General features: G+C 41.2%; 1 long non-coding RNA gene and 22 other non-coding genes across 23 annotated transcripts; 12 read left to right on the top strand and 11 right to left on the bottom strand.

Annotated features, from left to right (window-relative positions):
• Positions 1-19,221: 19,221 nt before the first annotated feature.
• On the bottom strand, positions 19,222-19,314 carry trnay-gua (transfer RNA tyrosine (anticodon GUA)). Its single transcript has 2 exons — positions 19,278-19,314; positions 19,222-19,257 (listed from the first exon to the last, which is right to left on the bottom strand). It is a non-coding gene; the product is annotated as a tRNA-Tyr (tRNA).
• Positions 19,315-19,444: 130 nt separating this feature from the next.
• On the bottom strand, positions 19,445-19,537 carry trnay-gua (transfer RNA tyrosine (anticodon GUA)). Its single transcript has 2 exons — positions 19,501-19,537; positions 19,445-19,480 (listed from the first exon to the last, which is right to left on the bottom strand). It is a non-coding gene; the product is annotated as a tRNA-Tyr (tRNA).
• Positions 19,538-19,858: 321 nt separating this feature from the next.
• trnay-gua (transfer RNA tyrosine (anticodon GUA)) lies at positions 19,859-19,951 on the bottom strand. The gene is made up of 2 exons: positions 19,915-19,951; positions 19,859-19,894 (listed from the first exon to the last, which is right to left on the bottom strand). It is a non-coding gene; the product is annotated as a tRNA-Tyr (tRNA).
• A 342-nt stretch (positions 19,952-20,293) lies between these two features.
• On the bottom strand, positions 20,294-20,386 carry trnay-gua (transfer RNA tyrosine (anticodon GUA)). Its single transcript has 2 exons — positions 20,350-20,386; positions 20,294-20,329 (listed from the first exon to the last, which is right to left on the bottom strand). It is a non-coding gene; the product is annotated as a tRNA-Tyr (tRNA).
• A 320-nt stretch (positions 20,387-20,706) lies between these two features.
• Positions 20,707-20,799, bottom strand: trnay-gua (transfer RNA tyrosine (anticodon GUA)). The gene is made up of 2 exons: positions 20,763-20,799; positions 20,707-20,742 (listed from the first exon to the last, which is right to left on the bottom strand). It is a non-coding gene; the product is annotated as a tRNA-Tyr (tRNA).
• A 130-nt stretch (positions 20,800-20,929) lies between these two features.
• Positions 20,930-21,022, bottom strand: trnay-gua (transfer RNA tyrosine (anticodon GUA)). Its single transcript has 2 exons — positions 20,986-21,022; positions 20,930-20,965 (listed from the first exon to the last, which is right to left on the bottom strand). It is a non-coding gene; the product is annotated as a tRNA-Tyr (tRNA).
• A 466-nt stretch (positions 21,023-21,488) lies between these two features.
• trnay-gua (transfer RNA tyrosine (anticodon GUA)) lies at positions 21,489-21,581 on the bottom strand. The gene is made up of 2 exons: positions 21,545-21,581; positions 21,489-21,524 (listed from the first exon to the last, which is right to left on the bottom strand). It is a non-coding gene; the product is annotated as a tRNA-Tyr (tRNA).
• A 2,631-nt stretch (positions 21,582-24,212) lies between these two features.
• On the bottom strand, positions 24,213-26,231 carry LOC130179397 (uncharacterized). Its single transcript, XR_008829288.1, has 3 exons — positions 25,896-26,231; positions 25,045-25,197; positions 24,213-24,614 (listed from the first exon to the last, which is right to left on the bottom strand). It is a non-coding gene; the product is annotated as an uncharacterized LOC130179397 (long non-coding RNA).
• A 3,839-nt stretch (positions 26,232-30,070) lies between these two features.
• On the top strand, positions 30,071-30,158 carry trnay-gua (transfer RNA tyrosine (anticodon GUA)). Its single transcript is given in 2 exon segments — positions 30,071-30,107; positions 30,123-30,158. It is a non-coding gene; the product is annotated as a tRNA-Tyr (tRNA).
• Positions 30,159-30,518: 360 nt separating this feature from the next.
• Positions 30,519-30,606, top strand: trnay-gua (transfer RNA tyrosine (anticodon GUA)). The gene is given in 2 exon segments: positions 30,519-30,555; positions 30,571-30,606. It is a non-coding gene; the product is annotated as a tRNA-Tyr (tRNA).
• Positions 30,607-31,219: 613 nt separating this feature from the next.
• On the top strand, positions 31,220-31,312 carry trnay-gua (transfer RNA tyrosine (anticodon GUA)). The gene is made up of 2 exons: positions 31,220-31,256; positions 31,277-31,312. It is a non-coding gene; the product is annotated as a tRNA-Tyr (tRNA).
• Positions 31,313-32,885: 1,573 nt separating this feature from the next.
• Positions 32,886-32,978, bottom strand: trnay-gua (transfer RNA tyrosine (anticodon GUA)). The gene is made up of 2 exons: positions 32,942-32,978; positions 32,886-32,921 (listed from the first exon to the last, which is right to left on the bottom strand). It is a non-coding gene; the product is annotated as a tRNA-Tyr (tRNA).
• Positions 32,979-33,108: 130 nt separating this feature from the next.
• On the bottom strand, positions 33,109-33,196 carry trnay-gua (transfer RNA tyrosine (anticodon GUA)). The gene is given in 2 exon segments: positions 33,109-33,144; positions 33,160-33,196. It is a non-coding gene; the product is annotated as a tRNA-Tyr (tRNA).
• Positions 33,197-33,326: 130 nt separating this feature from the next.
• Positions 33,327-33,419, bottom strand: trnay-gua (transfer RNA tyrosine (anticodon GUA)). Its single transcript has 2 exons — positions 33,383-33,419; positions 33,327-33,362 (listed from the first exon to the last, which is right to left on the bottom strand). It is a non-coding gene; the product is annotated as a tRNA-Tyr (tRNA).
• Positions 33,420-38,147: 4,728 nt separating this feature from the next.
• Positions 38,148-38,229, top strand: trnas-uga (transfer RNA serine (anticodon UGA)). Its single transcript has one exon. It is a non-coding gene; the product is annotated as a tRNA-Ser (tRNA).
• A 999-nt stretch (positions 38,230-39,228) lies between these two features.
• On the top strand, positions 39,229-39,316 carry trnay-gua (transfer RNA tyrosine (anticodon GUA)). The gene is given in 2 exon segments: positions 39,229-39,265; positions 39,281-39,316. It is a non-coding gene; the product is annotated as a tRNA-Tyr (tRNA).
• Positions 39,317-40,846: 1,530 nt separating this feature from the next.
• Positions 40,847-40,939, top strand: trnay-gua (transfer RNA tyrosine (anticodon GUA)). The gene is made up of 2 exons: positions 40,847-40,883; positions 40,904-40,939. It is a non-coding gene; the product is annotated as a tRNA-Tyr (tRNA).
• Positions 40,940-42,229: 1,290 nt separating this feature from the next.
• On the top strand, positions 42,230-42,322 carry trnay-gua (transfer RNA tyrosine (anticodon GUA)). Its single transcript has 2 exons — positions 42,230-42,266; positions 42,287-42,322. It is a non-coding gene; the product is annotated as a tRNA-Tyr (tRNA).
• A 268-nt stretch (positions 42,323-42,590) lies between these two features.
• Positions 42,591-42,683, top strand: trnay-gua (transfer RNA tyrosine (anticodon GUA)). Its single transcript has 2 exons — positions 42,591-42,627; positions 42,648-42,683. It is a non-coding gene; the product is annotated as a tRNA-Tyr (tRNA).
• Positions 42,684-43,019: 336 nt separating this feature from the next.
• Positions 43,020-43,112, top strand: trnay-gua (transfer RNA tyrosine (anticodon GUA)). Its single transcript has 2 exons — positions 43,020-43,056; positions 43,077-43,112. It is a non-coding gene; the product is annotated as a tRNA-Tyr (tRNA).
• Positions 43,113-44,292: 1,180 nt separating this feature from the next.
• Positions 44,293-44,385, top strand: trnay-gua (transfer RNA tyrosine (anticodon GUA)). The gene is made up of 2 exons: positions 44,293-44,329; positions 44,350-44,385. It is a non-coding gene; the product is annotated as a tRNA-Tyr (tRNA).
• Positions 44,386-44,727: 342 nt separating this feature from the next.
• On the top strand, positions 44,728-44,820 carry trnay-gua (transfer RNA tyrosine (anticodon GUA)). The gene is made up of 2 exons: positions 44,728-44,764; positions 44,785-44,820. It is a non-coding gene; the product is annotated as a tRNA-Tyr (tRNA).
• Positions 44,821-45,163: 343 nt separating this feature from the next.
• On the top strand, positions 45,164-45,256 carry trnay-gua (transfer RNA tyrosine (anticodon GUA)). Its single transcript has 2 exons — positions 45,164-45,200; positions 45,221-45,256. It is a non-coding gene; the product is annotated as a tRNA-Tyr (tRNA).
• The last annotated feature ends 13,013 nt before the right edge of the window (positions 45,257-58,269 follow it).

Raw genomic sequence — 58,269 nt, 5'->3', positions numbered from 1 at the left:
TATAATTTGGTCTGATGATAACAAGTTTAAGGAGTACTGCTCATATTTCCATGAACCTTAATGTTGTTGATCATGAGCAGGAAATAAGTTTACTTCATCAGCAGTTTGTTTAATGTGTTTTTTAAATGTTCGAGTGTCTCATTATGAAGTGGAAGTCTTTAATATTCTGGCTATGACCAGGAAAAATCTGAGTTCCTGGATTTGTGTTTATTTTGCCGCTCTTGGTCAGTGATGGATGGAGGATTCCTCCCTTCCTTCCTTCCACAGGTTAGATTCCTCCGCTGTTAGCTGTGTGTTTACTTAAAAAAAACGACTACTAATTAGCCTGATGTGGGGTATGAGGCTTAAGGCAGTCACCCTTAACACACACACACACACACACACACCCTGACAGTGTGTGTATTGTACTGGCTCACCTTCCTTCCGCTCATTAACCAGAGCAAACAGTGACACAAAACCCTCCCATCCAATCAGTCTACTGCTGGCAGAATCATGACAGCCAGGTCTGTTAACCTCCCACACACACACACACACACACACACACACACACACACACACACACACACACACACACACACACACACACACACAAAGCTTCTGGGTAAGAGCTAAGAGGTCTAAAATATAAAATAAAATGTTACAGCTGTAACACAAACCTTTGCTGAAGGAAGAGCTAACCTCTCTGGCTCAGTGTAATGTACGACCATAGTGGGTAAAAAAAGAAAAGAAGTTGGGAGATAAGACCATGAAGGAGGTGTTATTAGTTATTGTTTTCTGACTTCTCTAAAGTCGGCAGATCAAAGGTTGAAGCAAGTTTCACAGCTGTGAGGTTAATCTCTGTGTTCAGCTCTTTTTCGTAGATCACTAACTGAAAATGCTGTTAGCCTCGTGGCTCCAGGAGGATTCGGCCTAATGTACTTGTTCTTTTACAAGAGAAACAATTAATATATCAAAAAGATATTTCTTAGACATGAATGCCACAAAACAAATCTCCTGTTGTGTTGAGGCAGAATCTCAGCAGCAAAGACTCTGCCAGATCAAACCAGCAGCAAACTGCCACTTACTCCATAAAGACTGGCATTTTACTATCTCACCCTCACCTGGAGAGGAACCTACCATCTTCTCAGGGGGGGGGGGGGGGGGGGGGGTTATAAAGGTGTAGGCTTCCAAAGAATATACAATAACTAACAGTCATTTAAAAAAAAAGTTAGCTATTGTTTACATAGATTTTAACTATGGGCAAGCACAAGCATGCCCAAGTGCTCAAACGTTAAGATAATGCAGAAACAGTTTACCCTTCCCTCTAGAATTTATTTGTTCCCTTTCACTCACTGCCTGGAGCCGATCACACACACCTGTTTCCAATGTCACTAAACGAGCAGATGGTTTGTATGAAAATCAGAAACCTTTTTAAGAGATGGTTATTTTTGGGGGGGGGGGGGGACTTTTTGTTTCATTTTTTTTTAGGTATATTATAGAACAATACAGTGTCTGACATGGGACCTCATAAACTGAAAAAATAACATAAATGGAATAAAATGGAAATAAGAATTAAAATAATTAAATGGAGGGACACACATTTCACAAAAGGAGGCATTTGCAGTTTAACAATGTCCGTTAGAAAGCCTACACGTAGGTATTATGTAACACGAGTCCACCTTTGTAGAAAATCGTCCATTTTCAGTTCAGTTCAATTCAGAAAGTTTCATTTCTAAATTTAAATCCAATAGGGCCAGGAACTCCACCAGATAAACAAATTCCTGGTTAATCAAACTTATCTGGAAGAGAAAATGAAGGGGAATATATAAAAGGACTAAACTGTTGGCTTGTCAGATCTTCTGAACGCTTGCATTTTATGCCCCATCTGACTTTGTTGTAGAAATATTCCCATATCTTAGGAATTTACAAAACTATGAAAATAAAGCATACGTTTTAAGTAACCAGAATTTGAATTTTAAAACATAACTGATAGATGAAGTGAAAAGGGAAGGTAGTGGCAGAAGTGAATAAGTTATAATATTGAAGCATTTTCTTTTCTCAGGAGATGAAACCAGCTGCCAAAATCTGACCATATGTCTCTGTTTGTCTCCCACACCCTCCATAATCCCTCCATACTGTAGTTTAAATTTGGAGGGTGCCAACCTCACACTGAGGGTATTAAGGCGAGCCCTTCTAAATTGCCACTTGTTCTCCAAGCGTCATTAAGACCCTGGAGCGACAGGAGGCCTGTTCTTAAATTGCTGCCACTGGAAACAGCAATGGCGTGCTCATAATTGTGCTCTTTCTTCTGCAGTGATGACGTTCGCTCCGCGGTAAACATGTTCCTTCGGGCCGGCACCGGGCCTCGCACAGACCTGACGATTCATTAACAGCAGTGACGACAGGCTCGGAGCTCGGTTAGCTCCGAGTCAGTGGCTGTGTTTTACGAGCGGCTTTCACCTCAGAGGGAGCTTGTCAACGGGGCTGCTCTGATGGCAGAAACAGTGACGAGGTGGGAAATGTAGCCATGTTGAAAGCGATTAGTGTTCCATTAGTGTTTGGCCTTCAGGAGTGAGCTGTGGCAAATGGAGGTGACACACCGCCCCTTTCTCCATCTGACTGCTGTGCCATGTGTGTAACAGGTCATTTTAAACACATTAACTCTGTGCTTTTTGAGCAACATCTAATTAGACAAAGTAGAAGTTGTTTAGGGCAATTTAAAGTGCTTTTTTGAATTACTATTACATCTTTTATCACAGAGTTGATTACACATAACACAGATGGTGTTATGTGTAATCAACTCTACCAACTTTGTAGTATTTCATAAACATAATTTCAAAATATGCACAATGTGTGCAAAGTTACAGATTTCAGCTGTGAGTGCATCGTATCGAGTGCTGCAGGAAAACCCGGAAATTAGTTAGCACTTCCTGTTCCCCCGTCCCGAAGCCTATGAGTTTTTTTGAATGGGGTTTTAGGGATGGATTGGAAATGGGATTTTCGAGCTTTTATGTCTCTTAAAAAGGCTGGTCACTAGTCACCACTCCACCTTTACAGTCTTGATATGTTTATACTTAAGCTTTTGCAAGAGGTTAATAACTTTGTAAAAGCAAAAGCTTTTGTAAAAAGTTTAAGTTTGGTGGTGGTGACGATGGTGCGGTTAGTTAGCCTAACATTAACAAAACAAACATCATCCCTGCTGCGCTCTATTCAATCTATAGCAGAAGGTAACTATTTATACCTAGGCTGGCAAATTAATGTTAACTCAAGTTCTACTTACTTGCGTTTTTCTGCAATAAGCTAGCACTCCAGTTGAGCTGATGTATGGGCCAGAGTCCCTAAAATAAGTAACACAAGACAAAAAACTTTAAACATTCAATTTAAAGACTGAAAATAAAATCAAAAATAATGAGTCCTTTTCATAGAGCAGTATATCCGACTGAGTACAGCAGTCAGAGAGTTATAGTCTTGTACAAGCAGTGATCCTTTTAACGTGTAATTTTAAAAGCTAAAGTCTGCAAATGATTTGGTTTGCTGGCTGGTAACATGGTTGTATTCGCCACAGCTGGTATGAAGGCAGCCGATGAAATAATGAGCCAGAAGAACTGAAATCACGTAAGTGATAAATAACGTCACCGACACACATGCTGCTGTGTAACTGAAAATAAAAGTATTTATACAACTGTGATTTAGAACAGCGTCTTAAAGCAACTTTAACTTAACAAGTATTTCTTAAATTTACACTGGCTGCTTTGCAAACATGTCATCCACTTCATCAAATGGAGTCTTGAACATTTGGGAGGATCGACTTCCCTGAAGTACTGAAGCCATGAGTGTAAATGTTTTAAAAAGAGATAAGTAGCCTAGAATCTCTGTAGTGCCTGGGTCTTGCCCTCTCCTTCTCAGGGAATTGGGGATTTGGCAGGTTTCCCTCATCTTAGTGGAGCTGGCCTTGTGTTTTTTTTTTTTTCCTTCTTTTCTTTATACCGCTGGTAAACCTGTTGGCCCCCTTTTCTTTTTTTTTTTTAACAGCTGTCCTTCTACCTCAGAATACTTGGAGCAGTGAAGCTGGAAAAGCCATTTAGGACGGATATCAGATGATGTGTAACTTGGGCTTAAAATAACATGTACGCAGCGTGTGAGTCTGAGGGCTCGGCTTATTTCCTGGAGGGTTTAAGTGGCCTCGTTTTACTCATTTGGTAAAAATCTGACTAATATACACATTTGTACAGACAAGTTAATAAACACTCAGCCACATACACACACACACACACACAAAGCACACTTCCACACTCAGAGAGATATCCCACACACACGTACACACATCTGCACAGAGGGTAAACAGTCAGCCATGCACACACATTCTGTCTCTTGCTCTCATACACACACACACACACACACACACACACACGTACACGTGTTCCCTGCTAAAATTTATTCATGTTAGCCCTTTAAGTAACAGCTTCCTCTACACTTACTTTTTGTGTGTGTGTGTGTGTGTGTGTGCGTGCGCGTGTGTGTGTGCGTGCATGCATGCGTGTGTGTATATGTGTGTGTGCAGGTATACCAGTGCATGCAAATGCATGATAAATTACTTTTTTTTAATGGTTAATTTGAATAATTATTTGTATGTGGTCTCTTCCATATATGAAGGTGTTTTTGTACAATGTTAATGTTACACACACGAACCACACTGGACTCAGGATGAATATATTTAAAGAAAGAGGATACCTTTATTCTGAAAGAATAAAAGAAACAACAATGACTTCACCAGTCTTCAGTGGCTTTACTATCAAGGTATAACTGCCAACTCATCTGACTCAATATATATATATTAAAAAAAAATCAAACTCATTCTCTGTACAATTCTTATAGAAAATAAATTAATCAAAAGACTCCAATTTCACTATTACAAGTTGAAATAAATATATCCTATATATTTTCTAACTACTAAAATAATTTACATAGTGTCCCTTGTCCATATTTACAGTACAGTTAGATTAGAGTTTATTGTTGCTATGGCAACGGGTGACAACTGTCATTAGCATCTCAACAATAGTACTTAACTTAAACAATTTAGAATATTTAAACAAAAGTAACCAGCACCACCGACAATCACAGTCTCTACACTCCTGATTAAGATGTTGTCACGATATAGATTACACAGATTACTAAAATAACAGCTTAAAACATTAAGGAACTACATCAACGTCCCGAAGGTTGCATCAAAATATGCCGTTACGTCCACAAACAATTTACAGTAACAACGCACGATTCAACAAAAGAAACAAATAACTATAAAGGGTACACTACTAATAAAATATGAATGTGCTTTAGGTGACAATTACCAACCTGAAAGAATAACAGTAACAACAATGACTTCGCTGGTCTTCAGTGGCTTTACTATGAAGGTATAAATGCCAACTGAAAAACGCAGCATAAACCCATAGCTTACATACACACAGCTGCTCTCGTGCGTATTGCTGAAATTAAAAAAAAAAAAAAGCATTAAACTGAATTGGGTATCTGTGAAAATACAAAATAAAGTGCCTCTTATTTATAAAATAATATAAATATATACCATATATGCCACACCCTCCCCCTCATTTATATATGTCTCCTGACATTCACATTCAGCTGTTTTACAAGTATAACTGTATTTAAAACAAGTCAACAGTCTGGAAAATGTCACTGTCGGACAGAGCCGGGCTTGTGAGAAATGCCGCAATGAGGCTGCCGCCGGGTTCACAGCGAGCAAACCTGCCACAGGCAGCAGGGGAGAAGCATGAGCTGCGACGTGTGGTCCACGATCAATCCAACAATCTTGGGATGGGTCTCCTCGGCCTTTGCGACATAGTGGTGAGTCATTACGGAGCACAACCGAGGTTAGCTGAACAAGCTCTGACAGCTGTTCTGACCAGGTGATTTCAGGACCCCGATACACTGCTCCAAGCAGCGGTCTACAAGGTCAGGTCTGAACATGCTCTGATCCCTATGATGTACCGTGATGGTGCTTTCCATTTCCCGGTTGCGGAGATGAGGGCCCACGGGAACATAGTAAGAGAAATTTATTTGGCGTTGTGAGATAATATAATGGCGACCATGCGCGGAGAACCAAGGTCATTTACACATGAAGTCCAACTGATTAACACCTTACCTAATGCCAATAGGCCGAGGACTTCCGTTTGTGTCTTTGCCCTCGCCATCAAAGCTAAAACGAACACCGGACAGGCAGCAGAGAATGCCCTGAGGCGCATGGGACACCATCTCGGGGGGGAGTCCACGTGGGGGAATAATTCATGATCTCAATCAGACGACTGACCTGTTCGCTGAGGCAAAAATAACCTTTCTGCACCAGCTAGACTCGCTCAGCACCCAACCTAACCGGGCCGTTAGGATCCCCGTCAGAGCTGGACAGCTCCAGTGGAAATTGGAAGTTGAGATTACTTTCGGGCCAAAACAGCTGCACACAGGATCCTCTGAAATTATTATTATATTTAATTGATGAGCCAATCCGCCACGAGGTGAGACTGGCCCGAGCCGTCGGGTGAGTCCCGGGTCCAGTGATCCGGACTAACAATGAGGCACAGCTGCTTTACACTCTAAAGGATAATCAGTTGGAGCTAGGACAATGATCATGGGGTATCACAGGCCCAACGTAGAAGCACCTGCTCCCTACAGTGGAAGAATTGTATCACCTGAAACGTCCCCCAGTTAACTCAATCAGTTAGGATTGAAATAAGGGCGAGTTGCTGACCCTAGTTGATACATAGTTGAAAACAACTAAGATCTATAAAGTGTATTGTAAAAATGTGGCGTTAAACTGGATAAATAGTCCTTTTTAGCTTCTGGCAGACAAACATAATACTGATGCATGTGCAAAGGGGAGAGGGGTAGTCCACTATCTTCAACAGATTAAAATCAAAGATTCCTGAAAATTGCTGGAAACATTTATTACACATCTCAACAAGATATATTTTTTGTTGTGTGAATGTGAATTGTGAATTTATCTCATTCCACATTCCTTCAAAATGTGTTGGCTGCTCTCTGAAGCCACTGTACGTACAAGCATTTGTACCTGGGGGATTGACACATTCCTCAGGAAGGTGACGAGTTGACCTTGACCCAGACGAAACCTGGCAGAAACCTCCACCCACGCCCATTGTCAACCCAAATCCTCCTGTCCATACACACACACACACACAGCAACAGGCTCACAGTAAACTGAGAGCGCCCCCGCCTACCCCAGACAGACAGGAGTGAATTATTGGGGTGAACGTGGGTCGATGTGGTGAAAGAGGAGGAGGAGATCAGACGGTGTAAAGAGAAAAAGAATGAGAAGATGGGGGAGGATAGGGAGAGAGGGGTTCAACAATGACTGCAACCATCAGATAAATAGTGGAGGAGACATACAGTACATACATAACACTACAGTGACTGTAGTTCTATGACATCTATCACAATCTGTATTTCACCCATTGCCCCTGGCTCACAGTGAATGATTATCACAGGTGAACATGAAGCATGTGTTTATGACAACTCAGTTATCTCTCAGTGAGCTCTACATCTCCTGAATGGCATTCTTCAAGCTGAAGCTGGAAGTGCATGCCCCTGTACAAACTCCAGGTATGTCACTTAGCGATGATAAAGCACACGCCGGAGCGTAATTAACCTTATCTCACCTCAAATAAGTCTGACAAACAGGTGCATTTAGCGCAGCGGTCCACGAGGATTACAGCCGCGAGGTCCCTCATTTGCGAGATAGCGCTGTCAAAGGCTAACCAACCCCGAGGCGAGATGGCTGCGAATGTTCAGACGCTCCCATAAAAAACACCAGGCTATAGGGCTGACTAATGGAACTTAGTCTGCAAATGAGGGCGGTAATTTCACCTGATTAGAGTCGCTTTAAATATTTTTATTCAATGTAGCAAAATGACTGACAGAAAGTTATTGAAAGATATGATTAAGATGGTAGAGAAATTATACTTTTTCCACTTTCTGCTGCATTTTTACACTTGTAAGTAAAATAATGGATTTTAAAACTCTTTTGAATGTACGGTTTTCTAATGGTCGCTCAGATTGATAATTCTGCTACTTCATTCCAAGTTGCTGGTTGTCAGTCAGCCTCGGTGCACCGCCGCTCGCTCTCTTACGAGCGGATAGGGAGTCTGGATGCGTTTCCTGCTGCATTTCAGTGGAACATGCTTTTTTGGCAGTGTGAAGCGAACAGTGTGGCCCCTGAACTTGGCTGCAAAGGTCGCAGACGTTGACACACCGAGACACTCCTTCCCTTTCTGTCAAAGGGCCTCGAGCGCTCATGGCGCAGACGCTCCAAATTTAGAGACACAACCCTAAATACATAAAGCCTTTTATACCGTACAGCGCGCAAACGTTTCGTCCTGCCCGGACGACAAGCCACTAATCTCGGCAGGCTTGAGGTAACTGTTTAGTTCCCGCGGTAACGCTGTGTGTTGTGGCGCTCCACGATGAGGACTATATAGAGACTTAAGGGGTTTAAATCAGTGTTTACGTTGCAGGAAATAGATAAATACTGTTTGACACGGCCTGTTAAAATGATGCAGGCTCCGAGCTTCGTGGTTGACAGACGCTGTGGAAGCCATCTGGAAGGTAAACCGACCATTACACTGTATGTTCTGATGCAAAGCCGTTAGAGCACAGCTATAAGTCTTTTTTACTCGCCGAGCCGCAGCTCCAGCCTCTGTCTCTGAAAACACAGTTGACGGCTGACAGGGTAGCACCTCCACGTCTTTGAGCATCTGCAGCTTCTGTGCGTTTGTCAGAAATGCTGTGGGCTTTAATTCTCCGGAGTCTTAACAAAACAAACAAATTGTCTCTGGGGATTTCACCTCTGCAGGCAAGTGTTGAAAAAAAACATTTTTAAAACTTTCTGTGACTCTTCTGACTATTTATTTCTTTACCTGCTGAATGAATGACACTACAGAAACATGACAAGAAAGAGCTGTTGCTGTGGTGCATTAGCAAGAGCATGTTTAAACCATCAGCCATCATAGGTAAGGGTCTGCAGGTGTTGAGTACAACTGACCAGACGGATGGGGACTGCTGACTGAAGATCAGCGTGACTATAACTTTCTATTTATTGAAAATGCCCACTTGAGCAGATTGATGACTTGTGCTTCAAATGAAAGTCTCGTCTCCCATGATCTTCAATTCAATATTTTACCGAGATGTAAATTAAATTATGATTTAAAGATTCAGTTGCAAAGTGTGAAGAGTTGTTCAAAAACGCTGTCAGTGTTAACACTCTGAACCAACTGAACGATGAACAACACGATCAGAAATATATCTGGTTGTTTGCTCGACAAATCCACTAAACCTTAAAGATCTGTTTCACTTGCCAGTAAGGGTCATGTTTGTATGGGTTATGTTTTATGCAGAGGAACATTGTTGACATTTTGAAAAATCCTCTTATTTGCTTTCTTGCAGAGAATTTATATAAGAGGAACGATACCACTGTCATGTCTGTACAGTAAATATGAAGCTACAGGCAGCAGCTAGTTAGCTTAGCTTACGACAAAGACAGGAAACAGGAGGAAAAAGTAGCCTGTCCAACAGTCATAAAATCCGACAGCTCAAAAGCTCTTTAAACCATGTCATATCTTGTTTGTTTAATCTACAAAGACCATAGTGTAAAAATGACATGTTTTGACATGACGTGCAAAGTGTTCTGGTTGCTGTGAGGTTGACGGCCCACCGCTTCAGGAAGTGATTCTTTAAAAGAACATGATTAAAAGATCATTTTCAAGATGTAAAAGATACGTCTGAAACCAACTCGAGTCTGTTCATTTCAGTCTTTTTTTAAAGGCCATTCATATTTTCCAAAGAGAATCTGGAATGCACAACAGACAAAGTTAAGACCCAGATTTGTAAGCACAGACTTCTGATAATGCTCTCTCCACATTATTGTGGTCATGTAAGTATATGTATGATTGTAGGCTGGACTTTTCAGTGTCTTTGCAGTAATCCCGCTGGCTAGCTGCTGCGGCTCTGTTGTGGAGCTCGGACCGCGGCATTGGGTTTCGCTGGCGGGTCTTTTGACCGGGCTCACAGGGGATGAGTGGAGATCCTGAGCGCTGCAGAGGCACTTATGAAGGACGCACATTGTTGCCAGCCCTGGGGAGAAAACTGAGCAGTCTGGCAACACAGGCGGAATTTCCTACTGTGATGTTATCTCACACAAGACATTTAGCTTCAGCCAAATGAAGGAGAGGGAGAGAAAGAGGCAGGGAGGGAGGAGGGAGGGGGGCAGAGGGAGAGATGGAGGAGGGAGACAGAAAGAGAAAGAAAGAGGAAATTAGTGTGGGAGGGTAGAGGGTGCGTACCTTTCAATCCACCTGGTTTAACACACATTTTCAGTATGCAGAGAAAAACCTGAGTGTGGTACCTGCTTCTGTTGTGTTGTCGTGTGTTCCTCTGTGAGATGGCAGCATCAGTCTGAAAATATTCAGACAGGGCAAGAAGCTGAGAAACATTTACCACATCACGCAAGCACAGAGACAATCAGAAAGTTTAGGAAATTAAAGGACACACATTTAATGTGCTGTAAGTTGAGCTGAGCCCAAATGCTCACATTTAGAAAGCTAACAGAAGTAAACTCTTTCATTTGTTAACATAAATTGTTAATTCATAGACTCACATTAATAATTCTGCTTGACTAATAACTATTTTGTTGTGCCGTTTTTGCAGCTCCACTGTCATCAATGTGTGAAGGTGTGTAGTAGCTAGTCTAGTAACAACAGATCAGTGAGCCAATCAGAAGAGAGGAGGCCCTGAGCCTCTCTTCTGATTAGATGACTGTTTTCTGAGTGATCAAGTAAAAACACAGTAGTAAATACTCAGAGAAACCAAATTCTGCAAAGTTGGGATGGTGGGTCCAGGAGGGCGGGGCTTGGGGCATGGCTGTGGATGGTGACTGCTTTGTTGTGACCTCACAAAGTTCCAAATGTGCTCAGTTTCTGAATACAGGCTGTGTGCATTTCTCTGTGGACTGAGGCCTTGATACTTTCACAGTATTAATATAGAACCTAGACCTGCTTTATAATCAAAAAATACATGGAAATATTACTTTTATAATATGGAAGCTTTAAGGTAGAATAGTGCTGTGCAAGTGATTTCCATTTACCATGAGTTTATGGGACTTGTCAGTATCATGCTACTACTGTCTGTGCGCCTGAGACACTACATTGGTGTGTCACCAAATGTTGTAAGAATAGGGTAAATATAGACTTTAAGCATTTCGACCTGCCTCACTGTGAGCAGAATTTGAACCTAAGCAGGGAGTCCCTATTGGCTCTTCGAGCCCAACGCCCTAACATCACAGTGCCATGTGATAAAGAGAAAGAGCCACCTGCCTCCTCAGAGATCAAATGTTTTTAGTAGCAGAAAGCAACTTAACAAGGTTGAACAAATGTCATTTGTTTCTTTGTCTCATTTGAGAGCTAAAACCAAGTTCAGACTGTCCACGACATGACAGCTTTCACTGTATTTTGTGAAAACAAGAGCAGCCAAAGCTCATAGTCAACAGGGAGAGCTGCAAAAGGGTCCACTGGAGCATCAAACCTGTGTGACCTTTGAACTGGTATTAAAGAGAGAACAATGCCTTAGTCTTATGACCTTTGTACAGTACCATTTTATCAGGTGAGCCAATTGGCTGAAAGTACAGTTTGAATCTTGTACACTGGAAAAGAAAACCTGTCGAATGTCTCTTCGTTTAATTATTATTCAAATAAATATTGGTGATGAAAGACTAAAGCTGCATATATGTATGCAAGCAGCCGAAAGCAGCGTTAATATAACTTTCACCGACCTTACATTAACATATTTTTGCAATCTGGTTTGAATCACAAGTGATAAAATGTTGGAACCTGCACTGAGGCAACAGCATGTGTCTGGAGGTGTAAACTACAATAAACCCACATTTATGAGGCCATTTTTGTTTCCTGCACTCTGACAGTCAATCACAGAAAGCGTAAATTGTTTTTGTCAGCCAAGATGTCAGGTGACACACTAAAATATATTATCAGCTATCACTATCAATACTGTTATTATCATTCTTATTATAACATTTCTTCTTTTTTTTTATCCTTACAGACATTTGTGTAGAACAACTCAAGTTTTAACTGATGGCTTTTTGAGCTCAACCAGGAGAGATTTTGTAGCACAGGATTTAAAAGATAAAGGGAGAAAAAAAATCCTCATAAAGGACTTAATAAAAATTCCTCAGGATTCAAATATAATCTGTCTTATCTCTCTGATTGAGCTGTGACAGGACCTAATAATAAATTGTCTGGACTGCTTGGACTGCAGAAAACGCTGGGCAGACTGGTAAATGTTTTACACAGATTGTAAAGGTGGGCACTCTCAGTGAAGCTGATCTGCAGACTGGGATTTAAAGATTTAAAATGCTGGATAATGATTACCAAAGGGCAATCTGTCCTGAACTACTTCACACCTTCACTGCAGCTTTAAATGAGGTGGTTTTTTTTTTTGAAATTCTGTATTCATCATTTCCCACATGCAGAAAATCAAATCTGTAACACTTGACTGTTGTTTTAAAAAAAAAAAATTGATTTGTTGTTGAATTTTTTTCCTCCCTCATAAGAGTTGGTGTCAATCAAGCTGTTGAGCATCTTTTTAACATCAACTTTTGAAAAGAAACTACTTCACAAAGTGTTTACCGTGCTGCTGTTGTGAGGAGACTCCTGGAGCCAAAGCGACACCGACTGACATGTGAGTGACAGTAACATTTTGTCATGTGGAGGCCGACTGCATCTGTCGTTTAGAGGACATCACTTTCAGTCAGAGTAAAACTTGATCCTCAGTCTGGCTCCAGGCCTTTTTTAAATTTTTTTTATTTTTTGCTGCTCTTACATCCTCATGAAGCTGATTTTTGAAAATGTATCACAGATTTTAATGGTTCACCTGTACAGGACCAGACACTTCACAGACAGTAAAAACATTAAAAGTAATCGCAGCTACAATTCAACTGAAAAAGTCATCACAACCATAAAACAATTCTGCACCAAAGCCTCCCTCCCGCACAAACCCACTCAACGGTAATGCTCTGGATAATGATTACCAACCTGTAATCATTTATCACGCACACGTTGTTAATGTTTTCTCATGGTGTTTACTACACTACACGGGGCTGACTGTAGCAGGAGTCAAAGACAGAAGGAGATGAGAGTATTGAGAGTCAATATGAAAAACAACAACCTCCTGACAACAAACAGAAATGAGGGAAATATGCATTAGTTTAATCTAAAGAATAATCAGGTACATTTGCATAAAGGGAAATGGTTTGTCACAGGAAAAGATAATAACAGTGTTTTGGAGCAGACATTTTGACTTGTCACATACAAATCTAACTAATGACTAGAATTACCGCCACTCACTCAGACTACTTTCAGGTTACATCCGTGTTTATATAAATTAACCATTCCTGTGAGATTTTGTATAACTTCTGTGGCTAAAAAGTATTTTCTGGTCACTGTGACCTTAACCTTTGACCTTTGACCATCAAAGTCTAATCAGTTTGTCCTTGAGTCCAAGTGAACGTTTGTACCAAATTTGAAGAGAGATTCTCATGCGAAAGCAGCAGTTTATGTTGTTTCTATTATCCATGCGAGCGTTCGACAAAGTTAACCACGTTGTTATTTTTGTAATCATGACAACCGAGACGGTCTAATGTTGAGGAAGTGGAGACATGACCGTTATTATAGTAACCATGGTGACGAAGGTTGGTACGCTTCTCTCACTACAGTCTGCACGTTTATTATTGTAACCATGTCAACCAAAGTAAGCAAATAGGGGCGCTATTTCAGGAGACACTCCCACGGGTCGTAGCAGAGGGCTGAGAAACACGACCTGTGTGGTCGTTCAGGTTGGAGGACATGCAGTGAAAAAGCATCATAACTGGTGTTCGCCTACAAAGATGGAGACAAACTAAATGAAAATAGTAAATAATATCTCCTATAATGATGATGATGATTGTGCGTTGTTGTCGTATTAGTTGTAGACCTAATTCACAGCAATGAGAAAGCTAGTTATTTTTATATTAATGGAAAGACGTACAGTATCAGTGCTTTCAAACTGTTCACTCTCCAAAGAAGAGCAGGCTATAGTCATCCTTCCAGCTGCACACATGAACTCCAGCCTGAGGGTTTGAGATGGAAGCTGCTGTTGGAAGTTCACTGGTTTGAATCAGAATATGTGAGTGGAGTGTAGTAGCAACTTCTGATCCCTGATCAAAGCGCTCTCTCTTTCTATTTAAACTCCACTTTCTAATTTCTACTTTGTGATTATTATTACATCTCTGATAAACTTATTTTAATACAGTGGAAAACAATTTGGTTAAAGCTAACTGATGCTAATACACTGCAGCACGTACAGAGCTTTATATTTGCAACTAGGAGCAAGAAAAAAAAAAAAACGATGGATTCTCTAACATGGCAGCATCTGCCTCCAGACTGTAACCCCTGTGTACTCTGGTTTGAGGTACTGCAGCAGCATGAAAGAAAAAGTAAAGACCCGTTAGCACCTGCTACATTTTTCAGAGGGGAAGAAAGTAAAATCCTCTCAAATATAAAGACCGTTCAGCCTACTGGTGAAATTAAACTGAGAAATAAGATTGCAATTTACTAATTTAAATGTTAATGTTTTCTGTGCGTAAAAAGTTGCTGGTTCATGTACAGGATGTTTTGAGTCATGTTCCTCCTCAAACACCAGAATTTAATTTTGCTTTTAAAAGGGCCACTTCAGAGATTCAATACTACACTTTCATAAAGTCAGGAAACTTGCAAGAGACGGATAAAAAAAAAAAAATACATGAATGGTTAATTATTTATAAGTCCCATAATTCAACTTGATGGTGGGTCAGGGTTATTTTCTCAGACTTGACAAATCTCTTCTAGAGCCACAGGAATTGTTAGACAATTGTCTGAGTCCTACTCCCCATTACAACTGTGTAAGGTGGTGTGGTAGGACCCAATTGCAGCACAACCAAACAGGTGAATAGCTGGTAAAGACTTCTATTAATGAACCAGCAGAGATATTGCACACAGGTGGGTATTGGGGATAGAGGAAGGGGGCAGGGGCCGGAAATGCCATGTTGACGAGCAGGTGAGTGGAGCGGGTTGGGGATGCTCACACACACAGGGACGAGTTGGTGGGACGGCAACGGTGGCGTTAGGGAGCAGGCTGGAGACGTAGACGAGGGTGCATGAGGATCAGAACCAGGTGAGCAGTCAGCGGGGCAGACGAACCAGGAAGGAGCAGGCAGGCGGGTAATCGGAGTCAGATGAGGATCGGGAAACCAGCAGGGAAGCACTCATGTTGCGATGTCAGAGCTGGAGAACGCCAAACAGCCACAGGGACAGGCAGACGGGGACCAGGAGGAGATGAGGCAGGATGGTCAGGGACGAGCAGAATCGCTACAGGGAAGTCAGTCTGGAGCTGAACGCTGGAAAGTCTTGCATGACACTAAGAACAATCTGGCAAAGCGCGAGTGAACCGGGGATGCATATATACTGGCCTGATTGGAGATGGGGTGCAGCTGGGGGCAACAGGTGAGGACAGTGAGGCTGATGAGGAGGTGTGGCAGAGTGGAGAGTGAGACAGAGGCATAGTGACAAACTGACCTTGATGTGTAAAATCTGTGAAGTGCCCCTTTAATTAAAAATTTTACAGGACAACACACACACACACACACACACACACACACACACACACACACAATGAAGCATTAGCCACCATAAGTCAGTCAGTAGTTACGTAGAGAATAGTTTAAAAATCCAGTCAAAGCATAACTAAAGGTAAAAAGGCATTTCACCTAATGTAGGTAGCTGCGATTTGTTACTTGACTTGCTTTTGACATCTTCTGAGCTGCTCCCAGATCTCAATGTGAGCAGCTGAATGAGTGAAATCAAGGAAATGAAAAAAAAAAAAAAGAAGCACGAGGGATTAGCAAACTTTTCCTGGATAAATAAGGGAAGGTTTGAAAAGCAACTCCAGGAAATCTGTGCCGCTTTGTGAAACATCAACGTTTGACATATGACCTGTCAATCTAAGTCACAGTTGGACCTGATTAAGCTGATGAAACCAACAGAGAGCCACTTGAAACTGACAAAGACACTTTCCACTTTGTAGGTGTCAGAGGTTGTTGTTCCAGCAGCAACAGGCTGACAGTCATATGAAGGGAGACGTTAAAGGCAGCTCCAAAAATAAACCATCTGAGCAGGTCTTTGATACTCGCTCTTAAAAAAAAGAAAAAAAAAAGAAAAAAAAGAACTTGTACTGTAAAAAAAGTTCACTTGTTCTGAGAGTTTTAATATATCTAGTTCACTTGTTTCCAGTACAAATGAACTTGAAAATAATGTGTTGCTTCTTGTGGCGTCATCTTGAGACCCGAGCAGTGATATTTTTCAAATTAATTTTACTTGATTATTATGAGAGCATCAATTTGATTAAATGAATTCCATTCTCTGCGTACACCTCCGTATAGCAACATGTCATTAGCAAAATTTGGTGAATGAAACACACAGGCAACATACACAAAACAATCTACTATCAATCACTAACTCACTTCAAAAACACATTAGGACATTGATTTAAATTGCATGATATGTCAGCCTGTCCAACTCCATTATTCCATAGCAACAACAGTATTTGAGGTAAAATGATCAATTATCAATTAATGAAAGCATACCCACTGCTGTCAACAAAGATGGAAAAACCAGTGCTTAACTTTATATTTTCCCGTATAAAGGTTAAAAAGAAATAGTTACCATTGTTACCATTTGCGTGACTTCACATCACTGCAAGTCAGGCACCAGGAAAATGTGTCACCTGTACAGTGATAAAATAGTTTTAGCACTGAGCTTCAGATGGGTGACAAATTAAAGGGAAAACCAACATGAAGTTTCTTACTAAGGTGTTGGGCCACCACTGTAGACTGTATATAAAGATGGAAATAGCCTCCGTGATGTCTCCCATAGGTTCCTGAGGAGCAGTTTTGCTCCGCCGTCACCATCCTGGCACCGCCTGACTCCACCTTACTGGAGCTGAGACTTGCATAACATAACTTTAAGACTTAATAAAATGTAAATGGGTTAATTAAAAATTCACCCCCGTACAGTTGTCATGAAGGAGGAAATTAGCTAGAGACCAAAACTGTTGTATGTTTAATGTTTATTTCTGCTGTAAAGTTGGGCATTTTAACATGGGAGTCTATGGGGATTGACTCACTTTTGGCGTCCAGCTGCAAGTGGCCATTTGAGGAACTTTTTTTGGCACTTCCTTGATAGCTTCATTTTTCAGCCCTGGAGGTTGCCGCTTAGCCATCATGAGCCAACAGAACAGCTTCAGTGCTTCTTGGCATTGATTCTCCAAGTCTCTGAACTCTATATTTCAAAACACCCCAGATCACTTGGCACCAAATTTTATATATATATATTTGTGTTAAAAAACTCAGAAAAATTAAAAAATTTCCATCATAATTACCACTTGGAACTTGTCGTAATTAGCTGAAAGGCTAAAGGAAACATTAGCTCAGTCTTTAACCTGGTCAGTTATTGTATTTGCAGCCATTAGCATTAGCAGCTAATTGGTGCAGCCATTGGAAGGACAACTAGTTGGCAAAGAATTAGTAGCTGTGTTTTAGTATGTTCATCTTGTGCAATTGAAATAGTTTGGCATTTCTGGGGAAAAGGGGGCTTTAAAACTCATTGCAGCAGCACAGTAAATTACTTCTCATAACGTTGGTGAAACAGTTATTTTAGCTTAGACCCTGCTGCAGCATTCATTGTCATTTGAATGGATAATTGTTGCTGTGCGTTTGTGTGAAGAGGCCCGGTCCTGGTCGACTTAGCCGTGTGACACGCGATAGGGTCCAAATCCAAAGTGGAATGGCTGCAGGCTTCAACCTGCGCTTAAGAGGGTCACTGCCGAACAAAGGGGGTTCAGTCACTAGCTGAGAGGCCGCACTCACTGAAAGGAGCATGGGGCCAAGCCAGTGTGTGAGTGCATGTTTGTGTCTGTGTGTGTGTGTGTGTGAGAGAGAGAGAGAGAGTGAGCGTGTTGCAGGTTGGAGTTTCAATTCAACAAACTATTCTAGAAGAGAAACGTGTCTCATTTGTCTTAAATGCCATGTCTCTTTTACTCAAGTCTTTTCCTCATGTCCTAGATCTTCCATCATAAATCACAATTAAAGGAGTGAGGAAAGAAGGAATCCAGGGAACATGTATTTGGCCAGTTACCTCTAAGGCTGCATGACAACATGACAAAGAAAATAAATCAAATCTAAAAAGTGGGAAAAACAAGAAAAATTGTAGTGGTGATACACTTTCAATGCAGCCACACTTCCATCCAATGTGACATCTGGAGCAAACAGTAGATGCACCATACAGACAAAGGAATAAGTCTAAAGCCTTTTTCAGACACGGAATACATGATATTTCTGGCTTCATCTATCTGTTAAAATATAGATAGATATACAAAATATATAATGTTACTATATAATATTACTATATTATATATAAGATAGATAAAAGATGTATTAAATTTACAATAATATTCCTTATGGCTTTTTTTCAGACGTTTACAGAATGTAGTGTGACTGAGAGAGAGAGAAAAAGAGAGAGAGAACAGCAGTGAGTTAAAAAAAAGCTATGATAGATGTTTCACGGGTTACATTACTGATTGATTATAAATGTACTTGGATGGTTTTGGAGACTAACGCATCAAATGATGTGTAGCATGTCACCTTAACTGTTGTGAAGCAACTTCACAAAAAAAAAAATTCGTACAACTGTAAACTAGTCGCCAGGTGGACTCACTGCCCTGTTCACACCTGGCTTTAACATCCATCACCAGGGTAAATAATTGCACTGTCCACAGTTTTGTAATGAAATAAGGTTTTAAATATTTGAAACAGTGAAATATTTTTGGTTCATTATGAAACTGGCAGGACTAATCAGACTGGTTAGTTAGTAGCTGGTCCTTCAGTGTGGCCCAGGATGCATTTGCCTTCACACTGCTAAAACAGTGTGAAGCCGACCACTTCCTAATATGGTCTGAATGATCGGCTCTCAAATGCATTCACACCTGTACTAAGAGCTGGCCTGTGATGACACTGAAATGCTCTGTTTTTCACTTTATCTATCAGGACCCTAATTCTCTGTAATTGCTCCGCCTACAAAAGCCTCCTCCTTCGAGCCGGAGTTGAACCAGCGACCTAAGGATGTCAGCACTGCTCTCCTCTCCTACAGTCCTCCGCTCTACCAACTGAGCTATCGAAGGTATATAAATCTGTTTGTGTACTGCCGAAAAAGAAACTTTATTGTTAAAGATGCTAGAAATCATGTACAGAAACAGAAATTTCAGCCTTTCTATTGGACAGTTATTCTGTGTAACACCTATAAAAGCCTCCTCCTTCGAGCCGGAGTTGAACCAGCGACCTAAGGATGTCAGCACTGCTCTGCTCTCCTACAGTCCTCCGCTCTACCAACTGAGCTATCGAAGGTATATCAACCTGTTTGTGTACTGCCAAAAAATAAACTTTATTGTTAAAGATGACCGCAACAATATATATTGTGTAATCATAAAGTTGTAAATATGAACATCTCTACAAATTCTTTATGCATATTTAGCCAAATACACAATCAAGCCACATATCTGCAATAATGTAAAATCAGGCAACATCATCAACCTGCAGCTGGACTAGTCATTATTAACATGGTTGATTCTTCCAAACACCTCACTGGCACTGTGGAAATGTTCTGTATGGGGCACGCATCAGCATGTTGTAGGTTGGACAGATCTAGGTACACCTATAAAAGCCTCCTCCTTCGAGCCGGAGTTGAACCAGCGACCTAAGGATGTCAGCACTGCTCTGCTCTCCTACAGTCCTCCGCTCTACCAACTGAGCTATCGAAGGTGTAAAAATCTGTTTGTGTGCTGCCGGAAAATAAACTTTATTGTTAAAGATGACCGCAACAATATGTGTTGTGTAATCATAAAGTTGTAAACATGAACATCTCTACAAATTCTTGATGCTTAATCAGCAATATACATGATCAAGCTATAGATCTGTAGTAATGTCATACCAGCTGTTATTATCACCCTGCAGCTGGACTAGAAAGGCTGAAATTTCAGTTTCTGGACATGATTTACAAAGAGCTGACTGCCACCGTAGAAATTCTCTGTATGAGGGATGTATCAGCTTGTTTTTACTTTATCTACTGGACAGTTATTCTCTGTAACACCTATAAAAGCCTTCTCCTTCGAGCCGGAGTTGAACCAGCGACCTAAGGATGTCAGCACTGCTCTGTTCTCCTACAGTCCTCCGCTCTACCAACTGAGCTATCGAAGGTATAGGAATCTAGTTGTGTACTGCCGAAAAACAAACTTTATTGTTAAAGATGAACGCAACAATATATGTTGTGTAATCATAAAGTTGTAAACATGAACATCTCTACAAATTCTTGATGCATATTTAGCCAAATACACATCAAGCCACATATCTGCAATAATGTCAAATCAGGCAACATCATCAACCTGCAGCTGGACTAGTCATTATTAACATGGTTGATTCTTCCAAACACCTCACTGGCACTGTGGAAATGCTCTGTATGGGGAACGCATCAGCATGTTGTAGGTTGGACAGATCTAGGTACACCTACAAAAGGCTCCTCCTTCGAGCCGGAGTTGAACCAGCGACCTAAGGATGTCAGCACTGCTCTGCTCTCCTACAGTCCTCCGCTCTACCAACTGAGCTATCGAAGGTATATAAATCTGTTCGTGTACTGCCGAAAAAGAAACTTTATTGTTAAAGATGCTAGAAATCATGTGGAGAAACAGAAATTTCAGCCTTTCTACTGGACAGTTATTCTCTGTAACACCTATAAAAGCCGCCGCCTTCGAGCCGGAGTTGAACCAGCGACCTAAGGATGTCAGCATCACTCTGCTCTCCTACAGTCCTCCGCTCTACCAACTGAGCTATCGAAGGGGTGTGTATATCATGTTGTGTAACAGTAAAATTGTAAGCATAAACATTAGCATTTAGCGAAATATACGATAATGCCATGGATCTGTGATAACCTGATACCAGCCGTTATTACCAAGCTGCAGCTGTAGTAGTAAGGCCCAAGCTTCAGTTGGTGACATTATTTACAGAGAGCTGACTGCCACAATGAAAATGCTCAGTATGGGGGATACACCAGCTTGCTTTTAATTTGTCTACTGGACAGTTATTCTACACCTACAAAAGCTTCACAGTGTGAAGCCGACCACTTCCTAATATGGTCTGAATGATCGGCTCTCAAATGCATTCACACCTGTACTAAGAGCTGGCCTGTGATGGATGTTAATACCAGGTCTGACTGGTATTAACATCTGACACTGAAATGCTCTGTTTTTCACTTTATCTATCAGGACCCTAATTCTCTGTAACTGCTCCGCCTACAAAAGCCTCCTCCTTCGAGCCGGAGTTGAACCAGCGACCTAAGGATGTCAGCACTGCTCTGCTCTCCTACAGTCCTCCGCTCTACCAACTGAGCTATCGAAGGAACAGGCAGGATTATATATAACGACAATATTGGAAGCATAGACATCTCTTGTGTGGCTCAAACCACCTCCACTGAAATCATTTCTGCTCTTAAGAAATAGCTGTTGTAATGCTAAATATTGGTGTGTGTGTGTGTGTGTGTGTGTGTGTGGGGAAGCCAAACGTTGACATTGTCGGAGTCTACATTTTCACAGGTTAAATTCTTGCCAAAAGACAAACATTGTCCAGTTAGGTTTTTCCAAACAGTTTTAAAATGTAATGCAGCTCTTTCTATCCACAAGTGCATCTTGAGAAAATCAATGCAGACGTCTTAAAAAGCCTTTTATTTTTATTATTTACTCTGTTTTTGTGTGTATGTGTGTATGTGTGTGTGTGTATGTGTGTGTGTGGTGTGTGTGTGTGTGTGTGTGTGTGTGTGTGTGTGTGGGGGGGGTCACACCTGCCTCCTCTCCTGCTGGTTGGGCATTGTGCTGCAAACTGAATTCAACCAAGAATGCAGCATTTCTCCAGAGAACTGATTGACGTTTAGTCTTTTATTGGGTCAGTGACATCTGTTATCGTAGATATTCCTCGTCTGCGAACATCATACAGAGGCTCAACTTTCGCAATAAACCTCCCCTTTCCATGCGAACGTTTCAAAATCCCCAGACATGACTGCTCACAACAATATCTGTACTCTTCTAGAGGAATAACACAGTAAATGTTCCCATACAGTCAAGAGCCTTTTTTCTTTCTTTTTTCTTTTTTATTGAGGTTCTCTCTAAATCCAAGCTCTTGTAGTCCCTGTTAATATTGCTTCCCACACAGTTTCAGCAGAAAGGCCCCTCGAATGGAGGAATATCTCACCTCTCGAAAGCGAACGTGAAGTGCCAGACCTGCCAGACACACAGCCACTGCCCCGGCTTTTCACTCCGCCTGGCACGCATCATTCAATGTCAGGCCATTTCCCACGCCAAATAGGCTTAGAGCAATATAAAAAAAAGAGAAGAAAAGAAGAAAGTCCTGTCAAGTTTTTCCACTTGGTTTTGTTCTCTTTTTCTGCCTCTGTGTTTTTTCACCTCAGTATCTATTTGTCCCCTTTTCTTTTCTCCTATCCTCCTCCTCCTCCTCCTCCACCTTCCCTCCCTTCTCCTCCTCCTAAGCACGTCTAACATGTCATTCTTCGTCTTTTGTACCTACAGGCCTTTTTCCCTATTGAACTCCCCACCCTCTCCACTCCTTTGGCTCTCCCTTTCCCTCTCAGGGGCCTAATTATGAGCCGGCATTAAATAAAAACATTTATATTTCTCCAAAAAAAGGCTTCTCTCTCTGTGCTTTCTCTGGACAATGAGGGCTTGTGATTCTCCCCTCCCTCCTGCTCCCTCTTTCTGTCTCTTTCTCCTCTGAGTGGCCATTCACTGGGGGTCTCTGTCTCTCTTTGTGATTGGCTCGCTCTAGGACTCCTAGGGGGCAGTAATTGTGTCTCATTAAGTCTTACAGTAGTCGTGAGGGGAGTGTAGCGGGGTGGGAAGTGAGGGGGAGTTCGCCGCACAAGGCCCCACAATTAGAAATCCCAGAGAGCTTGAATGGGAGCCCTAATCAGGCCACAATGGCTGGGGCTCCCTGCCATTTAGGCCAAAAAGGAAGTGTTGCCATTGTCCAAACACACACACACACACACACACATGCAGAGACACACACACACACACACACGCACACACACCAGGAATGCATGCAGCACAGCGGGGATGGATGTACTTGTGTGGTGGCGTCATCCCAGAGGCCAATTTGGAAAGACTGCGGGGGGGGGGGGTAAGAGAGCTTTTCACCGCCTCAGTCCTCAGTCACGACACACACATTCATGCTCTCAGAAAGTGGTGCGCACACACACACACACACACACAGATGATGCAGGCACACGCACACACACATATACACTCTTCCATCCATATTGAAGCTGAAAGGAGTCTCATTAGTGATGTTCAGGACGAGCTGGGAGTTTGCTCTCTGTTTGCTCATTTGTCGCCCTGTGATTCCTCCCGCTGCACACCGGAGTTTTCTCAATTTTTGTGTGAAAAACATTTTTCCGCGAGAAGCATCTTTCAGCGGGGTAATAAAATCAGCATGCTGTGTTGTGGCGGATACATAAATAACCCATGCACATCGTCTCTGTGGAAATTCAGTAAATTTCAGCGTCTGTGAAATAAAAAAAAAAAAACAAAAACAAGAAAAAATAAAAAAACATACAAATAATGATATTCCACCACCATCTGTCTCTAAAAGGGAAATGCATTGGAAAGTGAAAACTTTGCAAAGCCTTCCTGTTTTTTTTATCTCATAATAGGAGCAGAAAGTGGGTCTCTTTTGCTCCGTTTATCTGTGTAGCGTTCCCAGGAGAAACAGTGGCTACCCCTCCTTATCTTTGTTACCGCCGAGTGCTGCAGTGGATTATGAAGTGGATTATGCAAATGCCTCACAATATATTCATATTAACAAAGGTTGAGGTTCATGCGCCCGTGCCCGGAATTTATGAATACGCAAATAATAAAAAAAAAAAAAAAAAAAAAAAACGAATTGGCTGGAATGTGTTATCATTTAATGAAAATGAACTTGCCTCACAGTATTGTGCCGTGTTTTGGCTCATTTGTTAATTTGTTGAATTAGCTGCATCTGTAAAATGGAGTGATATCCAATTTAGCCCATTGTTACATTTATTTTTGGGGTGTTTTAGTGTCACTCAATAACTGATATGCCTGTAGGTTTTTATATATGTACAATTGTGTGGATTTTTTTTTTTACTCTATTGTGTCATGGAAGAATGGATTCTCTGTTGCATTGTTGTTGTTGGAGGTTGTTGGATATTGATCCAAATGTGGAATCCTCTACAGCTCATTGTTTTTAACATTCAACCAACTGCTCAGATCAAAGTAATATGTGCCTTTATTTTTTTTTGGAGTGCTTTTGTTGGTGCAAAATCTTGACAAGCTGAAAAAAAAAAACCTTCATCCACTCAGTGCTGACCAGCAGAAGCCACATGTACTGGGCGGCTCTTTCCCTTTAGAAAAAAAAAAAAAAAAATTGAAGGTCATACAACAACTAAGCTGTTTTACATTCACAGCATATGCAAACTAAATTTGCAGCTCATCTTCTATATGAACTTGGTCTAGAAATATTAACAGCCCTGATTTAGTGATTTGCAGGTCAAAACATGTTGAGATGTCAAGGTTAAAATTGGGCTAAATGTGTTTGAAAAGGGAATTTTATTCACTTGTTTAGGTTATAGATGACTGTGTGTGCTGGAGCCATATTAGAGAGGAAGAGCTTTTGAATTCAAATAAGAAAATAATGTAGATACAGTATTTTACATTCAAGTTTGATTTATGTTAATATGAGTTATGAAGTATTGGCATTAATTCAAGAAAATTGGTCATGAGGTCCCTTAAACAGAATATGGTTGATTGATGATTTGATTACCTGAGACTTACCTGTGTAGGTGCTGATTACGTAACGTGATCCTGCTGTGTTCCTTCTGCTCTGGCAGTTGATTAGTAGGTCTTGGATTTGCTGGCTGTGTCAGGTCAGATGATGGAGAGCATCAGTTTTGCCAACCGTGCATATGAATTAGTTTAGTCGTCATCCTGTTTTGGATATCATTGTTTTACTTGGAAAGTCAACTGGAGTATATTATTAAATAAATGTCGTTTCAGTTATTGAAAATATTATGTCTCCTTGCATCCTTTATATGTGTGTGTGTTGGTTACTCCACCTTGCCTCCGGTGGTTAAAAATCATTTTAATTCATTAGCCACTACACTGTGATTTCAATGTTTAAATGACTAAATGGATGAGTTTTATCTCGTAACAGAACATGTTTCAAGTTGAGATAAATAATTATAACATGTAACTGTAATATGTAACATGAAATTTTCAAGATAAATATTCACTTGGAAAGGGGTTTTGGAAACCTTTAATTTCTCTTGATACAAAAGCATCAAAAGCTGCTAGGTAGTGATGAATGAAACATGATTAGTGGCCACAATTTCATCACAGATTATACCTTATGATGCAATTTAAAAAAGATTACAGTTATTAAAGTTATGATTCATCTGAGGTTCTTTGCCTCAACTCATAAGCGTGTTTAAGAAAAACCAACAGTGATATAAAGAGCAATATGGCATAAAATAGAGATATGATATACATAATATACTGTATAGGTTGTTGAATACAACAAATGATCATATAATATGAAGTCATCTGTAGGTGGGACGCAAAGCACTTAATAACAGCTCTGACATCTTTAAAGATAAAGGTTACGGGTTAAAGTCACAAGTTCAAACCTGCAGACTGGCTGGGAGGCTGGGTGTGGACAGTCATCAGGAAACACTATCTCCTCTTTCAGCAGTGTCTGTTGCAGTGTCCTTCAGCAAGGCATTCCAATGTCAGCCAAGCAAGACAGAAAAAAAAGTTAAAGCCGCATACTGTATCTTTACATGGGGCAACAAGAAGTAGCTACTCAATCTCCTGTACTTACAATGAATCGAATGACTATGCGTAATGTGTAAAGGGTTTCCTGTTGTAATGAACTCATAGAGAGTCAAGCCCCCACCCAAATTGTACACTACTTACTCAGCACCGCAGAACAGACACAAGGTTGGAGACTTAGCAGATGAACATTGTGGAGCAGTTAGTGGCAAAAGAGCCAGATTTTCCCTTGGACAATTAGCGAAGACCATAACAGCGAAAGGGAGAGTAAACACATTACTTACATTAAGTTCATCAGAAATGTAAATTCTAGTACCTCAGTCTCCTGCTGGATGTGTAAATAGGCAACTAGCTGCTAGCAAACTGACCCTAAAATGTCAGTTACACAGAAAAGTTTTCAAACATTGGCTAGCATTAGCCACCATAAACTACAGACCAAGGCTACGTCCACACTTAGATTTAAAACCAATGACTTTTGCTACGTTTACTCCTGGTGTCCGCACTACTCCAAAGTTTTTTGGCGCCTCTAAAACAGAGACTTTTGGAAAGGCTGCTGAACCTGGTTTAGTTTGAAAACTCTGCGGTTGGTCTGTGGTGTGGTCTTACCAGCCCTGACTACCAGTGGTGAATGCAATATAGATAATGAAAGAAGTGCTACTGACCTTGTTGTCTTTGCTATCAGCTGTTATGCACTTAAATTCTGCAATGTTTTTTTTTTTTTTTTTTATTGCTCATGGATTCAACTTTTAATTTGTGGAATGGAAGAGTGCGTTATTTGCTCTTTAAAAAGTTTTGTGGTTTGTGCTGAAACCTTGTGTGCTCAGCCTGTTTCACATTCTGTTACACTTTGGGCACTTTACTGGCACTCCCATTCAGAGCATGGTGAAATCAGGGAGAGTCTGCATGCTCTAATCTGCTGCCAAGGTGTGTAAAGTTTGTTTGTACTTAATCACAGGTGATGCTTTGAGCAGGCAGCAAGTCCTCAAGTTTGTATTTGAATCCACACCTGTTGCTGCTGAGATCTCTCTGTGTGCGTTTCCGTCCTTTTCTTCGGTCTTATCTGAGCAACGTTCACTGACTTAGCAGATGAAAGTTCACCATCTAGGATGCTTCAGCAGGTTATTTGGCTACTTAAGAACACACACTGACCTTCCAAATGTTACTTCATCTGCACTCTCTGTGGTCATCAGTGTTTTCTGTTTTCTCACAGGGTCACTATCGGTGCCAGTCCCACTGTATCATTTTCCATGCTGGGAACGATTTGCCTTCAAATTTCATGACCTCATGCCAGATTACATTACAGCTCTGTGTGTTCATGTGAGCTGGAGCTGAATGGCTGACCAGCTGAACCAGTATGACTGGGAACGCTGTGCATTGGAGGAGGGTGGGGGCGTAAATGAGTTTCATCTCCGCAACGGGGAGAGCGCTCTTTGGGTGGCAGCGGCAGGGACGAATGTAGTGGCTAATTGGTGTTATCAGCATTTTAAACACAATTAATGACAGTTCCTTCTCTTCTTCCTCTTACCTAATTGTAGGTGATAATTATTGTTTGGGAACTAATTTACACAAATAATTAACAGATTTATGCTGACAAATAGGCCTACTTGATTCTTTGCAAATCCCTGCACCATTGTATTGTTAATTGGGCCGAATGTAAGCAGATACTCTGACGTGCCCCCCCACCCCCCCCCCCCCTCCTCACAGCTCCTCACTGAATACAGTCCTAAGCCTCTGAATAAACAGCCTCAACCTCAGGAGGTATGTTCCTGCTAAAGAGAGTTTTGCATTGTTAGCCCAGTTAAGTGAAGTTAAAATAAAGGGATGAACAGTTTGTTGATTGGAGCCCTTACGACAAAGCTAACAGTCCCACACTGACCATTTGAATAAAAACAGTTTTAAACTCAGTTAAAGAATGTAAAGCAAATGGAAATATATTTTATATACCATTTTATAAACCAACAGTTTTTGCACAAAAACTTTAAACATGTATTTTAAAAAAAAAAAAAAAAAACTATGAATGAATGAATTTTCTGTATTCTCTCATCTGTGCTCTTTTGTAATAATAATATGTTTAATGAGGATTATTTGCCTTATTTTATGGAATATCCTTTATCCGGCACTATATTCTAACTTTTTCCCAACAGTGAAATTTGAAGCTTCAATAGTTATTTTTGCATCGCCACATCAGTTAAGGGATGTTAACAAAATAATTGATAAATATATGTTTATTGGAAAATTTACAATAAAGCTAACAATCTTATACTGAGCAGTTGGATATACTCAACACTTACTTTTATTTACATTTACAACATTTAATTTTTGTCGGCTATTTGCTCTGCAGGGCGTGCACACACATTTCATTATAGCCAGTAAATGTGGGAAAAAAAATATCAGCACACTCTTGACTATGCATCCTACTTACACCTATTTCCCCTAATTTAAACTTTTGAAATTAATAAGTTGATGACCTGCATTAAAAATATCCTCAAATCTCACCTACACAGTAAAAAGTGCAATTCATAGAACATTTAGTTTAGGATGATAGAATCTAAAATAAAAACAAACATACCACCACAAATAAAGGATATATAATAATAATAATTTTAAGCACAGTGTCAGACAGTATTTTGTAGCACCAGAATCATTTTGATTAAACAAATCTTACCTATACATTTTCTTTACCCCATTATCAGATTTTTGTTTGATACTACCAAACTTCTGCAGATTACAGTGTTTAACTTATTTTGTAAAAGGGGATTTTTTTTTCCTTACATCTGCAGCACAAATAGCCAGACGCTTCCACATTCTCCTGAGCTAATCACATAGTGCTTCTGACCGTGCACAACACTATGACATCGGAGACTGTGCCACATTTCCACCAAGCAGATTCCCTAGTCACAATAAAGGCATGAATCATGCTTGTGATGGCTATTTGTAAGGGGTTTCCCACCCTACCACAAAACAGGGGGGCTTAGCAGAGAGGCAGCGTGTTCTCAGTCATTGTCTCTGGGCCGGGACCACCCGTTCCCCCTCGCTGTCTCACTGTCAGTCAAACAATACAATGCTACAACTCCTATTTGCCCTCCCCCCTCAACCACACCAACCTATTTACTAGGCCAGCCCCTCCCTGCTCCCACCACCCACACTCCGGACACAAGGAGTGGTGACATGGTGTTTTTTTAGTGGTGAATGTGGACTATTAGTCAACAGCTGGGCCACGATTCATTCAGAGGGTAAGTCAAGTCAAGTCAAGACACGGTGGCTTTGCATAAGCATGTTGCAACACAGGGCAAAGGACATGAATATACAACGGCAGAACAAGCCTGTATTTTCTGCTTTAACAGAAGTGTACATTTTAATGACATATAAGCAGCATGAGATAATCACTCTCCGCTTAAGTATCCTAAAAATATCAGCTTTTTTTGTCATGTTTAACAGGAGAGACAGGACGGACAGGCAAAAACTCTGTTGTTCGTGAAGTTGAAGTTTTGCAAGTTGATTTTAATCTCTTAAAATTCAGTTTCCCCTGATAGTTCCCATTTATTTAAAGGTTTGTTTTTAGTGAATAAATTGCTCAGTAAATAAATCATATAACTTCAAACACACACATACATTTAAACACAAACATTCATACATTCACACACAAAATTCAATCTGACGTATCTGACGTATTTTCATTTAAATGATCATATGTTATGCATGCATGTGTATGACCTGAGTGACCTGAGTGGCATTTTGTGGCATGGATAACACAAAATGCTGGAAACATTCAACACATACACACAATACATATTCACCATAGAAACAAGCAGTCAGGTAGGTTTCATGTGAGAAAGACCTGTATATCCAAGAGATGAATTTGTATATAAATATATAATCTACCTTTCTCAGCTCATTTTAAAAAAGGAAAACCCCACAATCAAACTGTTCTGCCTGACTTAATCTAGGCAGCAGTTGAAGCAAGTGCGGCATCTCGCTGCACAGCGTGATTATTGATGTGTAGTGTACACAGAAATGTGCTCTGCCAACACCTTCGATAGCTCAGTTGGTAGAGCGGAGGACTGTAGGAGAGCATTGCTGAAATCCTTAGGTCGCTGGTTCGACTCCGGCTCGAAGGAAGAGTGTTTTGTAGGTGGAGCTCTTACGGAGAATAACTGTCCAATAATTAAAATAAACTCATTCATCCCTCATACAGAACATTTCCACAGTGCCAGTGACTTCAACAATTACCATGTAAATAATGTCCGCAACCGAAACATTAGCCTGGCTTGTCCTCTGCAGGTTGATGATATTGCCTGGTATGAGCTGACAGCTACTCACAGCTATCAAGCTTGATCATGTATTTGGCCAAATACGTATAAAAATTTGTAGAGATGTTTTGTGCTTCCAATTTTACTGTTACATGATATATATTGTTACTGTCATCTTTAACAATAAGGTTTATTGTTCAGGCTATTGCTGCCTTGCCCCCTTGTGTTCCTTCGATAGCTCAGTTGGTAGAGCGGAGGACTGTAGGAGTACAATGCTGACATCCTTAGGTCGCTGGTTCAATTCCGGCTCGAAGGAGGAACTTTTTGTGGGTAGCTGTTAAAGAGGTTGTCGTGCATATACATCTTAACTTTAATCTAAACCTTATAATGAGGGGACTTTCTTTTTTTCTCCATAAGGAAGACAAGTCCCCATAATGTGAATGTGCAAACAGTCCCCACAACAGCGTAATACCAACACAGACACACACAAACACACACACACACACACACACACACACACACACACACACACAAACACAGACACACAAACATGCACTCTAACCTTTATTGTGACAGAGCATTTCCATAGTGCCAGTGAAGTTGTTGCAATTACACATGTGAACATTGTCCTCAACTGAAACTGGATCCTGACCAGTACATCTGCAGGTTGATGATATTGGCTAATATGAGGCAAAAAGAATTTGCAGAGCAGGAAACTGCAGCTACAAATGTTTTAATTCACAGCATTGTATGTATATTTTACCTTTGTTTGGCACAACTTAAGTTAAATAGATTTCTGTTGTATGAGTTTTTTAAATCGTGTTTACTCTTCCACTTTTACTGTTGATGATATTGTTAGTGTCTTAACCTTTAAAAATAAAATGTAAAATAGAAAAAAAAAATATATATATAAATCCTCTAGTGCTGATCCTTCGATAGCTCAGTTGGTAGAGCGGAGGACTGTAGGAGAGCAAAATAGTGCTGAAATCCTTAGGTCGCTGGTTCGACTCCGGCTCGAAGGAGGAGGCTTTTGAATGTGTGTCCAACAAATGAAATTACAGTTCATCTTGTAATGGGATCACACCAGCTGTGACATGCACCACGTTGACGTTCGGGAGACGATGTGAGTGTCTGCGTCATCGTTTGCAAAGGTCTGCCGGTCCAGACTACAATGCTACCCAGGTGTTTTAGGGGTCTCCATATTACTGTGGATGTAGCCTAAACTGATGCACTCCCTGGTAACCAACCACCTTACATTGCAACAATGCATTTAAATTAGATGGGTCATTTTCTGTGCTTCACTGTCTGTTTCATAAATTTTTCCATTTAGTAATTTGAATATGGATGCACAAAACCCTACATTGTTTTCTAACAGAATAAAACCAAACTGTCACAGTCATCTCGGGCTGCAGCTGTGGATTTGCATCAATCAATATGAAATCAGTATTCAGAAAGAGCAACAGAAAGGGTTAGTGAGAGCAAGAGTGAGGTACCACAACATGGCCTTGTGGGTCCCTGGGGGGCCTTCTCTAGGTTTTTGGCCGTCGTTTCATCCAATCAGAAGTGAGCCTGACTTTGTAGACTGACGTCTCTGTGTAGGCTCAGGCATGAGCCGGCGTAAATAGTGCCTGCGGCCATGCTGACCGGTAGTCAGGCAGGAGTCAATATGGCTCCAGGCTAAAGCATCTGGGCAGACAGCTAGCTAGGTAGCCGTGCCTACATTTTGCATTACATGTTAGGAATTAAACTGATGTTCTTTTTCCAGAGCAACTTAATAATGAGTGACACAGAACCTGAATCCCAGATCATTCACTGGACATGCAATAAAAGAGTCCAAGGACGCAGTCCAAGCAGCAAGCTATAAATAATCATGGATGACAGATAAATGCCACAACAGGAAACAGGAGCTGAGGTAGAAAGATCTGCATGAAGCTAACATTAATTTTGTGTGACTGGACTTGGCCTCACTTACTTGACAAACTCACCAAGGAAATAATCGTCCTGACAGTGACCTGGCATGCAGAACTACCGTGCATAGAAGTATTTATTTGGCATATCTTCTGATTGACAAGGCAGTAAATGTTTTGTCATGTTGTTATTTAACAGTGAGCACCTGTTGGCGAGCAGTTGGATATCTGTGTCTCTGCTGGGAATTTGTGCTGTAACCTCTTTCAGTTTACCAGTGCTGGATATCTGTCTGTGCAGCAGGAAGAAGCTGACATTATATTCTCATCACCTGTACTCTAATTTGGTGGGTGAAGCAGGGACACTTCCACTTCCCCATCCATCATAAACATATCCCAAACTTTATATGGTGTAATCTTGTAAAATAAAGCACCAAAAGGACTGAACACTTCTCCCAGTGAGGATTTGCAGGTTTAAAGACATAGATGAACTTAAGTTAGTTCATTACTTAACCTAAACCAAATTTAGCCCTCTTTTACCTAGATGGACATAGTTTGACATCAGTGGCGGCTGCTGGTCTTATAAGGAGCGGAAGCTCATTTTCGGCCTACATCATAAAATGCGTCCGTTTATTTAAATGTAAATTCGTCACCCTAATTCTCTGTAACTGCTACGCCTACAAAAGGCTCCTCCTTCGAGCCGGAGTTGAACCAGCGACCTAAGGATGTCAGCACTGCTCTGCTCTCCTACAGTCCTCCGCTCTACCAACTGAGCTATCGAAGGTATATAAATCTGTTTGTATACTGCCGAAAAAGAAACGTTATTGTTAAAGATGCGAGAAATCATGTACAGAAACAGAAATTTCAGCCTTTCTACTGGACAGTTATTCTCTGTAACACCTATAAAAGCCTCTTCCTTCGAGCCGGAGTTGAACCAGCGACCTAAGGATGTCAGCACTGCTCTCCTACAGTCCTCCGCTCTACCAACTGAGCTATCGAAGGCATATAAATCCGTTTGTGTACTGCCAAAAAAACATCTTTATTGTTAAAGATGCTAGAAATCGTGTCCAGACACAGAAATTTCAGCCTTTCTATTGGACAGTTATTCTGTGTAACACCTATAAAAGCCTCCTCCTTCGAGCCGGAGTTGAACCAGCGACCTAAGGATGTCAGCATCACTCTACTCTCCTACAGTCCTCCGCTCTACCAACTGAGCTATCGAAGGTATATAAATATGTTCGTGTACTGCCGAAAAAAAAACTTTATTGTTAAAGATGACAGCAAAAATATATATTGTGTAATCATAAAGTTGTAAACATGAACATCTGTACAAATTCTTTATGCATATTTAGCCAAAGTGACAGAAGAGAGTCGCCAAACACAACGCTAGTTGTTTTTAACAAAGACAAAGTCGCTGAGGATCAGTAACGTCTCCAGATCAACTCCGAACAACGGAATGAAAAACTTGAAAAGTGCTCCGGTGGATGCTTATACTTCAAGATCGCTGATTCGCTCATTTCGCTGTCAATCAAAAAGGGACTCAGCTTCAGACAGATCATCCAATCATCATGCAGAGGCCGAGCGTCCGGGCCAGCCCACTGTCCCATAGACCCCGAGAGACGCTGAGCGTCCGATGGGCGGGACAAAGCCCAGCATTTATCCAACGACCGTCTAGTTTCGCTGCAGTGGAACAACCCACTCTCTGCTTCCCCATTGAAGTCAGTAGACGCTCGGCATCTACACTGTGTAAAGCGCTGTGGCGCTGCAGGGATGAATGAGGAGGAAGTCGTGGCGGTTACCTGTAATAAGTAGCTGATTCTGAACAAAAGATGAACGTGTTCTAGCGCATATTTAGTCAATGAAATGTACACACAACAGTTCATATTTGACCACTTATTTTGTTGACATTTTAGGGGAAGCTGAGCTTCCCTTGCAGTCTTAGAGCAATCGCCACTGTTTGACATGTAAGTCATGCAAATCCCAACAATTTGTCATATTCATTAAGCCGGATTTCACCAAAATCTGTCTAAACAATGTCTAATGGATGTCTATAGATTTGTCTCTGAGGTGAGGAACGCTCTTATTTTGCTTCTATTTCTGTCACTTCTTTTTTTCTACTGAAGTTAGCATGTTAGCCAGCTAGCCCAACCCTGGTTGGCCCATCTTTTCACTTTCTGATACTGAGTCACTGTAGCCTCCAGTCTGCTCTGAAAACCTAGTGCTGCTCAGAGGGCGTATTATAGGCAACTTGTAAACGCAATGATGGGTGAAGCTCTTGGCAAGACTGGTAAGTAAACAGCTGTCAACGCTTATGCTGGCTATGTAGCACTAGCAAAACTTTAAGTAAAGTAAGAGAGAAAAAGTTTTCAGAGAGCAGAGGATAGTTTGAGATAAAATTCTTTTCTGGATTTGAACCTAGAAAGTTGTGTTTAGGACACCTGTGGAGGAAGATCCAACTTGGGCAAAATATATTAAACATTGTACTAAAAAGTAAACAATCCAATCTGCTCAAAGTTAAACAGTAAAAACAGCAACTGATGGCCTTGTTTCAATCCAACAGTGAAATTGGGGGTCAGACATGGAGACATTGTGGCTGCTCCTCACTCACATCTCGGGTAGTTTGGTGTGGTGGAATGCTAATGGTGGTGAATCACAGGTCTCCGGTCGATGTGCTGGAGGGAGTGAGGAAGTCAGAGGAGACCACCCAGATCTCCTCCCCTGTCTCCCTCTCAAACACTTAGCAGTGTAATTATATGGGAGTGACTTGTGAAAAACACTCTCTGTGCAAATATGGATTAAGTCGCAGACAGACGATTGTGTCTGCGTGCCACAGAGCATGCATTTCCAAAGCAACACAGTGTACTATCCTTTAATCACCAGAAATTACGTAAAAATGTAGAGTGAAGTTTGCATGGGTGTCCAGTGTATTTGGGACTAAATCTGGTTATCCTTCATTTAACCACTTTGCAAAAGAAGGAACAGCAGTTATGTAATGTAATGAAACTAAATCCATCAGTAGCTGATAGCACAGTTGTTAACTCAGTATTTTCATAACACTGGCCCTGAATTACATCTGCACTCTCACATTCTTCTCTACTTAATCTGATGTATTCTTGTCAGACGAACCGTGTCTCTCAGGTTTCACTTGTTTTCACAGCATTTATTAAAGTAATTTTTGGGGCTGTAATAAGGCTCCACTGTTTATCTAATAATGAATCCCCATGTTTCACCTTATTAAAATGGTGTGTCCAAACTGACAGAATCAGCAATGTCCAAACAGAAGCTAATTTTCTTTTCTGATTCATAATGCAGTAGAATAACATGCACAAACATTTCAAATATTCTTGGCGTGTGTGCAGGCTCAATGGTTTTCACAGTCTAGTAGTCTCCTTTAATGGGTAGGTAGGACCAATTAAACCCAATGAAAGATGTTCATAGAAAATTGGCAGGTTTTAAAGCAAAAATGCGTGGGTGTACATAGACACAGACGGCCCATTTACACAGCCCATTTGGTATTAACATGTGACTACTTGTGCTGGTATTAACATGTGTTAGGCCAAAGTGTTACTGCTTGCAGAACACAAGTATGTCAGTGCTACTGGATCAGCTAGAGGAATTGTTTACATTTTTATTTGAGGATTATTTTTCTTTATGCTGATCTATGTCTAAATCCTAATTACTGCTGTTCATTACAGTGAGCCATGTCAGACTGTACAGTGTCTTAGATCAAATTAAATTAAATTCAACACATTCATCCAATCCCTTTTTGGAAAATATGATATTTTCCGAGTACAATGGTCAATTACTCTTGACCATTAAATCACTGCAGGTGCATGTGTTTTTATTCCAGCATGTTATATAAATAAAATTTAGCTGTCAATATTTAAAAAACTCATGTGATTGGAAAAGATGACAAGCAGCAAGTCTAAAAGAGGCTCATAACTTTAACCTTTAACATTACTAACATAGGTAAGGAACCCCTTCATGTCGGAGTAAATGAACTGGATGTCTCATTCTAGAATAAAACTTTTTAAAAAGCTTGTAGTTCATAAACAGCTCTGCTGTGCCGTTCACCTCGCTGCTGGCGACATGTCCCCCTCCCTCTCCCTTCCATGAAACCTTATATCTGTATTTGGGTGATCGAATAAACATCTGTATCTGCAGCAGCAGAGATCCCACAGCCCGCTGTGGCCATTCCTCTTTTTCCTTGAGAGGCTCCAGTGTTTTGGTTTAGAGAAAACACAATTGAAAACAAACACAGCATTCAGAAGTATAGACAATCCCGGGGTGGCCAGGCGAGAGTGCTGCACATTCCTCTCCATTTGAGCTAATATTCTGGGAGATTCTGTGCTTAATGTAATTACAGGGGAAATTACGGTTTCCCATGCGCAGAGGGGAGTTGGTGACTGACTGCTGGGATGGACTCTAATACTATAAAATTCACTCTGTTACTGTGGGAGTAGCGCTAAATGCGTTTCCCAGAATTCCAAGGCTCAGGTTTGACATGGACCGTATTTCCAGAGACATTTCACCTCTGAGGGATTCAGCTAACCAGCCTGGCTGCTCAATGCTAAACAGAACAGACTTGATCTCTGCTGCAAAGATATTAATTTATGAATTTTCCAGTGACAAAACTATTAAAGAGTGAGCTCAGTGGCTGCAGAGGGCCGAGCTCAGCTGTAAAACAGATGTGGAGAAGGCCATTTTTGCAGTAATGAACAAGTTTCCAATCTGAAATCAGCTTCTGAGGGAGTTGAGTGATGATATGTGATACGGATCAATGAAAGATACATAATTTTGGAAAGCAAGAATTTGAGCATCAGGACAGAAACATGTGACTGATCTGTTGACATAGTATCTACACTCCGCTTCACTCAATATGACAAAAAGTACGAAATGGAAGTATGCATACAGAATAAATGCCTCTATAAAGATATCACTGGTGCAGGTCAGATGGAATTCATAGCGTCATGACTCATTCATGACTGATTTATTATAGTGTGAAATGGTTTCTGTATTGACTTGGAGTGACCCTTCACACTAATGGATAAGTGGATCCACATAATAGATAGGATAGGCAATGGGAAAATACCACTGGACCCCCATTACTTTAGTGGTCAAACATTTGGGCCTATACCATTTTCTTGGTATAAAATGTTTGTGTATGTGTATTCACCAATAATCAACAATCAACCCTCTTTAAAGTCATGCAGATATTTTCCTATTTCCATCTTGATCCAAACTCATGGTGAACTGGACCCACTCAGCATTTCTATACATGTCAGAGAGCATGATGGGATGTTGAAAGCTTGATTTTATCATGCAGTACAGCTGCAGTTCTTATGATTCTGCACTCACTTATCACTTTTTTTTAACCTGTGATCTGTTGCACTGTGAGGTGTTTAGCCTAGCTTAGCACAAGCACTGAATGCAGGGGGGGACTGCTAGCCTCTGTTGATAACCAAAGACCTGGCTTCCAACAGGACCAAAACTATCCTTACACTTTGTGTCTTTTTAGCTATCAAGCTAAGCATCAGTACCTTTACTTGTCCGTTTCTTCAAGTCTTCTGTATTGTTCTTATTTTTGAATATTAAACTCTTATATCCTTGCACTATTTAGTCACATTTTATATTTCCCTTTAAAATGTTTTCCACAGTACTGAGCCTTAAAATCACTGTACAAAGAACTGATCTTTGTAACATTCTTGGTATTTTTGGAAAATGCAACACTAGAAGCTGTTCTGGAGCTGGAAGTTCTGAGATTTGTCTTTATCAGCCATCTGTCCTGACACAGTGTCCTTCACCAGCACACACAGACCCTCCTCCCCGCTCAGCAGTTGTTCTGGATGAGAACATCAGATAAAAGCGTTGCCATTAACCATTAAGTTGCTTTTTCACTGCCTCACTGTTAGCTGTTTGGAGCACTGATGGAGGCAGAAAGACTGTACATGGAGCTGTGATGGCCGAGTGGTTAAGGCGTTGGACTTGAAATCCAATAGGGTTTCCCTGCGCAGGTTCAAATCCTGCTCACAGCGAGGATGTTAAATTATTGATTGATTCTTTGCCATATATATATATGACAAGCATCATACACATTGGCCTTCTCAATGACCCTTGTAACAAGTGCTTTGTTTTCAGCACTTCATTACCTCAAAAGTTTCATAAACATAATAATTACAGTATTTTCTTAACTTAAAGAAAGGTATGCCAATCATTTTATTGTAGTAGCAACTGAATGATTGATTTACCATCTTCAAGAACCATAGTTTCTCTGCTGCTGAGGTAAAGTCCTCAGGTTACTAATCATAATCAGACCTCCATAGTGAAAGGACGTAGATCTTAAACTTAAAACTGAAATGTGAAGCTAAGGTTTAATTTATACTCAAAAAAGCTCAGTCTGAGAGGTTGATGACTAATTATTATTTATAAATGAAACCCTTCCCACTCTCTCCATGCCATACTGCAACGTCAGCCTGTGGACTGACAAATGAGTAATAACAAGCTCAGTCACTGCACGCTGTAAACTAAACACTCTGTGGAAGTCTATTTTTCGGTTCTGACTACCTTGACCTGTCAGCGGAGGCCAAATGGAGTTTCCTCCCTCTGGAGGAGGAAGGAGAAAGGAGACATTTGATCTGGAGTTTCCACATGTGTCTTCTCTGCTCCGCCTGCATGTGTGGACTGGAGCAGAAACATTAAAGTCCAAAGTTTTGACCTGATTAAATCCTGTAACTATATATATATATATATACATATATATATACATAAAGACATATAGAATCAGACTATGTATAACCACATACCTTTAATAATTAATGATTATAGATTGAAAACATTTCCCTCCTGACAGCTTTGCTGCAGGACCTGGATTCGGTTAAAATGTAGTTAACTGTTTGGCAGTGTTGAATGTTTTCATCTGTTTGACTGTGGCCCTATCAGCAGTCAGCCTGGTGCTCTATCTAATGCAGCTATTATTCATATTTTCATGACTTGGACATTTCCCAAGACGTTGTTACACAAAAGTGAGGCACAACCCTTCGATAGCTCAGTTGGTAGAGCGGAGGACTGTAGGAGAGCAATACTGTCATCCTTAGGTCACTGGTTCAACTCCGGCTCGAAGGAGGAGTTTTTTGTGGTTGTAGGTATTACGGAGTTAGGCACACACATGCTATGGGGATATGCTTTTTGTCCTCATAAAAGTCCCCAAAATATGACTGTGACTTAGGTCCCCACAACTTGAGTAATACCTGGCTACACACACACACACACACACACACACACACCCTGACCTCTATCGTAACCTTAAACTAAACCTTACATTATGAGGATTTGCTTTTTGTCCCCATAAGAAAAAGTCCTGATAATGTGTGTAATGAAACAGACTTAGGTCCCCACAACGGAGTAATACTTGGAATCCACCCACACACAAACACACGCACACTAACCTTATACTAACCTCGACCTAAACTTTATGTTAAGGGGATTTGCTTTTTGTCCCTATAAGGAAGACAAGTGTCTATAAAGTCACTGTTTAAACAACACAAGTAACACCTAAACCACACACACAACTCTAACCCTAACCCCAACCTAACCATAACCACTACTTGCTTAACCTTATCCTAACAAGGTTGTCCTTGCTTGTTCCACATGCTGAAGCTTGCCTTTAGATATATAGATTAGACAGATAGACAAATGGATGGATAGATAGATAGATAGATAGATAGATAGATAGATAGATAGATAGATAGATAGATAGATAGATAGATAGATAGATAGATACTTTATATATCCCCTAGGGGACAATCAAGTGTCCAAAAAGACATACTTCAGTAGTAGTAATAATAGTTCAGCAGTCCAGATCATGAGCCACTGTCTTTGGCTGTGCTGTTATACAGCCTGATGCCAGGTCAAATCACAGCTTTAGCCACAAAACAATTTGACATCGTCCAGCAAGGCACTGTGTTCAGCAGTGAAGGTGAACAGGGTATTTCTACTGTATACCTTGCAATTGTCACAACAGCAGTCTATATATCTGTACAACAGTCCATACACTTTACAGGCTTCATGTTGTTTTTGCATCTGTATATGCAGGTCTGTATTTCTGTTTTGCTTTTGGAGGTTAAATCTTTCCTGAGTCGTCCTCAGTGACTTGGATCTGTTTGCTTTCCATCTCATTCTCAGTGTGTGAGAAAGTGAAAATTGTGATGCCTCGGTGCAAAACACTGTTCAATGAATATCATTTGTTTCTGTATGGTGTGGCCTCACACTGGACTCTCTGCGGTGTGTTTATGTGATCATGTGTCTGTCCAGCTGCTTTCAGCGGTAAACTTTCCCACAACCTTCAGGCAGATTATTATCCCACGTTTCAGATGGGACATGCTTTACATTTGGCAGCTGATCAATGTAGATGGTGGATACAATACACATATGTGCTTCCATACAACATTTACCTTTTATGTACATATATGGATTCACAAGGTTGAATCCTGAAGAGCCAGTTTCCTGGACATCATCTCTTTTTATCAGCTCAGCTTAAAAGGGAAAATGTCACGAGTGTTCCAGAGCTGAAAGAACAGCACCATTATAGCTGCCTTACTTAACCCCGACACCATCTGAAATGCTCAGCACAGGATGACATGTTTGACTTGACCCCCTTCGATAGCTCAGTTGGTAGAGCGGAGGACTGTAGGAGAGCAGAGTGATGCTGACATCCTTAGGTCGCTGGTTCAACTCCGGCTCGAAGGAGGAGGCTTTTATAGGTGTTACAGAGAATAACTGTCCAGTAGATAAAGTAAAAACAAGCTGATACATCCCTCATACAGAGCATTTCTACAGTGGCAGTCAGCTCTCTGTAAATCATGTCCAGAAACTGAAATTTCAGCCTTTCTAGTCCAGCTGCAGGGTGATAATAACAGCTGGTATGACATTACTACAGATCTATAGCTTGATCATGTGTATTGCTGATTAAGCATTAATTTTTTCTAGAGACATTCATGCTTACAACTTTACCATTACACAACATATATTGTTGATTGATGATTCCTATACCTTCAATAGCTCAGTTGGTAGAGCGGAGGACTGTAGGAGAGCAGAGCAGAGCAGTGCTGACATCCTTAGGTCGCTGTTTCAGCTGCAGGTTGATGATGTTGCCTGATTTGAGATTATTGCAGATCTGTGGCTTGATGTGTATTTGGCTAAATATGCATAAAGAATTTGTAGAGATGTTCATGTTTACAACTTTATGATTACACAATATATATTGTTGCAGTCATCTTTAACAATAAAGTTTGTTTTTCGGCAGTTTTTCATTCCGTTGTTCGGAGTTGATCTGGAGACGTTACTGATCCTCAGCGACTTTGTCTTTGTTAAAAACGACTAGCGTTGTGTTTGGCGACTCTCTTCTGTCACTCTGCGAATTTACATATAAATAAACGGACACATTTTATGATGTAGGCCGAAAAATGAGCTTCCCCTCATTATAAGACCAGCAGCCGCCACTGTTTCTGATAGATAAAGTGAAAAACAGAGCATTTCAGTGAAGTCAGACCTGGTATTAACATCCATCACAGGCCAGCTCTTAGTACAGGTGTGAATGCATTTGAGAGCCGATCATTCAGACCATATTAGGAAGTGGTCGCCTTCACACTGTTTTAGCAGTGTGAAGGCAAATGCATCCTGGGCCAAACTGAAGGACCAGCTACTAACTAACCAGTCTGATTAGTCCTGCCAGTTTCATAATGAACCAAAAGTATTTTACTGTTTCAAATATTTAAAACCTTATTTCATTACAAAACTGTGGGCAGTGCAATTATTTACCCTGGTGATGGGGTCACCCGAGACAGATGTCAATGCCAGGTGTGAACAGGCCAGTGAGTCCACCTGGCGACTAGTTTACAGTGGTATGAACTTTTTGCGAAGTTGCTTCACAACAGTAAAAGGTGTAAAAACTTTAACATTGACATATATAATGTATACTATTACTGTCATCTTTAACAAAAAGTGGATTGGTCAGCAGTATAAAAGTGGAGGAGTATACCTTCGATAGCTCAGTTGGTAGAGCGGAGGACTGTAGGAGAGCAGAGTGATGCTGACATCCTTAGGTCGCTGGTTCAACTCCGGCTCGAAGGAGGAGGCTTTTGTAGGTGTTACAGAGAATAACTGTCCAATAGATAAAGTAAAAACATGCTGATACTGGTGGCAGTCAGCTCTCTGTAAATCATTTCCAGAAACTGAAATTTCAGCCTTTCTAGTCCAACTGCAGGTAAATTGCTGATTAAGCACCAAGAATTTGTAGAGATGTTCATGTTTACAACTTTACCATTACACAACATATATTGTTGCGGTCATCTTTAACAATAAAGTTTGTTTTTCGGCAGCACACAAACCGATTTATATACCTTCGATAGCTCAGTTGGTAGAGCGGAGGACTGTAGGAGAGCAGAGCAGTGCTGACATCCTTAGGTCGCTGGTTCAACTCCGGCTCGAAGGAGGAGGCTTTTATAGGTGTACCTAGATCTGTCCAACATGCTGATGCGTGCCCCATACAGAACATTTCCACAGTGCCAGTGAGGTGTTTGGAAGAATCAACCATGTTAATAATGTCCACAACTGAACCTTGAGCTTGACTAGTCCAGCTGCAGGTTGATGATGTTGCCTGATTTGACATTATTGCAGATCTGTGGCTTGATGTGTATTTGGCTAAATATGCATCAAGAATTTATAGAGATGTTCATGTTTACAACTTTATGATTACACAATATATATTGTTGCGATCATCTTTAACAACAATGTTTCTTTTTTGGCAGCACACAAACAGGTTGATATACCTTCGATAGCTCAGTTGGTAGAGCGGAGGACTGTAGGAGAGCAGAGCAGTGCTGACATCCTTAGGTCGCTGGTTCAACTCCGGCTCGAAGGAGGAGCCTTTTGTAGGCGGAGCAGTTACAGAGATTAGGGTCCTGATCAGGGGTGATTGCTCTAAGACTGCTAAAATGTCAACAAAATAAGTGGTCAAATATGAACTGTTGTGTGTACATTTCATTGACTAAATATGCGCTAGAACATGTTCATCTTTTGTTCAGAATCAGCTACTTATTACAGGTAACCGCCACGACTTCCTCCTCATTCATCCCCGCAGCGCCACAGTGCTTTACACAGTGTAGACGCAGAGCGTCTACTGACTTCAATGGGGAAGCAGAGAGTGGGTTGTTCCACTGCAGCGAAACTAGACGGTCATTGGATAAATGCTGGGCTTTGTCCCGCCCATCGGACGCTCAGCGTCTCTGGGGGTCTATGGGACAGTGGGCTGGCCCGGACGCTCGGCCTCTGCATGATGATTGGATGATCTGTCTGACGCTGAGTCCCTTTTTGATTGACAGCGAAATGAGCGAATCAGCGATCTTGAAGTATAAGCATCCACCGGAGCAGTTTTCAAGTTTTTCATTCGTGGTGTTGAGTGGATCTGGAGACGTTACTGATCCTCAGCGACTTTGTCTTTGTTAAAAACGACTAGCGTTGTGTTTGGCGACTCTCTTCTGTCACTCTGCGAATTTACATATAAATAAACGGACACATTTTATGATGTAGGCCGAAAAATGAGCTTCCGCTCCTTATAAGACCAGCAGCCGCCACTGTTTCTGATAGATAAAGTGAAAAACAGAGCATTTCAGTGAAGTCAGACCTGGTATTAACATCCATCACAGGCCAGCTCTTAGTACAGGTGTGAATGCATTTGAGAGCCGATCATTCAGACCATATTAGGAAGTGGTCGCCTTCACACTGTTTTAGCAGTGTGAAGGCAAATGCATCCTGGGCCACACTGAAGGACCAGCTACTAACTAACCAGTCTGATTAGTCCTGCCAGTTTCATAATGAACCAAAAGTATTTTACTGTTTCAAATATTTAAAACCTTATTTCATTACAAAACTGTGGGCAGTGCAATTATTGGCGACTAGTTTACAGTTGTATGAACTTTTTGCGAAGTTGCTTCACAACAGTAAAAAGTGTAAAAACTTTAACGTTGACATATAATGTATACTATTACTGTCACCTTCAACAAAAAGTGGATTATTCAGCAGTATAAAAGTGGAGGCATATACCTTCGATAGCTCAGTTGGTAGAGCGGAGGACTGTAGGAGAGCAGAGTGATGCTGACATCCTTAGGTCGCTGGTTCAACTCCGGCTCGAAGGAGAAGGTTTTTATAGGTGTTACAGAGAATAACTGTCCAGTAGATAAAGTAAAAACAAGCTGATACATCCCTCATACAGAGCATTTCTACGGTGGCAGTCAGCTCTCTGTAAATCATGTCCAGAAACTGAAATTTCAGCCTTTCTAGTCCAGCTGCAGGGTGATAATAACAGCCGGTATGACATTACTACAGTTCTATAGCTTGATCATGTATATTGCTGATTAAGCATCAAGAATTTGTAGAGATGTTCATGTTTACAACTTTACCATTACACAACATATATTGTTGCTATCATCTTTAACAATAAAGTTTCTTTTTCGGCAGCACACAAAGAGATTTATATACCTTCGATAGCTCAGCTGGTAGAGCGGAGGACTGTAGGAGAGCAGAGCAGTGCTGACATCCTTAGGTCGCTGGTTCAACTCCGGCTCGAAGGAGCTGGCTTTTGTAGGTGTACCTAGATCTGTCCAACCTACAACATGCTGATGCGTGCCCCATACAGAGCATTTCCACAGTGCCAGTGAGGTGTTTGGAAGAATCAACCATGTTAATAATGTCCACAACTGAAACTTGAGCTTGACTAGTCCAGCTGCAGGTTGATGATGTTGCCTGATTTGACATTATTGCAGATCTGTGGCTTGATGTGTATTTGGCTAAATATGCATAAAGAATTTGTAGAGATGTTCATATTTACAACTTTATGAGTACACAATATATATTGTTGCGGTCATCTTTAACAATAAAGTTTGTTTTTCGGCAGTACACGAACAGATTTATATACCTTCGATAGCTCAGTTGGTAGAGCGGAGGACTGTAGGAGAGGAGAGCAGTGCTGACATCCTTAGGTCGCTGGTTCAACTCCGGCTCGAAGGAGGAGGCTTTTGTAGGCGGAGCAGTTACAGAGAATTAGTGTCCAACAAATAAAAACCAAAGACCACACCTGTTGCCATTCCTGTACTCATTAGTACATTATGCACATATGTGTCACCATGTACCGCTGAACAACAAACTTTATTGCTACAGATGCTACAGATGAGAATCACAGTATATATATATATATATATATATATATATATACACATATATACACACACAGACATATATATATCAGATAAAATATAATAAATAATATAATATAGAAATATATACGGTATATCATGATCAAAATTCAGAAAATTATTAACATTTTCTGTTCTTTAAGTTGTTAACAGTCTGGTTTTAAAGAAATGTGTGGTGCAACAGGATTGGGATTCCATTGGCATAGGACTAATATGTTCAAAGGCATGACACAAATTAAGAACTTGCTCTTGTGGATGCCATATTAACACATACTCACACACACACACACACACACACACACACACACACACACACACGCTCAAAGCCTTTCTCCAGGCTATGTTATGTGGCCAACAGAGCTGCCAGGAGGGAACGTGCCTGTCTGTCTGTCTCTCTGTCTGTCTGTCTGTCGGTTTGTCTCATTTCCTGCTTGTGTACCTGGCTGCCTGCCTGCCCGCCTGACTCTATCTGTCCGTCTGTCTCTGACAGGTTGCCATTAATTTGTGGGATAAATGACTGTTTGCAAGTTTTGGGTTGAAGCCTTACATGATCTCTCAATACAAACTTGTCAGTGGTGGAAATGTTTTACATCACATTTGAGGCATTTAGCTGACACTTATCCTGAGTGATGTTCGGTGGGTGAAAAGTAAAATCAGCCTCAAGTTGTAGATCACCAAAAACTGAAAAAACAAAACAAAAAAACACAAAAAAGAAAAACAACCAAATGTCAAGTACAGATGTCAGGGATTTTAAAGGCTGTTTAAACCAAACTATCAGTAGAAATGACAGACTAAGACTTAATAGCAGATCTCTCATGTGTCAAATACAGATTAACTCTAATTAGCTCACATATCCTAATTAGCTTCTTTGTTTTCTGTGTTCCTGTGTATATACAGTATGTGTATAAGTGTGTCTCCCCCTGCAGCAGGGCTCAGTGGTTGTGTTAAGCCTGAGGTGATGGGAAGTGTCTGGGCAGGTTAACATCTCAGAGTGCCACTGTCAGCCAGCTGTCTGCTGCTGTCCTGCTGCCAAAAATATGACTCGCTAGTCCTGGCATTTAGCTACCTGGCAAGACAAACCAAACCAAACACTGCTGTCAGGGTGAAGACTGCATACCTGCAATGTGGACTTGGTTCCAAAATATAGGATGAGAGTTTTAATGACTCTTTACTAACTTCCATTACCATTTCAATGTCATTCATGATAAACTTTGAAAGCTGAGCGTGCCGGTGCCAAAATCATCCAGGTGCTCTCAGATGTATAAATGCTACACATGGATGGGTATCATCCATATCACAGAATAAATCCTCAGTCATGTTTACATACACATAGAAACAGCACATTGCTTAAATTTCATGGAAATACTTTGGATTTTTATGGCTTTACTACGGTGGCCCTGAGAGCTCAACACACTGCAACTTAAGAAAACACAGGCAAATACAGAAACGTGCTGCAAGTAGCACAGACCACAACCAACACGTTAATAAAAAGACACACTCGTTCAACGCCTTGTGACTTCTGACGTTAAAAGCATTGAACAACAAGTGCATCCCAGCCAGGTTCATCACGTTTCTGTGTCTCCTGAAAACACCTCTGTTGTCCTCTGTGCTACTTGCAGCGCGTTTCTGTATTTGCTTGTGTTTGCAGCATGTGTTGTCAAATTGATGAATATGTTGAATTTGCTTGTGTTTTGTGTATTTGCATGTGTTTTTGCAGCGTTGCAGTGGGTTGAGCTCTCGGGGGCCACCATATTTTAGTGTCTTAACACTTTTCGTGTATTCTGTTTCTTGTCCTGGAAAAGTGCAGACATTTGATTAATCGACGGGCATTCATTTAAAAAAAAATGGCATCGGTTTTCAGAATCCCAAATTAAATTTTGTCAAAATATGAATTATTGGGGCGTCGAGTGGCGCAGTTGGTCGAGCATCCGCCCCATATGCAGAGGCTAAGGTCCTCGCTGCCGTCGGCCCCGGCTCGAATCCCGCATCGGACGGCCCTTTACTGCATGTCATTCCCCCTCTCTCTACCTCCCCATTTCCTGTCTCTCTCTACTGTACTATCAATAAAGGCATAAAAAGCCCCCAAAAAATATGAATTATCAAATCACATTCTACTAGTTAGTACAGAAATGTGTTTTCTTCCAAACCAGGCACACAGGTGTGCTGAAAACACTCTATCATTAAAAAAAAAAAAAAGTGTATGTGTGTTGGTAAATAATTAAGCTGCAAATTACCCCAGAATCTTTTTAATCATATAGCCTTTCCCCAGACATGATAAAAAAAAAAGTCCCTCTGCAGGAATGGAGACAGACAGCACGCAGGCACCAGAGATTTGAGGGAATGTGGGTAAATATGAGGGTCTGTGATCATATGAAGAGGGTCTGAATGAACCAGACAGACACACTCACACATACACACACACACATGCACACACAGAATGGAATACTACTACTTGTGCGTACGCATGGATGCGGTTGTGGCCTGTGAACAGCGGCTTTCAGAATCTCACTGAACTGACTATACCCCTATGATATGACATCCATTCCACAAATACTAGTTTTCTGCACAGCTCCTACTTGCATTATGTTATTCTTTAACCCAGGTAGTCCTGTCCCAAAGAACTATAAACAACATCTACTTGAATGACAGAAATAGGGAACTATTATTCAATACATATTCCTCCATATTGAAGTTTTTGAAACATCATGAGGGAATATGCCCATGACTGTGTCATTGCGACATGGGGAGGGAGGGTGTGAACACTACCTCTTTGTGTGTTTATAAATGTCTCATGGCAACATTCATATAGCCTTTTTCAGCCAAGTTTCTCAGTGAACGAAATTGTAGAGGATTACTGTGTTTTTTTTTGCTATGTTGTGTTTTGTTTAGGGGAAATTATATCTTTCAACTGAAACATGTTTGCCAAATTGCCACAAACCAGAATGACAAATTCTATGTGTGTGGCTTGCCTCAATAATTACACATCCTTTTGCCAACACTGTAAAGATAAACAGTGATGAAATTTCCCCACCTGAGCAGGTTCTACTTGCTAAATCAGTCTTGTGTAAATCATGGTTTAAATCTGGCTCTGCACACAGTTCTGTGTGGCGTTACTTTTAAAAGTTTTAAAGATGTTATTTTATAATTAAAAAAAAATCAAAATGCAAATCTTTTATATATCACTTTGAGGTTTCACTTAACTCCAGCCTGGTTTTATCTATGTGACACCAAACACTACGTCCTAAAGAACTGCTGGACGTTTTATTAGTTCAAGGCTTCTCAGCAGCAGTGGAGGTTTCAGAGTTTACTTTGGATACAGAGACAAACTTGTGTTTGCAGAAGGGGAGAGGAAGCGAAAGGCCCACTGACCACATTTCTAACCCTCCTCAGCTCTATTCTTGTGTGGTCTTCCTCCTTTACTTGGGTCACCTGGTCAGTTCAAGCACCTTTCACAGGAACAGATCTTTTGAATCAAGTCCAATACATTCTCTTTTATGTTTCCGGGGGAGATAGGCTGTGACAAGTATGTTTGCAATGTAAGACAACCAATTCATCCCAGAACATTAGGCCAATGAACATCATTCTTACCTTATTTATTCCAGATTCAGGAAAACATGTATCACACGCAAGAAAAATTTATTTGAACATTATATTCAGCTGGTTTCCACAAATATGTGTTGGACTGACACAAAGACAGCAAGACACCTCACACCCAGTGTTTTCTAGACAGACCAGGGTTGAAACAGTAGAAGTCTGTGGCTGTGCTGTAGAGAAATGTGTGCAACCTTATACTAAAGTACAATAAAGACTTGATGCTCAATCACTTTGCTCAGTCACATCATTTAAAAAAACAAAACAAAACACTTTTGATGATTGGATACATGAATTTTTAGAATTGTGCAAAAAAAAAATGTGCAAAATTGTGTAAGAATATTTCCCTTGCATTACTAACGTCTCTCAAATTACCCCTCCTCCTTAAATACACCCTCTCGTCCAGCTGACACCCACTTGCATGCACTTCCCTCACACATACACACCATTATATGAAAATAAATTAAATGTAAGATAATACATTAACATGACTCATCTGTAGTCACCGTTTTGTGCAAGAAATACTTTTCGAATGCACCAGACTTAGCTTTCTCTAATGGTGTGCATTTCAGAATAAAAACAGACAGTACCGCCTGGAAAACCGTATTCATGCTTCCTGCCAACATGAGTCCCCCATTAAAAAAACTCAATTCACCACCATTACAAAACCACACCATTCACAGACTGCTGTGTACATGTGAAGAATAAACCGTGTGTTCTTCTGTAACATAATTAATGAATTAGCTGGTCTGGGTTACAGAGTGTGTGTGTGTGTGTGTGTGTGTGTGTGCACCGTTCTGGCAAAGGAGAGGGTGGAAAAGAAAGGGGCAGAGGAAGGAGAAAAAGAAGTGGAGACAAAAAAGAAGACGAGTTGCAATGGGAAGGCAAGGGAGGCTGGCAGCCTGGCAAGAGGCAAGACAACAGGAGAAGGTAAATTTGTACAAGAAGTGGAGGGAGAGAAAGGTGCAGTGGGCGAGGAGGGGAAGAAGAAGGAGACTGAAGGAGAAGTGGACTGCTGAGAGAGCAACAACAAAAGGTCAGGGAGGGCCAATCAGGATCTCCAGCCTCCTGCTTCCAGCCTCGCTCCATGCGTCTGATGTGAAATCCCACAGAGAAGCTACTGACCTTGAACAAAGAGGAGAGAGGAGTGACACAAGGGAGGAAGTAAAAGAAAAAGATGGAGTTGGAGAGATGTGCAGACTAGAGGAGAGGATGTGAGGGAAAAAGAAAGGGGGAAAACTGGTTTCCAACACGTGTTTGCATTTTGTACAAATTAAATAACAGCAAATTTGCTAATATGGGGGAAAAGAGGATAAAAATGTACAGAGGAAATAGGGAAGCGACTGGGGGGAGGGGAGGGGAGGGGGGTTCAGATGCAGGGGTAAGAAGGAAAGATAGGGAGGAGAGAAGGAACACAGGAGGGAAGGGATAAAAGATGGATTTGGAAAGATGGAGACAGACAAACAGAGAGACAGGGATGGGAGAGGAGCGGTGATCTTTTCTGTCATTTGTTACAATAAACTGTAAAATGTCTGCAAATAGATTTGACTTGGCAGGTGTAGCTAGGTAGAGCGAGAAGGTGGTTCAGAAAAAATAAAAGCCTTCCAATAAAAGCAATTCTCCGCTGCAACAAAAATATAAACTTGGCAAGTAATCTTATCTTGTATCCAGAGTTATCTACCTCACTGCCAAATTACCTCACTGCGTTGGCAGATACTCAGGCTCATTCAAATGTTGCTTTTTTCAGGTCGATGACTTTTTGCAGGAATGTATCGCAAAACAAGAAATGAAATCTGAGATCAGCACAGATAGTCAGACATACACTGACACAGATATAGAGAGCAGAAAGTCAAAATGATAATGAAGTTTTCAGTCTCTGTTAAATGTGTTTGGTGAGAACAATACTACAGTAACTCAAGTACAGTGACATTATAAATTCTGTAAAAGGACAGAAACATGTTTCTGTTCTAATTCGAGTCGACCACAGAAGAAGTGAAAAAATAACTTAATCCAATGACAGGAAACTGTGGCTCCTGATTACTTGGAAAACTAAGCAGATCAAAATTAAGTGAAAGCAGTTCAGGCAGTTCCTTTATGTGTTTTTAACTGCGTAGCAACAAAGACCTATTAAAGCAAACAGTCCAAACATGTCAATGACTGCTTCTCTACAGTTATAATCCAAACATTTAAAGCACCCAAGGCCAGCATTAGATTCAAATGGGAATGATAAAAAAAACAAAAAAACAAACTCATCAGGGGGCAGGTAATTTTACAGGAAGCTTTTATGGAGAAAATACAAATCAATGTCTGGCAGGTGTAAAGTAACAACAAAAAAAAAAAAACTCACTGTGATGGAGAAGGAGTGATTTATGTTAAAGGAGCTCTTTGTAGGTTTTACTATTGCTACATAGCTAGCGTGGGAGCGTGTCTATGTTCCCACAGCCCTATATTCCCACAGCCCTAACCCTAATTTTCAAAAATTTCTGTGAAAAAAAGTTCTAAGAAATGTGGGAACATAGGGCTGTGGGAACATAGGGCTGACCCCGCTAGCGTTAGCATGAACAGCTGTTTACTTATCAGTCATACCATGAGCTTCAGGCACTTTTGCGTTTACTCTACAAGAGGTTACAATAGGTCCTCTGAGGAGTGCTACTTCTTAATGCCAGACTGGACGCTACAGTGACTCAGTATCAGAAAATGATGAAACAGTCCATCCAGACCGGGCTAGCTGATTAGCATGCTAACTTCAGTAGCGGAACAGAAGTGATGGAAACAGAAGCAAAACAAGAGGGTTCCTTTCCACCGGTGAGTAAAGGAATGAAGTTTGATGCTGAACTCCCAACATATTTTCTTAACTGGTAAGTAGACAGCTGTAAATGCTAACGTTGGCTATGTAGCAATAGCAAAAATACCATGATTCAAACCATGTTAAATCTAAGGTTGAACAAACGGGAACAACTGAGCCTTAGTGTGCTCTGTGCTGCCACTAGTGACTGTTAGCTGTATCAACATACTCAATGCTCCATTACTCCTGTATCAGTATTTTTGCAATAGAGTGTCCGGTCACTTTTAGCAGCTTAGGACCTTTGTTGTCATAGTAACCGTAATACACACACGGTTAAGGCTGTGGAATGGTCATCGATTGGCTAGTTTCAGGCACAAAAACTACGTTGTTAGGTTTTGGATAAGTTGTGATTTAGGTTGAAATAAGTACTTCCTTAATGTGTGAGCTCCTCCGTTGTCACAGTCATAGTAATTTGATGAACTGACATCTGCATTGTTGGCAGTTTGGTTGTGATCATATAACCTGAGAGGGAACAATGTCGCTGAGAGATGTGACAGACTCCTTCACCCCTTCCTTCCTTTCCCCTGACTCTGTTACAGTATAACCACCACAGAGGAAGATGAACCCTCAGGGTGCAGCAGCATCAAGCACTCGACTGTTGCTGATTCAGCAAACACTCCCGTGCTCTGTTTGTAAGGGCACATACTGTACACACCTAAATAATACATTCATAAGTTTACACTCACATAACTCATGTTAAAGGAAAACAGCGCACCTCCAGCAAAACCCTTCAAGTCTGGACAACTACATATCACTAATGGTCTCACCTCTCTGGTTTTGTTTTAATGCTCCACACACAAATACACACATGGCTGCTCTGTTCATTACTCACACTGAGCAGTTCTCCATCCCTGCTAAAGTCGCCCAGGAATGCAAGTTTAAAATGTGTGTCAGCAAAACAGTTTTTTTTATTTTTTATTTTTATACAAATGCTGTGTTTCATTGCTTCTTTTGTAAACTGGTAAATGTATTTGGCTGAAGGCTGGAAGGATTTTTCTTTAAAAGAGAAGGCTGCTAAATTGAATTACGGAATTTTTCCTCTTAAGGCTACGTTGGGTTTCAGAGTGAAGTTATTTCAGCGTCTTTGTTGGGATATGAATAAATCAGAACACCCCGTATAAATGTATTGTTTGTTGAGACTGAACGAGGCTGTGGTTACAGCTGTCTTTACGAATCTTATTAAGTAATCAATTATCTGGCACACGCACAGACATGCATAATCCAATCGATGTCAGAAACAACAGTATACATCTTTGTAATAACCTTTTTCCACAGACACAAAAGCAGTGTGTGTGTGTGTTTGTATCTTTCGGTGTGTATTGTGCTTCCCGACTGATTGTCCTCTTTGTTTACGGCTTATTAGCATTGAAAAGAGTTGGACTAAATGCAGCTTGGAGGGGGAACAGCAAATCGGGGATTATTAGTCCATTTGCTGATTAGGGAAGTTAGGTACAGCTTCACTACCAGACTAAAGACAGACGAGGAGATTACCATGTGGGGTGACAACTACCCAGGTGTAACAAATTACGCAACGATGTGACCACCGCTCACACAGCAAGCTTTTGTCTCGTTCAGTGTAAAGTGGCTAACCCTACCCATACAGTGTTTAGGTTTCCTGTTGCACTTTAGTTGTATGCAAAAAGTTATTTCTAGGAATCAGGGTGGCAGCACTCTGACCCCCAAATCCCTGCTTTTACTACACACAGGGCACACTACTTTGGGCGTTGTCTCTAAATGGGAAGTGGATATAACTCCAAGGATATTCAAATCATCTCACCGTAACCCTTAAACTGGGCTCAACCAATCAGAGTAATTCAATCATCACCCAGATCGCTCGTATGTGAACAGGATATGTGTTTATTCTATGATTTAGGACACTTGATGACTTCCTTACTCTCTGGTAGTCTGGATGATAAATTTAAACTGCCATGCATGTCAGTTTCCCTTTCTGCCTTTGCTCAGAGTTGCAAATTAAATCCAAACCTTAGCGCAGGGTCAAAATGGATTTTAGCCTCCGTAACCCAGAATCCCTCCTGTTGAACATCAGCAGGGTCAAGTTTTCCAAGAGTGTGAGAAATTAGTGAAACTTACACGCAAATACAGTCACACACTGTGCATGCAGACTTCATACCAGACCTTCAGTACAAATGTATGATAACGCACACACACGCACACGTCATTATAAAAAGGTACACAGTCTTGTCCTGTCCTGTCTGTGGATTGTGGAAGGGTTTGTTGGGTGGGAGCGCTCTCTCCTCAGACAGCTGAGACTGTGATTGTGTTTTTTGTGTGACATCTCTCTTTCCCTCTTTCTCACTTTTTTTTTTTTTAACCATCTCTCCCTTTGTTTGTCCCTCCATGTCTCTCTCAAACACACACACACGAACGCGCACACACACAGACACACTTCAGGGGTGCAGTCCACATGTGGCTCACCGTCTTCCCTCCGTGTCTGAGAGGTGGAGCCGAGCCCTCGGGGCAATGCCGTCTAATGAGCCGCTGGCTGCTCTGTGTTTTGTCCTGTCAGAGCAGAGAAACGACCTGGCTGCTAACGCTGAAGCCATGTTATGTCTGTGGGGAAGCTCTCCGGAGCTGCAGCATCTTTAAAAGGATTTAGTGCAGCTGAGCGTGAAATCCCAATCTCTCATGGAGGATATCCTTATTTAAACAGATGTTAAAAACCACAGCCACCTGGAAGCCTGGGTGCATGATCACCTGAGGGCTTATCTGTCCGTCTGTATGTGTTTGTTTGTAATTGATTGTTGATTGTCAAGTCATACGTATAGCCTACTGTACACATCTGAGGTATGCACACCAACTGATATCTTGCTCTCTGTTTCCTCTTGAAAAGATGCACAGGGAACACAGAATTGTTCCTTCAAACTCCTGCTGCACCTACTTCACTGAAGAGACAAAACAAAAAGAACAAAAAAGGGACAAATCTTAAACATGTTCTACAAACTACCTGAAATGCATGGAACCCATCCATTGTCATTGTTTTTGGGATGATGCTGTAAGAACATACTGTACATCAGATGCAGAAGCACAGGGACACGTGTTGGTGAAGAGGTGGAACATGTAGGAGGTCTGCTGCAGTCGGGATGAGGCGGGAAGCAGAGGGAAGAGGGAAGCCGTGACACAGACATCAGCGTGCTGCTGTCAGCGCTCTGCGGCGTGTGTCGGCTCAGTGCCGAGGGAGAGGGGGAACCCCGCTGAGAGGAAAGTCCACTGAGCAGCTCTGTGTGTGTGTGTGTGTCGAGAGACAGCGAGTGTGTGTGTGTGTGAGAGAGAGAGAGAGAAAGAGAGAGAGAAAGAGAGAGAGGGAGAGAGAGAGCGAGCGCTGCTGCTGCTATAATTCATCACAGCTTTTCAGGATGTACTCCTACACACAGTGCTCTCTGTGGGTATGATGTTCGTACATGCACACAGCATCCTTGTTACAGAGTGATCACATTAAGGCATCAGTTACACTGTTAACACACATAAAACACCTCGAACGGGGAGAGATGCCAAAGTTGTTTACAATTCAAACACCGGAATCGGACAAGACATTAAAAACGATAAGATAATCCTGTGTGTCCCCTATTATCAGTCTGCGGTCCAGAGTTATGGCTGCTTTTTCCATAGATTTAATTGGAACATTTGGGAAATAAGAGTCCTACCTAAGGGAACATCAAATGCAGCTGAGGGTAAAAAGATCAGTGGTGAAGAAGTTTCTAATTAATTTTGGCTTGGAGATGGCGGGGTTGTTTTCTGGGGGCACAGTGGAGAGCAAAGTTAATCTAGAGTTCATATTTGCCTTAAAGCTATACTTTGTCATTCGTAAAGGCTGCTACCAATATATGTTGGTATTAATAAGAAAGATAAAAGATGCACCTCTGTCAAACTCATGGTCACTTCAATAGAGCAAATGTGTCAGCTTTCTCAAAATCAAATCGTCGTTTATGCCAGCGAAGACAGAAACAGCTGATGCTCATATTTTAACCACCACCATCCTCCCTCACCCTCCTCTTTTCCTTCACAGGTTCAGCCCCCCCCCCCCCCCCCCCCGCCTCTCACTCTCCACTCTGTTCAGGGTCAGCGGCTCCTCAGCAGGATTTCCCATCAGAGGGATGAACCGAGGCTGGAAGCAGGAGGTTTCCTGCACCTTGTAAGATGTCCCTGCAGGCAGCCAGCTTGAAGCAGCCCTCCTCCTTCCCTCCCCTGCTCTATATAGGTGAATAAGGTCTGAATCAGGACTCAGGAAGTGAACTGCGGAGGACTTGTTCTGGTAATCTGCGGAGTGCGAGCAAATGAGGACAATGACGTTCAGACCCAGGTGGCACCAAATAACTGAAGTGCTTTGAATAAGAATGTAATCTGAATGAAACACAAGATAAAACTACTGGAAACCTGCATAAGTCAAGAAGATGTGCTGTTGCCAGCACTAACAAAATGAACCCTTATCATGCCCCCCCCCCCACGTAATATAACGCAGTGCAGGCCAGGGTATGCTTGAAATTTGTACATGTCGTCCAACCACTTTCAAAGCCAAAATTCTTTACAAAGATTCATGTAAAGAAGAATTCTTTTTTTTTAATGTGGGGACAACAATGATGGGGATGGTTCACACACCTCAGAGTTATGTTAAAGTCCAAGACAAGTGAGATGAGTCTCCTTAAGGGGGATCTCTGATTAGTTTTTATGGAAATACCTAAATATACATCTGCATTCACTGAAATATTGTGTGGTGTTTGTGTAAGTTTGCACTTCTACTCGTGCAGCCTGAACCTAACACCAAGCCCTCACAGCGCTCCTGCTTTCCTCTCCCACTGCTGGCTTTCTCCGTTCATCTCTTTCTCCTTCCACGCACTTCCTCTCATGAATGAATGAAGGTTAAACGCATGCACACTTATCTGAGTTGCGAAAAAGTGGCAGGACATTACATAATCTACTCCGCTGTATCAATCTTTCCCCACTTTTCTTATCTCGGCGGTCGATCGGAATTTCAACTTCGATGGTGCTACCGCTTTCGCTGATGCAATTTAGATTGTTCCCCCCAGGTGGAGGAATGGTGTCTCAGCAGGTTAAGGCACAAACCATACATCACTGTAAGCGGCAATACTGTAGATTTGAATCGTGTTTTCTCCGTACTCCATTTCCTCTTCTTCCTTCGCTGCTTCCCCTCTCAATTCTCCAGCACCGCTTCTCCTCTGCTCTGCCGCTCGTAACCTTCAGTCTCTCGTCGTTCGATCTTTCCCGCTGCTCCCCTCCCCCCACCCCGTACAGAAAAGCTGCTAAAAACCAACATAGATTCATCCACTAGACAACACTAAGATTTCCAAATTCCACTGGAGGAGAAAAGTACCATCTTATCTCTAATCGGCTTGTTTTGTTTTACTTTAAAGTCTTAATGAGCAGTTTTATCCGAGCAAAACCTATATTCACCACTATCTATCACACATCAGCCATGAGAGGAGGAAGAAGCAGCGCAGGAGACTTATGTAACTCATATTTATCTCTCTGTGTTGCAGCACTCAATTCTTTGCCGTAATCGAATGAAAATGACGAAGCCATTTTGGGTTAATTAGGGACTTGACCCCGTGGAGAACAGGCTACCCGGTTTATCTCCAGCTCCAACAAGAGTGTGGCTAACAGCCATTTAAAACACCACTTATTTACATTTAGAGTGAATCTTATGGCCCCGGCCACCCTTGACAGGAACTTTACGACTCACAGTTAAAAAGAAACAAATGTGTTTAAGTACCGGCTTTTTAAAAAGTAATTAACCCATTTGTTCAAATGTCACGGTTTGTGAGTTTTTTTTTTTTTTTTTTCTATTTTACACCGAGTGAAGGTTTGATTAGACATGGCGTCGGTTTGTTATCCACTTAGGGATATCTGTCCATTTCATCTCGCCGCCGTGTCCGGAGGCAAATTCCCATTTCTGCTGCTAGATTGGTGGGTGTGAAATCAGAAAGTTAACGTCAAATTGCCGTGAGAGAGAGATGTGTTAAACTTGGCTGTTCCTATTTAGAAATGAGTTAAATCAGCTTCTGGTATCTCTCTCCGGCTCGCTAATCAAATTGTTCCTGCTTGACACTTAATTTTGTCGTCGACAGTTGTGGCCTGTCTGTCTTGTTCGCAAATGCTCACGCCAACACACATACAGTACGTAAAACTGCATGATCTCATGTCACTCTTACACGCTATTTTACTCTCCCTCTTTCCTACAAATACAGTATAAAACACACACACACACACACACACACACACACACACACACACACTGCATGTGGCATGCAGGTTTATTCATGCTCTTGTATTTTCTCAAATGCATTTCCTCTGAACAACTCACTACATACATGCAAACACACATAAAAATCTTATAACTCCGGTTTTCATTTGCTCCT

The sequence above is a fragment of the Seriola aureovittata genome, chromosome 12 (genome assembly GCF_021018895.1).
Source record: "Seriola aureovittata isolate HTS-2021-v1 ecotype China chromosome 12, ASM2101889v1, whole genome shotgun sequence".
Classification (NCBI taxonomy): Eukaryota; Metazoa; Chordata; class Actinopteri; order Carangiformes; family Carangidae; genus Seriola; species Seriola aureovittata.
Note: the sequence above shows the minus strand (reverse complement) of the source record. Positions and strands in the feature narration are given on the sequence as shown.